Source organism: Plectropomus leopardus, chromosome 13 (assembly GCF_008729295.1).
Source record: "Plectropomus leopardus isolate mb chromosome 13, YSFRI_Pleo_2.0, whole genome shotgun sequence".
Lineage (NCBI taxonomy): Eukaryota > Metazoa > Chordata > Actinopteri > Perciformes > Serranidae > Plectropomus > Plectropomus leopardus.
The window spans coordinates 22,064,630-22,134,870 of record NC_056475.1 but is presented as its reverse complement, the minus strand read 5'-3'; the positions used below and the strand labels follow the sequence as shown (position 1 = coordinate 22,134,870).

Sequence of the window (70,241 nt, the reverse complement as noted above, 5' to 3'; positions counted from 1 at the left end):
TTGACTTTTCATTCCTTCTTTTTAAAAAAAAATTCTTGTAACTTGTTAACTTAATTTCTTGTTAACTTAATGTGTTGTTAAATTGCTTGCAGCGTTCTCCCCATGTTGTTGAAAGAAATTAAATCACGCTGCTCACGTGTCAAAGGGTTACAGTTAAATTAAATGTGACTACTCATAGAAGTAGTGACAAAATATTAACATTTTTAATTTTACTTCAAAATATAAGCTTATCTCAGCTTTCCTGCGTTATGATTGTTGCTTTGCAAACTTATTTCCCAATATAAACTATAGCTGAAATATTTCACTGCATTATTCATGATCTGGCTAAATTGCTGGATTACTCACTGAGTTGTAGCCTATTTATCAATTACTGAATTGCATCTTTACATTTTTCACCACTACCAGTAACAGTCATGACAACTTGTCTGAAACATGAGAGTGACTTGTTTCATTTCTCGTACAGTGGCTTTTCATCTTCATTATTGCTCCTGGCAATGAAAGCTTTGAACACAGAGCTGCTCTTGTTAGCAGCTTTGAGAAAGTTGGAACTGTAGACAGTATTATTATTTTTTTTTAATAATACACTGTCCGATTCTTCCTTGCTTTCATCCAGCTCTCCCCCATGTTCCTATTGCCCTTTACATAATGCAAGTCAACAAGTTTTTGCAACATATAAGATTCTGTCTCTAAAGAAAAGGACCTCAGTCAAATAGGAATTTTTACTCCTGTCATCCAATACGTGCATGGTGCTTAAACACACATGCAACATGGTAACACAGGGATCCCACATTGTGTACTTTACGGGACAGTTCACCCCAAACTCAAAACTAGGTTACATATTTTTTTCTCATACCTTTAGTGCTGTATATGAGTCTCTGTAGAGATGTCTCCCTTCCCTCCAATATAATGGCACTAGATGGCACTGGGTTTGTAGTGCTCAAACAGCCAAAAAACAACAACAACAACAACAACAACAACAACAACAACGACAAAACATATATATTTTTAAAAAATGGTCTGGTTTCTCAAGTTAATACACAGAACTTGTTGTAAGCAGTTTTTTTAATTATTTTTTTTTCATAGGAACTATTTGATTAAGAAGCAGCATGAGGTAAACACTGCTTGAGCGATCATTGAGAGTATTAATTGTATCATTTGTTTCTTAACTAAAAGCACACTTAAAAAAACAAAAAACCTCCACTCCTTATTAGAGGTGTAATGACCCGTCGATCTGGATTGATGTATTGATTCAATGATCAACTATGCAATTATATATTAAGTATAAACATCAGTCCATATGATCATCTTTAGGATGCACTTTAATTCTGAAATTCTATGTCACCGTCAAACATCAACAGGTAGACGATAACACTCAGCCAAGAGAAAGACGATGAAGATAACACTATTTATGCGGGAATAAATCAGCAGTGTGGAAATAACAGACAGACAGACAGAGCACGTCGCATACGTAAACAATGACGTCATGGGATTACCGAGGACGTAGGCCTACCTGCCTGGATGGCCTCCGGCTAAATTAACTTCTTGCTACATTAGCTGCACTTTTTCAACAATGCTGGACTGAAAAAAAGTGCTTATAGGCTGACATTCAACCAAGCTGTTTTGACGAGAGATGCAGTGACTTAAACCAGCGGTGAGTAAGAAAAAGTGGAGCTAAATAACATATTTAAACTGTTAAACTAAACTCTGCTAGCCGCTAGGATAATTTATACAATGTAAAAGTGCGTAAACTAATACGGTGCGACTAGCATATGCCTGTGAACCCTGTCACATGTTATTGAGCCAACATTATGTTTTCGTGAATTGGTTTATTTATTTATTATTATATTATTATTTATTTATTTATTATATGTCGGCCTAAAAGAAAATAGAGAAATTATTTTACAAACAAGCAGAAGCAATCAATACTATTCACGGACAATGAAAAAAAATGAACCTAAAGAAATGGTCAAACATATAGTTTGGTTTATATAATTTATTTAATCGCACCCCTTCTACAAAAGTCATTAAATTTTAATTAATCGCGTCCTAATTAATTTAAACATCTACTCTGATTAACTAAACATACATGCATACACCCACATTCCCAAAATCAAATATCAACATTTTTACATTAATGTTCACTGATAGAAAAGGAAAAGGGAAAGATACTAACTAGGAAACTGGGGGAAAAAAGTAGATAAATATTATGTAACCAAATAAATAAACAGTAACACCTGCAAACATCTGATGATTGTCAAACCCCCTTCCTATCCCTGTACCTCTGAAAATCATGTTTTTCTACATCATTCTTAAACTGGTTTATGTTTGGACATTGTTTCAGCTCCACATTAAAACTGTTCCATAGTTTAACTCTGCAGATTGATTAACAAAAACTTTTCCTGGTGCTCCAAACACTGTAGGTTTTGAAATTAAATATTTCGCTGAAATTATAGCCCCCGCCTTGATCACTGAAAAGTTTTTGTTGTCAATAATAAGTGTTTTATAGCTGTTGGAAGAAGTTTGCCTTCAGCACTTTAAGACAGTCAGCCCTGAAGATTTAAGAAAAAGATCATAATTTTGGTTCAAATGAAAACATTTCAGACAGAAAGCCCTGAAGATTAATTTATCCCATATGCTATCTCATGTGTGCTAGTGGAGTCAATATAAATTAAACTTTACTTCACTTAACTGGTTACGATTACTTATAATTATTTATGTGATGTTTTTTTTTTTTTATCTTTTATGGCCAAAAGCAAAAAAAAAAAAAAAAAAAAATGAAAGGGGTAATTGTGTTAAATGGGCACATAATATCATCTCATATCGATCGCAGGCCCCCGAATCAAATCAAATCAAAACTGTATCTTGGCAGACTTTGTGATATTGGCCAAAACTGTGTCATGGTCCAAAGAGCTGAAATAATATTGTATCCTGATAAAACTGTTGATTTACACCACTCCTTATCATTATTTCAGTTCTTCATGTTCACATTTCTCAGTTTCTCAGTCAGCTCCTGTGAGCACCTGCCACTAGATGGCGTCCTAACCCTGATTTTAACTGCAACAACAGCAACAGCTGGTCGGCGTGCACTGCTACAGGAGGGGCAGTCTTTGCTGCTTCACATTTAGAGACATGATAATTTCAGAAAGTAATGACACTACTTATTTAGTGGTACAAGCTAAATAGTTGTTGATGTAATTTTGTCATGCTTTTTTGTCCTCATACTGTCAGTCAAGACAATGGAGCCACTCGCTTCCTGACAGATGAGGCTGAGCGTGTGATTAGTGGCAGGATGAGTAATAAATCTCTAGAAATGGAGCCAGCGTTGCTCATCAGGCAGCGGGCCTCTGCAGTGAGGAGCTGTGAGGCTCACACAAGGCGTGACTGACTTCAGGCTTGTTCAGCAGGATGGGAAAACACACCACAAAAATTCCTAACACTTTGGAGACTCAATTGATAGCAGAGTGTGCAGTGGACGTGGCGTGTCCTTGGAGTTTCCAATATTGCTGGAACAGATAAATCAGAGAGTGGTTAGGAAAGTAGAGGGACACCATGCTGGCTTTTGAGCTGGTGCTCTTACTCTCAGTGCAGTGTTGAGATCAAATATAATCGAGCTGTATTTTATTATGTAGTATACACAAAAAGGACTAACTGACAAGTCTGATTTACTGCTTTCAAACGCATTGCATTGCCTTGAAATGACATGTTCTTGGAAGTGTCTAACTGACTGTCTCATGTGCAGAGGCAAAGTGTGAAAATCTAATTTTAATGAGACTTACTTAAAAAAAAATCTGGTTCTCAGTGATAGAGTGTTTCTGCAGTGGCAATGACCTGTTGGCAACTGTATTTCTTGACCCCTCCTTGTAAATACTGTTTTTGCTGGCATGCCGTCCTGGCACAACGGTAGGAGAGAATGGCACCAAGAAATAACCTTTTCCAACATTATATACCGAAGCTTATACAGCTGTTCCCACATAATGAACTCACAGTTATTTGCAGTCACGTCGACAGCGTGGGCCATTAACTAAGTCACAAGCAATTTAATTACATCACGAGCAAAATTTCTCGGCTCCTAATTTTAACAATTCACTGTATATTAAGCGTGAATGGATTTGTGTTTTCTTTTCATGTTACTCTGACAGCCCATTGTCAGTGTCATGTCCAGAGATCCAGAGGCTTGCAGTTGCCTTAAGGTTAACTGATTTTGTTGAAGTAATAGTTGGACTTTTGGGAAACACGCTTATGTACTTTTTTGCCAAGAATTAGGTGAGATGATTGATACCGCTTGGGCATTGACTACGGAGCCTGGAGGCATTTAGCTTATCTTAGTATGATGATCAGGAGTAGGAAGACAAACAAGCAGAGAAACAATGGATTTGGCTCACTTCAAGTGTAAAAAAAAATTCCTAAACACGCACCTTTGAAACCTACTAATAAGCAGTTTGTATAATGTTGGTTTAATCTACACAAGAACTGAAAAAACAGCATTTTAATGCTTAATATATGTAGTGTTGTGCTGGAACTTTTTCTCTCTGAACTCAGTGACTTCCAGGAGGCTGTGAGAAGAAACAGCAACTGGAGCCCTCTGCTCTCCAACAGCTGGTAAAATTTGGTGACAGATGATCTGTGGTATTTTGCAGGAAGTGACATCGTCTGGCACCAAAGAGCAGCCAATAGGAGACAGAAAGGACCTTGCTTGTTGCCAGTAGATGTCATGTTTAACATATGTTTGTCTTTGGGGTGGTATCGTTGTTCAACAGTAATTTCATCATAAACAGTATGATTAAATAATTGTATATTTAAAGGACAACAAAGGGCGATCAAACGCATATTTTAAGACTGCAAAATTATCAAATATTTGAGAATTTCCGGCTGATTTATATAGGTGGATACATCTGTTTGCTAACCCTAACCACAAATCCAAACCGCAGTCTCAACCCCTTGAGAGAAAAAAAGAACATTTCCGAGTGTAAGCTTGACGAGACACTGCAGAAAAAAGCAGAACAAGAAGACAGCCTCTCAGAAATAAAGACGGATGTTGAAAGTGTGTTTCGGTGATCATTTAGACAGTTTACAGGGCTTGCAACATTCCCCAGTATTGGAGAGAGCTGATGTTCGTGCCTCGCCCTGCTCCCTTCATCCCTTACGTACCTCTTTTTGGGCCGTCTTCGGGGGCTTTCCTACGGTGCTGGTCATGTGTGCAGCTGGGGATGGAGGCCATGCAACGCTAATCCTCCTCCCCAGCTCAGGAAAGTACCCTGCCTCCCTGTGCAGAACGAAAACAACAAAGAGCTGAGTGTGGCTGCAGCCTCCGGGGTTCAGTGCACCCACCAGAACATGTCCAAGAGTCACAGCTTGCTGCTCCCTCCTACCCATCTATCCATGCATGACTCTCCGTCTCTCTCGTGCTTTCTCTCTTTTGACCCTCTTTTCAACCTATGAAAGACACGCGTGATTGCAGCGTACAATGTAATGTTCCTCCGTCTCATACCACAGATAGAGGACTTCAGAAGGTCGAAACAGAGGACACGTAGAACGCTTGAAAAGATGAAAAGAATTTGGTCAGAGTGAGGTTTATGGAGGCACAATTTCTCCTGTTCATGTGACATCATTTCGTCTCACTGTATGATTACAGTGCAATAGTGTTAAACCCTGAATGGAGACGAAAGTGAAACTCTGATTTAAAAATGAGATAGCTGAAAGAAAGAATGACAGCAGCATAGAGAATCACTGGACTCACAATAGTATAGAGAAACTTGGCTGAGATACATGGTGCTGGTGTTTGTTGTTGCATCCAGGATTACACTGTCTATATGCTTAGCCTACATGTAACCCTTTTGGGCTGTTTTAATTAGGGGTTGACAGATAATCAGCCTGGCTGATTATCTGTCAGCCAGGCGTGTTTTATTTTAATGATTGACCATAAAATTATGTAATTAAAAAGTGCGAAGAAAGTGTCAGCATGGGAGGAACTTTTGCTTTGTAAAACTTCAGGGAGCTATTTTTATTTATTAATATTTTATTCTAATTTCCACATGACTTTATAAAAAGGTGCTAGGAACTTGCGGTATTTGATGTTGAAAGTCTCAGTTTTGAGTAATAATTTTCTAAAGGCATTTAAACAAATTTTTTGTTATGGAGTTATATTCAAATATTGACAGAAGGTTTTCATTTTGATCAGAAATGCATATTGGTTCCAAATATCGGTTATTGGTCTCATTAATTGCTAATAATCGATATTGGTATAGGCCCTGAAAAAACGTTATCGTTTGACCCCTAGTTTTAATACAGGACATGAACTGGTTCTGAAAAAAAAACAACTAAAATGCAAAGCAATGTTTATCACAATGACTGTCACACCAATTTAATATGGCTACCAATGTCCCCAAACTTGTAGTGCATATCAAATAATGATACCATCAGTTATTTTATCAGCCGTCCTAACGGCATGGCCAGAGGGATGGTAATGTCTGTTGATCAGTTGGTCAGTCAACCCACCACTTTGGCCCAGACCAAAATATCTTGACTTTTCATCTAGCACAATCATCAGGTCAAAGTTTCAGCTCATCCAGTGCTTTGCTTTATGACGAAACACTTGCAAAACTAATGACATTCACCTCAGCCTCATCTGTACTTGTCTTAAGAAATAATTAGCAGATGTTAGCATGCCAACTGGCAAACTAAGAACGTAAACTTTATTTTAGAGCTGGGTTAATGATGGAATTGTAATTTCAGTTACGGCTTTCATAATTTTAATTTTGGCTTCCAATGACTATGATATCAAAAGAATCGAGATAAAACCATAATTATGCTACTTTCTATTTCGCAATGATGTTCTTGTCTTGTCATTTGTTATAAATCAGGTGCACCCAGTGGTGACGTGTAGGGTATATGCAGGTATGAAGAGTATACCCACCTCCTTTTCTGGCCATTTACGGTATACCCACCTATCAGCCAGAAAAACACTAACATATATAGGAGAGAAAACCTACTTCCTTGGTAACCTACCGATCTAGTAGAGCAGCAACCTCATCATCTACTACTACACTGACCGTACCCCTTTTCTTTACAGTTCTGCATTTTTCCACTTTCTCAATGGCCACACTTACTCTCAGCCAGGCTGTGGCATTTTAAGTTCATCAAGAGCCTGTTTTTCATTTGAATTATGTTTAAATTTTGATAATATCCACATTTTAAAAACATGCGTTTTTTTAAGTTTTAAGTTGTATCATGTTTCCAAAGTCAGTGAGTAATCTATTAACTTTAATCTGAACATTGACCAAAACATCCATGATTATTATTTTTGCCATGATCGAGCAGTCCTACTTCATGCCTATATTTCTGCCTATTTCTCTGTATCATTATAGCGATATCAGATGGTGTCACCGTCATTATGAGAATGTGCTGATTTTAGCATTTCGCTCAGATCATCAGAGATACTCCTGTTGTAGACCCTTAGTTTTGTTGCTTCTCAGTTAAAATATATGCTGTGATGACCAAAGGATGGGGTGGCTGTTAAACAAAAGCAAATAACAAATTAGTCAAATTATGGCAATCTGCATATATAACATCATTCATTCGACACTGACAAGGATCGGTGCTTCAAACAGGGGTAAACCCGCTAAATATAGGCGATAGACTGCATTCCCACTGCCAGTGAACACACTGCTGCAGCAGACGCGTCTGCCTTTCTATCAGCTTTTGTGTGCGTGTGTACGTGCGTTGTTTAGTTGCGACATCATGGACAGAGTGGTGAACATGTAAACAACAGACAGCAGCAGGAGCAGAGGTCTTTGAAAACTTTTCAGTGTTTTCTTCTCTTTATGTATCAATCACTTATTCAGTCTGTCTTTCAGAATTGGTGCAGATGTGTTTGGATCGATGTTTTAGATGGACGGTAATTAATGACGGAGTATCATTACATTTTGCCGGTTAAGGAGCTGAAATTACCTCGTTCACCTGGGCATTGTTTTCCCATCAATGACGAACAGAGCCGGAGGCAACAAAAACCTGGGTCTATTGCAAAGGTATTTTACTTGGGTGTGAATGCCAATTGTACGCATTCTCCTTGCATTAGAAATCCAGATGTTAGTGGGTGTTTGCAGGTTTTTTGTGCAGTGGGAATGAGGCTAAAGAGAGCAGTGAACTGAACAGAAGAGTCCTGAGTGACATCATATGAACTTTGCCTTTTAACACACAATATTTACCTTGTAACAGCTACATTTCAAACACTTGCAGGTTTAAAAAACTCACAGGAGCTTAACATTTAGCCCTAAAATACGTTTTGCCACTGAAAATAGTTGTAGCCAGTTTAATCTTAGTCTTTTTGGTGTTTGGGATATAGCAGTGAAACGGTGTAAGCAGTTGTATTCAGCTTTTCGCTTGGAAGTGTGTTGTTAGATCAAATTCACAGCCCAAACCACATCGCTTATTTTGGTGAGTCAGTTTTGAAAAGTCATCTAACCTGAGACTGATGGGATTGGTCTGCAGAAAAAACAACACAGGTGTGAAAAGGCAGAGAATGAAAACACAGGGGACATGTGATACTGAACGCAGCTCTCTGAAAAAGGAATAGATCTTTTCTGCAATACATTTTGTTTACTATATCTGGTCTTATAATGTCCTCCACTGTTGTTGCTGCTGATGCTGCATATTGTGCAATTCCTTGTACTTTTAAGAAACTTAATGACCATCATATCATATTCTATATATTTGGAAAAATTAAACATTTTATGTTCTCTGAAAATGCTTTACTCTTGATATACATAAATATAAAACAGTGACATTATGTTGAAATTTCCAAGATTTTTCAGCATTTGAGAAGCTTTTCTCTGAAGTATGTTTTTTGTTTCACTACATATCACCAACAAAGGAAATTGACTGGACTGATGAGGAGGATTGTATGCATGAGGAATTGCAGTATCTAAAGATTTTAAATGGGAAAAAAGTGGAATGTGTTAACCAGCCCACAGTGATATGAGCTCACTGCCTTCTTTTACTTCATTTCAAATATTTCTGAATTATCTGACCACACTGTAATGTTGTTTATGTTTGCCTGTTACTTCCAAGTTGTGATGATGTCAGTGCTGCCGGACGCTGATTTTCAGAGATGATTAGAAATGTTTAAAAGTCAGTGCAACAGGTGTAAGAAAATAGGAAATATCTTGAGAATAACATATTCTCTCTGTGCTCTGTGGAGGTGTCAAACACAGCCCTGTAGATTTACCAGACACATTTTGGGGAGGATTTAATTTGGATTTTAAGCAATAATGTGATTAAGGAGTTGCACTCCAAACTGAGAATCGTGTGATTTTAACAAATGACAAACACTCTATTATACAGACTTGGATAACATTATTGCTGTCCTAAAAATTGATGCTGATGGCATATTCCTTAAATTTTAAACATAACTCGATTATTTCCTCAATCTGTTCTCAATGAATTGAAAGTATTTTTTCCAAATAGATATAAATCACAATGCATAGTAACTTTATGGTAAATCATTGATATGGAGGATGTGTGTTGTACTTGGCTGTTTAAAACATCATATAAAATAAAATTAGGTTTTCCACCATGAAAGAATGCCTAATTTGTGATATAATTCTTACAAGTTTCCAGGAAAAAGGGATATTTGAAACAAGTGCAAACATTTGGAAAAAAAGAGGCAGATTTAATATATTTTAATTTAAGTCATTATTTTAGATGATTTTACACTCAATAAATTGTAAAACAACTTGTTAGGGTGAGCATCCTAACTGTTTATGCGTTTGGAACACAAATCCCGCGCGTAATTACCCATTTGGTGGCTTTTTGACTTTAGTATTTACTAAGTGAGTGTCATGTTTATGAGAGCCAGAGCATATTTGTTTGCAGGGAGGTTGGTTGGCTACTGGCAGAGTTGGTAGAACACCCCCTCCTCTCTCATTCTCTCTCTCTTTCTCTTTTTCTCCCTCTCTCTCTTCAGCTGCCGCGATATTTTCCAGCTCTGGAGCCTCAACCGCACAGCTCGATCGATTCGCATTGATTGTCCCTGACGAGCTGCTCCACTTTCTAGCCAATGTCAGCCAGTCTGCGATCGGGAAGGAGAGAAATGAAGGAAAATCTCTGCCGCCCTGGCGGTGTCATTTCCACACACTTGGGTTGGCCGCCTGCCAGCAGACAGGACAGTCGAAAGAGGTGGAGTGGACTCTGGGGCTGAGCGCGTGGAGCAGCGCGCGGGGATGAGGCTGATTTCTGTCAGCCCTGCAGGGGGGATAAACTGTGTTGTCCACGTAAATTGATGGAACTGTTTACCCTGCACCACCCTGCATCCCGCATGGCAGAGAGGTCACTCCTGATAAATAGAAAACACAATATTTAAAGTCACCACAATTTCATAACGGATATATTCACATTTAACACTAATTTCATTTATTGTATTTTTGTATTCTCTAGTTGTAAAACAAAAACACAAAAACAAATCAAAAAGTAAATAAATAAATATAAAAATAAAAATTATAAATAATTTAGTTTTTAAAGTTAAATTATATCTTCATTTGCGTCATTAACGAAACGTTATTCTTTAAGAGTGCAGTCAATTTCACACACCTCTCCCCTCAGCTGTCCTGAAATCACACTAAACCTCGCGGCCTCTACGGTTTATTATTGCCTCAGCTGAAGCGCGCGCACAGCCGAAAAGTCCACTTCGGTTTTTCCGCGAAGCTCCAAAAATCTATGAAATGTGTTTGCATGTTCCTCTCTGCAAGCGGGGATGTAGAGGTGGGATTGCAAGGACCGAGAAAGCTGGGGGAACCCACGCGTTCAGCCTCAGAGAAAGTACGCTTTTCCGAAATAACTGACGGTGAATATTTTTTTTTTCTTTTCACATTTGTCATTAACAGGCAGCCACTCTGTAGGATTGTGTTCTCGGAGAATAAGCTTTTTTTCTGCCCCTTTTCTTTTTTTGTCACCATTCTGCACGGCAGGCTGAGAGACGGACCGCTCGGACTGTGGGAGCCCTCCCCTCTGCTCGGATCTGCTTTGGTAGGTGCGAATAAAATGGGCCCGTGTTTGCAAATATGCAGATACATGGAAGGGGAGGGAGGAGGGGTGATGATGATGGTGGTGGGGGGGATCATACTTTGTTGAAGTCTGCTGAAAGTTGGGATGTCATCTTCATATAGGATCAAGTTATAGCGGGGTGAACCGGGGCTCCTCTATATCCTCCAATGTGCGGCTGCAGACCGTGTGCTGTTACCGCAGATAGGCTGCTCATAGATCACCGAGTCCAGACAAAAGCCACCTATTTTGATCTGCTTTTACTCCTGAAATACAAAAATACATTTTGAAATCGCCGGTGATTGGAAAGGTAATGATGCTCCGGCACTGCGCTGGGATGAAGGGGATATTTTGCAAGCTGCTGTCAGTTTTTCAACAACAATCTTTATTTCTCTTTATTAAATAAATCGCCTCCAGAAACGGACACCGAAGCAAAAGCGCGATGTCCTAATCAGCTGTTAATGATGCGCGCTAAACTTGACGCTTCCAGTTAATGAGCGAAATGATAAACGCGCATTAGAGTCGGATCATGCTTACATTTGACAACAGACTTCCTGATCATCAACCTGTGTCTTGAAACTTTTATTTAACCCCCATAAAAACATAAGAAAATAAATGTCAGTTTTCCACGCGCGTAAAGGCAGATTTTTTTTATTCCAAATGTCATATTCTTGTTATTTTTCTCCGGGCATCATTAGAAAGTTCCCAGGTACACCAGCTTTCACCGCGCTACCCGGAGATTTACACTCAACCCCCCTCTGCAATCCGCCACCACTATCGCAGATCCAAGTGCTCCATATGTTTGCGAATAATTTGAAGTCACAGTACGCACGGCGGTGGTTGTTTTTCCTCCTCGAACTTTTTGTGTGCATATAGCCTCATTAGGGAGAATAAGACGCAGCAGGTTATGGACAATGGATGAAGCCTCGAGTGTTATTATTGTCACCGGGCTTTTTAACTTCCTCTGTGCGTCTGCCTGTGTGTGCATGTGTGCGTGTCGGTGTGCGCGCGTCAGTCGACAGGAGGTGGGAGGAATAGAGAATGTGTAGCTCACCGGAGACAAACACGAGTCCGCAGACAGCGCGTCTGGACAGGAGGGGGGAGAGACGCTGCATTTGCATCGTGCAGCGCCTGAACTAATGCATTAAGTATTCTCATAGTCAGCTGCTCCGGAGTTTGTGGCTGGCATAATGCCTCATAACCATGCAGGAAATTAGACAATATTTTTCCCACCTCTGTTAAAGAGCTGACTGCGATTACCTGGCACCTGCGCATACAGTGACGTCAGTGAAGGAAACTTATTCAGGAGTTATTTAATGCACTAAAAGAGGTGAATGTCTAAAAAACTTGATGTGACTTCAGGCAAATTGTTTATTTAAAAAATGTGAATAGTTTGGATTTATTATTGAAAGAATGTTACATACCTTGGATATGTGTTCATCAAACTAAATTAACTAATGTGTTTAATTAGGGGCATTTCTAGCATTTTAGGACATTGGGGGCTTAGCCCGGACCAGGAGGGGTCTAGGGGGATCCCTCCCTGGGATTTTTTTTTTTTTTTTTGTGATGAACAAGCTCAATTTTTCTGATTATTTATTTAAAAAAAGTTTTTCTTACTTTCCAAATTAATTATGAATTGTAATGACAGAAATATGAATAGCTGGTAGTACCTAGTATTGAGCACAGAGTACTTTAGAGTTGCAAAAATAGTTCATGTATTTATGACAACAGTGGTTGAATGTAACTAAGTACATTTATCGATATACAGGTATGTAATGACTGATTATGAGTAGGGCTGTCAGCATTAATGCGTTAATTGCAATGCGATAAAGAAAATAATGGTATCATAAGAAACTAGAATACATGAGGAATCCTGTATTACCCTGTCATACTAGCTTCTCAGAAAGGTGAATAATAAATGCTCCAAATTTAGGCTAAATTCTGGCAATGGAAAACGGCATGGTCATTTCATAGGGATCCCTTGACCATTGACTTTAAGATATCTGAATGAAAATGGGTTCTATGGATACCCAGGAGTCTCCAGGAGTCTCCTCTTTCCAGATATGCCCACTTTATGCTAGTCCCATGCAGTTTTTGCTATCATATGATTCCTAATCAAGACATTTTGGTAAGAATTGCTTTACCTTGTCAATATGGACTTCCCATCTGCTTTGTAATGCAAAATAATGGAATTTAATTGCTGTTAAGTATTGAAATTCTATGATTGTGATTCAAAAACTCAATACTTTGACAGCCCTAGTTGTTAGTAATTAGTATTAGAGTACAGAATACTTCAGAGTTGTAAAAGTAGTTAAATGTTTGTGTTTATGACAGCAGTGGTAGGAAGTATAAATGGAATGACAATGAATAATTAGACGTGGGGATTTTTTTTTAGTTTAGTTTAGTTTTTCAATTAGACTTTTTATTATTCTTTAGTAGTAAATCTATAGCATATAGTTATATCCAGGGCTATTGATGTAACATCAGGCCTAACACCACTGTGTTTCATTGAACTCATTAGTGTAATATTATTTTACTGTGGGGCCCAAGTCAATATTTGTTGTATATACAGTATAAGCAGTCATGATAGAAAAACATCACAGATTCCTGGTAGTTTTGGTCAGATTTTTGTTCTGAATAAGAGTATTAGTCATCACTCTCAAAATAACAGGGAATATAAACACAAACTGGCCCTAAATGCTTTCCTCCAATCCTCCATCACCTATTGATTGAACCTATTGAACTACTGAACCAACCAACCATTCATCCATCACTCAGTTGTCACTATTTTGCGGACTGACATTAATTTTTACACACACACACACACACACACACACACACACACACGCGCACATACAAACGGGTTATTCGGGGAAACTGTTAAAAGTTTGGTGCTATTACGAGCTGAGAGCTGAGTGTTAAATGAGTTGTTCATGCTCATACAAGTATCATAGAACTGACAACATTCACCCAGCTGTGGCTGTTAGGAAGTACTCATCATTTATATTGCCGTAAATGTACAGTATTATCTATTAAAACACCACTTCATTCACCAGTGATTTAAGCTCATTTTTTTTTAAATGCTCCGCATGAAATGAAGACCTCTGCTTTCAGATTTTGCCAATGATTCATATATACTAAACCTCTGACATATTCTCTTGGGCTTTTGAACGGTTTTTACAATAATTTGACACACTGTGGAGGCGTTATATGACCAGCTTTGCTTCAGGTCTACAGAATGTACGGATCATGTCTGTGCCTTGTGGCTTCAAGGGAAAGTTTATGGAAATGTGCTATTCGTTTTTATGCTGCAAGTTAGAGATCAGAAGATTGGTACCACTTACATTTGTATGCTAAGTATGAAGCTACCACTAGCAGTCAACTAAAAAGACAATAAAACTCTTTCACATTAGACATTTTACATGTCATATTAGTAAAAGCGCAGGTGTATCCTTTAGCATTAATGATGGCTGTTTTCCACTTAAGTGATTCCTGGTACTGTGCGTCAGTGGAGTAGTCGCTGGGACACTTCATTGAACTTAGCCATCATTTCCTGTGCTTTTGCAACTATAACAAGTCAAAAAAAATCTGTTGTGAAAAAGGTCCATTTGACATTTTACTGAGGGTTACCATTTCATGGCCAGGACAAGTAACTTCCTGGAGTCTCCGCTGGTTGCCTGGCAACTGGTCATGACTAAGAAAATAGTTCAGCAAATGACCCCCTGTTGAATGGCAAATTGACGCTTTTACGCTTCGGTTTTTATATTCTATTTTTTATATTATATTGAACAAACTAGAAATTGCGTGTTAATTAGTGAGCTTTATAACAGATTTAGACAGATTCATTTCCATTTGGTCCGAGTCAGGCTTGTTGTTTCTGTCTTTTTCCAGTATTTAAGCTAAGTTAAGGGTCAATTTTTTTATTATAAATTATAAAAATATTTTTTTTATATTTCTTTGCCAGGCGCAAACCTCGTATCTCCACATTTCACTATTTTCTTTTTTTTCTCATAAATTAACTCCTCCTCTAAGTCTATCAGTGGGTTTTACCATTTCTCAACCAATGAAATGTATTTTAAAAAATCTCCGTTGAATCCTTTAAAAAAACAGTGTTTTTTTTCTAGTTCCTGAAAAATAGCAGTTTTGGAGATAGGAGGTTTGAGCCCGACAGCAGCGATATGCAGAGCCTGTAGGTGACAGTAAAAGATTTTGAATGCATTCAAAAACCTAATCTGATACTCTATACTAAAATGAGAGAGCTGTTTTGTTGATTGTATCTGCCTTCATCTGCCTGTTAACAGAGATTAGCTGAAATCACAAGGGCAAGAAAAAGAAGTCTTGGACTATAAACTATCACCCACCCACCAGATCAGCCCGAAATATTGACCCTTGACCTTTATCATTGTCAGATGATAGCTGATGGGTTCCAAGATTAAGGCTAAGTTAACTGTGTTCTGGCTGTAGCTTCATATTTAGTATTTAGCCAAATGTGTAACTTTTCCTTTGATTTGAACATTTGTCTCAAGTCACTAATATTGAGCTGCAAGTTTTATGCAAAGGGGGAAACTTTTTTTCAGGCAGCATGGTCAAGAAGCAAATAGGGAGACAGCCAACGCAGAATTTCTCTCAAAGGATCAATACAGTATTCTGTAGAGCAGGAATATCTCGATAAAAACACCACATTTCACATTCACATGACACTCTTTTCAACTCTGCATTTCATGAGGCTATTTGCACAAAAATTGGTATACATGCTCACTGACAGACAAAACAGCTAAAGCAAATGTGAACCCCGGATTCAGTTCTTAGTTGATTTAACAAAATCAAGCTTTATACATAAATTAATACCCACACATCATGCATCAACCTATGTGCATTGAAATTCTCAGCTTCTTCAGATCAGCTGTTGACAAAATCACAAAGTTACTGGGCTGACATCACTCAGCTGGTTCAACAAAACAAGGCTGAAATGAATGTCAAAATTACCCCAAAGTGTCTTTGCTGAATGAACAGCAACATTTCTAATCGCATTAAGAGCGTTGTGTTATACCTCCTCAGGCCAGTCAATATTTTGTCGGCTACACCAAATGACTTATTGACCATTAAAACTAGAGTAATTGCCCAGCACTCAGAATTACTTTCCGTAAAGTGTAAAGAACAGATTCAGTTTTGCCTATACAGATGATCAAGCATCAAAGAAAAGAGTTCAAAACATCAAACTAACACACAGCTACTGCTCCTGCTGCAGTTTTGAATTTGCCTAAATAAGAAGCTACCATTTATTTTTGCAGATGTTTTGATTACAATCAAGCCTCTGAAGCCGCACATGCGCTCTGCAAGGTCCAGATGCAGTTGATTGGTCAGTCCAAAAAAAGGCTGTTGGACTTTATTGATCATTTGAACTGTTTATAATCAGATCTTTTTCTATTACCACCAATCCCATGCAGCATATTGAAGACAGGCTGAGGTACAGCTAATATTTACACCTGTTATTTATGCTGAGACAGCTTGAGGTGCAAGAAATCTCGGATCCTATAGGCTTTAATGTGTGACTACTAATTACAGCGATCTTGTCAGGGCAATAATCGACAGCTGAGGTGTAAGGCTTAATTCAAAATGCAACTTTAAAGTGCACCTATTGTGCTTTTCCTTATTTTCTGTCATACTGACCTATATAATGTGACAGTGTCAGATGATCATTTTTTCAATGTTTTCAATGTTCAAGGAGGCCAATGTTTCAAATAATTAGGTAAACATATGTAAAAGTAATCCGTGTGAGCACAAACCTCAGGCTTCAGACCATTCTGATAATCTGTTTCCATCTGTTTTTACTTCTTTTTTTTCTACTTTCAAGACAAGCTGACGTCAGCTTGTTACACTTTTCTTTATACGGTCATCTGCTAGAGACACGCTACTGCGCTACTCCCTTAACTTTAGGGAAACATATAATCTTGGTTGCTGATGTTGTTAACTTCTCTTTGATTTCGGATCTCGTTCTCTGAAACATGTCCAGTTGTGAAGATTGTGGTTCAGAAGCTTTATTGGTCATTTTTCATTGTAAACGTGCTGCTGTACTACGCTTAGTACATTTATATACACTGTTCAGTCGAGCTACACTTCTACAGTGTGTGTCTGACTTCAAGAAATTTGACTTAATGGGATTTCAGTCAGACTGATGTGTGTACATTTATTTTAAAAGTCCAGTTTTAGTCGGACTAACACAATAATTAGACTTTTTCTAGCATCATTCAATTTTTCAATTCAGTTACATTCAGTTTTATTTAAAGACTATTATTGCAAATCACAATTTGCCTAAGAGGGCTTTACAGCTTACAGCATCCCTCTGTCCTTGGGCCCTCACGGTGACTAAGGAAAAACTCCTCCCAAAAAAAACTTGAACAGGGAAAAAATGATAGAAGGACAGACAGACATGCAATACTAAATAATAAAACAATACATTTACAGTCATATATGACAAAATGATACTTAGAACACAATACTTTAACAACAGTAACATAACACATAACAATTGTAATAGACATTAATATTAATAAATGTTTATGATAGTATGTATATTACATGCAAATATTGTATTTTATGAATGTGGCCTTAATAATCATATGTATAAAAGTGGAGGTATGGCTAATAATAATAGCAGTAGTAGTGGGCTACTGTAAGTGTATTGTGTGTTAGAGTAGTGGCTGTTGTAGTAGTGCTGCTGCATGTAGCTACATACTAACAACAGCGAAACATCTTGGTTGCTGGTGTTGTTAATTTATACACAATTTTAGATCACAGTCCTGCTGGAACATGTCTGATATTGAAGATCCTGATTTAAAAGCTTTAACTGATGATTTTTCACATTGGAAAGTGCCATTATATTACTCCATACAGTACAGGAAACCCAGAGACACTGACCAATCAGAGCAGATTTGGCTTTTTTATGAATTGTGAGGGTGAATACAGGTGTCCCAGCACAGACAATATGGGGAGGAAGCTTTTTTCTTTTGGACATTGCAGCTTGAAAACATACTCTAGTAGAAACCCAGAATGCAAGTATTAACCTGAAAATTAGCATAATAGGTCCCCTTTGAGTCTATAACATCACAGGAAATTGAGTAAACATGCTCAAAGGACAAAACAACACCAATTATCTGGTTTCAGCAGTATGGCATTGACATTCTCAGTATTACAGGCACTTGTGGTTTAGGAGACAGTTCACATAAGGACATAAAACCTCCTCTGTAAATGATGTAGCAAAGGAATCTGAAGAGCCATGACGCTGGAAATCGAGGAGAGTGATTAGCCTAAGACTATATGCCATGCTCAGGGTTGATAATGATGGAGGGAGTGTGACTGATAGGTCAGTATGGATAGAAGGCAGATGTACTCACACACTGCAGAGAGGTGGGTGAGTGTAAAGCTAAAATATGTGGACATGCTTTCATTTGTAACACTGTGGTAAATCAAAGCAACAAATGGGGTGTGATGCAAGCACAACCTGTAAATATGGAAGATGCAAATTACATATCTTTGTTGTTAAAGACTGGTTTGGCAGTTTTGATATTGACTATGTGATAGAATATTGACTCCAAAGTGCCGTTTGTAATTTTTGTCGGGTGACAAAAAGTCAGTGATTTGTAGAAATGAAAACATTTGCTACCAAACAATGTTTTCTTATGAGTATTTAGAAAAAGATTAAAATGAGTTAATGCATTTCTGTTTTTCAAGTCATAGGAAAGCTTTTGGCCAATTACTTAAACTCCATGTCTTATTATCACATTTATCTGCTTGTGTTTCCAAATGTAGCATGGTTTTATTAGCACTGAGAAGTGTCTTAAAGCCAGGTTTGGCAGAAATCTAGAAAATGCAAAAAAACAGCAGAATTTGAAAATACACCTTCCTCCATCAGCTGTCCCCTCTCTGTCCTAAGCCAAGTGTTTCCTATACATTATTTTATTTAATCTTATTCTATTATAAAGCACATTTGTTCCGCCCCTCCTTACTTCTCTCTCTCCCTATCCAACAACAAATAAAACAAAAATTAGCTATGCTGTAATAATAAACCATTTGTTTTCACTTAAAAAAGTTAATGCCCAGATGCCATAAATTTTTCAAGTTGACTGAATTTGAGAAGACAAGTTAAATCAATACAAAATTACCTCAACTTATCTTAAATGCAGTCAACTTAATTCATTTATTTTAACATTCTCTTTAAGTTAAAACTATTCTTTTTACAGTATTAGCTCACCACTCACTTCACGCCTCTTTGGACTGCTTCCCCACGCTGAGAGCGGGCAGCGAGCAGCACTAGGTCTAAGCTGTGTAAAGGCAGCAACAGAAAGTTTGTTGATCCAGTGGGGAGTCAGGGCTGTCTGGTCATGTGAAGCTGGGGTTTGCACTAGCTGGATTTAGTTGACTGGGGGGTCAGTCTCAAGAGCTGCTGCTCCCTCTCCTCCTGGCAAGGTGGTCTGTAGTGGCGGGGATTGAGTCAGAGGACACGCTGCACATGCATCTGCATTTGTAAAAAAGCCAATAGAATAAAAAACTCCACCTCTGGAACGACTTGTGATTGGACAAAGGCTCCTGTCATGTGCCAGATTTCCTTCAGTCTGAAAAGAGGGCCCAGAGGAGGTGAAAGTCTAGTTTTCTTTCAGACTACTTGAATTAGAATATGTTTATCATCGGATTTTCGCCCAGTGAAACTGCTTACCCCAGCTTTAATGACTGAATTACACTAGCCCAAAGTCATACTTGTCACACTGATGCGTTCAGCTACAATACAAATGAGGCTTTTTCTTGTTAATATATCAAACTCACTGAAGAATCAAAAAGAGGATATGTATGGGCAGATGTATGTGTCATTGCATTGTCTTTGTACAGTTGATGTTGTTGGGATGGATGCCAGTGAAGTCAGCAGTGTAAAAAGTAATCACATCTATACTATTATAATCATCAATCATGAAAGAACAGCAGTTTGAACACATGCTATATTTATTCGCTTTTTTTAAAAAAACAGTGGTGTCATCAGCACGTGAGCTGCTGTGAGGCTGCTGAGGTAATAGCTCCCCGGCTGAATTATTATGTTACGGCTGATCGGTGATATTTTTTACACTGTTTTCATGAGCCACGATTGCCAACTTTGTGGACGACTTGAAAGCTCATTTATCCTAGCTATTGATAATGTGCCAGTTCATTAATTATGTGGAAAACTCAAGTCTTTTATCACATTTACTGTATTTAGAGCATTGATGAAGCAGTTGGATCAGTGCTGGATGTTCTCCCAGGCTATGATTAATCAAGAAATAGTGCTGTTGTACAACTAGATACCCAGATTTACTTTACATAGTTGCACCGCTTCCGTAGAGCTCATTTGAGACGTTATATTAAAATCTTAATGAAAAATCTCCTTTAACAACATGAATATATTCATAACGGACCACTAAACACATCATTTCAGGTCCAATATTCCATAAAACCACCAAAACCCTCATGTATCACTCTGATGATTTGCAGTGCTGTTATGCATTCAACCACAACTGAGCAGAGATGCAGTTAGTTTGAGATGCCTTCGGGAAACCGGACCCTGGTCAGTGCTGTAGTGGGAGAAACTGAAACTATGGGGCTGAGGGGCTGCGGAGCTGGCTCTGGTTCGCTGGCGCCACATCCCCCTGAGCTGGTGAGAATGTGGGGGCTGTGCTCTTGCCTTTGAAGCTTTACCTCCCACTAATTCTGGCCTTCCAATTTCCACACACTGCACAGACACCCCCCCTCCATCCTCTTCCCCTCCCTTTCCCTTTGTTTCCCTTATAAGGACTGGCCCGGCCATTTCCTCAGCTTTTCTGTGGGAGGTGGTATGCTTGTTTGTGAACATGGACAGGTCAGGAGAATAGCAGCATAGTTTTTCTTCTCATAGATGAGCAGTCACAGGAATCTTACGCTAAAAGCCAATGGATGGATGCATCTCTATCCGGTGCGGAGTCTCTCACTGCTGGCCTGGTGAACCCTCTTCATCGGCCCCACCGCTCTATTTGAGCTAATATTTTGTCAAATGATATAGCTCTACAGGTTTGGTATTTAAAAGTAATGGGATAGAAAATATGTTCTAGACAATAATAGCACTCGAAAGACTTCCAAAGTTAATAAAAAGAAAATCAGCCTCCTTTGTTCTGTCACTGCTGTTTTGGCCACATTTTCAGCAGATTATTGTGCAAGAGTCTAATATTGGACTGTCAGATATTTGTTTTCTCACATATTGTATCACAAGGTCGTGCACTCAGATCAATGAGCATGTAATTGTTAGTCAATAAATGCAACATTTCTTGACTAAATTGTAGTCACAGCAATACAATTTATTTATAGAGACGGCCTCAGATATGACTAATGTGTTTACAAAGGACATTACTGATAAATACTTTTTTATTTTAATGAATATTCAACATAAAAATATAAAATAATCTGACAGAAGAAACAGCTGTGTGCGCACCTAACATAGACCAACAGCAGATTGAAAGGTCATTGAGTTCATCTGGGTACCATTTCCAAGCAGGTAATGAGGTAACAGATTAAGACTTCTCCTTAAAGTTCACACATCTCTAATTACAGCAGAAACTGTGCATTTCTTAATGAAAATGTTTTCCAAAAAAATCATGTTTCTGGGATTGAAAATTTTAGCTTTAAGTGTGAAATGTTCATACACCTTTAGCTGGAGTTGGACAAAAGTCCCAGTATTCAGTTGAGAGCATAAAACAAATACCCATTAGTTTGTTATTTTCCTTGGTTTGCAAAAAATAAAAGGTTTTACCCTCAAAACAACACAATTAATTTGATTTTTATCAGGCTTAAATAGCAAGGATAGGCTCCCGACCTCGCAATTTCTTTTCTTTGCCAACCAATCTCAGAAGCTCCAGGGCTCCAAGGTGAGAAGTTTGGTTTGTCAAATGATGTGTGAAGAATTAGAGGGAGAATGCAAGTTCTCAGATTTTATTTTTGTGCTTGAATTTGAAATGAACATGTTGGTCAAAGTTTTCAGGGCTACATTTGAAAATGTTAAGAAAACTGACTACGTAAGCTATGTGTGTGAGTGTCACTGACTTCTGTTGTAGAAGAACATTACAGCTGCGTATTGCTTAATTATCACAAATTTTGCCTGATCTTACATCATGAAATATTATTTTATTTGTTAATTGTCAAAATGTGTGCACATTTTTCACCTGGACGGGGTTGTTGGCTTTGCGATGTCTGCTAATTGAGTGACTGTGATTCTGGGCAGGTAGTTTTCTTAAGGCATATGACCTTAATGTCTTTAAAGCAGCTATTACTGATTTTTTTTTTCTGCAGTAAGAGCTCTAAACCCATGTACACTACCTGCTCAGCACCAAACAACAGACAGAGCTGCAACAATAAATCAATTAGTTGTCAACTATAAACGAATTGCCAACTAATGCAATAATCATTTAATTGGTTTAAGTTATTTATTTTAAAAATAAAGTAAAAACTCTATGATTGCAGCATCTTAAATGTAAATATTTTCCGATTTCTTTACTCCTCCACACTGAATTTCTTGGGTTTGTGGACAAAACAAGACATTTTAGGACATCATCGGGGGCTTTGGAAAACACTGCCATTTTCACTTGTTTTCTTAACCCAAACAACTAATCGATTAATTGAGAAATTTATTGATAGATTAATAGACAATGAAAATAATCATTAGTTGCAGCCTTATTAGTGACAAGCTGATAAACATACAGAAGTATCTTGCAGCCAGACATTTCCTTTAGGAGTTGGTAGAGACCCAAAACAGAGCTAAAACTGAGTGAATACTGGACTAATGATTGACATGTGGGCAGAAACATGACTCCAAATGAATGCTAATGTTGCTATTTAACTGCTGGGTGTGTAAATAACCAACTGTTTGCTGACAGGTCCACCATGTCAACTCAAAAAGTGGTATTCTTTTGAGTTTGTCTTGCATTTGCCTAAGTTGACCTTCAACTTACAGAAACAGGAAAATATTTCTGTGCTTGAGTGTTTTGGTGAAGTGATCATGGATGAGTAATTTACTTCTCCTCTCTCCCTGTGTAAGGTTTCCAGATGGCCCATGGAAGAACGTGGATGAGGGCTGAGCTGTAGTGCGGGCAGAAGGCTCCGGGGCCCGCCTGTTGTCGGCTGGCTGTTTGGTCCATCGAGGTGAGGCTCCTCTCTCACTGGAGCAACAGAACGGACCGAGGAAAGGTCTTTGCTCCCTCTCCTCGCTCACCCCTGCCCCCTTTCCACCCTCACCCCTAACCCAGGCACGTACGCTCTGGACCATGTCTAGCGGGCTGTCGGAGGGGGGCCGGACAGAGGACCAGGAGCGGAGTAACTGCAAACAGGACTCTCCTGTTATAGAGCGCAGGAACCGCAGTGGCATCATCAGTGAGCCCCTCAGCAAGAGCCTTAAGAAGTCCCGTACCCTCTCCCAGTATACAGCGGTCCCCTCTGCAACCACCAATGGACACACGGACAATAGTGAGACTAAGAGCCACTCGGCCAAGCCTCAGCCACCCCCGCAGCCCCAGCCCACTGTCTCCGCACTCACGACAGCCAAGTTGGACCGGACCCTAGAACAGGTTCTGGAGGGACAGAATGGCCTGCTGCACTTTGCTCAGGCAGCAGCACTGTTAAAGCGGGCCGGTATGGAGCACATGCTCCTGCCTGGGGGCATGGGAGTGGGAGTTGGCGGTGGAGACGCAGGCTCGGGGGCTAGCGACTTGGAGGGTACGTCTGTCACGGACGCCGTAGGTGGTCCTGTTGACTTCCCATATGGAGTAGGGGGTGGTTTCCCCTTCAACCCGGGGCTTTTCATCATGACGCCGGCTGGAGTGTTTCTGGCGGACAGCGCACTACACATGGCCGGCCTGGCCGAGTACCCTGCGCAGAGCGAGCTGGCTTCTGCGATCAACTCCGGTAAAAAGAAGCGAAAACGTTGCGGCATGTGCCCACCTTGCCGACGGCGGATTAACTGCGAGCAATGCAGCAGCTGCCGGAATCGCAAAACAGGCCACCAGATCTGCAAGTTTCGCAAATGTGAGGAACTGAAGAAGAAGCCCTCTGCTGCTCTGGAGGTAAGTGGGGTGGTGGTCATGATGTTGCATTGTGGGTCATTCAGTAGGGTTCCGCCAAATATTAGCTTAAAGAGATCCAAAGAGTTACTGCAGAGCTTTGATGCCACAACAAAAAACTAAAAATATATGATGCTAAATGAGAGACCACCGAAATAAGCTGTAGGTTTGTCCTTGTGGGAGCTAAAATTGTGTTGATCCACACTGAAGAACTGGAAAATTGCTCTGCAAACACAAAAAAACTGAAGATTACATAGGGTACTCCCTTCAGAGGAGCATTTTCTCTCTGGTCATGTCAGTCCTTGTGAATATGTCGTAATCCTAAAGGAAAAAAGGGTGTGGAGGCAGAGTGGCAGTAATTGTGATCATGTGTACAGTATGTACGCACTTGATTTGACACTGTAAAGGTTGTATTTTAAAGGAATACTTCACCCCCCAAATTATTATTTTTTTACATAAATTACTCACCCCAGGTTGCACTGACCATGTGTAGAAAACATTTTTTTCTTCCATGCCCCCATTGTGAACCAAGAATCCAAAAACATGGAAAATTCTTCATGAATTGAGGTAAACGGAGGTGCCCTTTAACAAAAGCAAATTAATATAAAAAAATCTGTTGACAAACTCTCACACAGCACATGCAATATAATCCAGGTGTCATTTATCCAATCAAATGCTCAGTACTTCCCAAACACATGCATTTTCATTAAAACTTAAATATTAAAAACACTTTTGCATAAAGACACAGCATCCGTGCCTGGCACTTTTTATGCAGAAATGTTTTAAATAGTAATATTTTGGTGAAAATGCATGTGTTTGGAAAGTACTGAGCATTTGACTGGATAAATGACGCTTGGATTATACTGCATGCGCTGTGTGAGAATTTGTCAACAGTTGATCCCCACTAAAGCACTGGAACTTTGTTTTTAAGAAGTGCCAGAGAGCTCTATAAACACCACAAGAACAAATAACATCCACTGGGTCATACCTGAATGTCATTCCCCTTTAAGGGGAATAGTAGAGGGGGCTTTTTTGGTGCGGTGATGTCTCCGCAAGCAGGGAAATGACAGGTGGTGAGGAGTGTGGTGGGTATGTGCAGGGTAAGCATGCACCATGGGGTACCTTTAATCTCTCCACCATAACCACACAATCACCTTGCCCACATCTTTCAATTTGAAGGCTAATTTACCATCTTAAACTAAAGGTTACACACTCTGCAGTGGAGCATTTTCTGTTTAGTCACATGTCCATCTTCCCTGTGCAATATGCTGTAATCGCAAAGAAAAAAAGTGTGTGCGTGTGTGTGTGTGTGTGTGTGTGCGTGTGTGTGGAGGCAGAATGGCAGTAATTGTGAATGTGTGTACAGTATGTGTTTGTGTGTACATGCGTGGGTATGTTTGTGTGTGTGTGCATGTAACAAGGTCCATCTGGCCACAGAGCTGTCATCTGGAGCACCAGGTGTCAGTGTGGCACACCCCCCCCCCCCCCCCCCCTCTTTCTTTGCTGCCGCTGTCCTTCTCTCCGGTGACACTCCTGCTCATCTAAATGGCCCTGCAAACTTCCTGTCTGTTACCTCCGTCACACTCAGTGGCCTAACTAACCCCGGCTGTGATGACAGAACGACCAATCATGAAATCAATCTCAGCAGATGTTCCATCTCAAAGGAAATAAACTTTTTGTGATCAATGGATAATGGTGTCACTTTGGCATTGCGTAATAAATTGATAGATGTGTAACACAGTGTGAACATGAACCAGTGGAGAGGCCTCTGGTCTAATTGACACAAACTGGATCTGTGCTTCAAACTGCTAATGGCTTTACTTCTTTCTCTTTCTGATGTTGATCGCGGGTGACAGCTTAGCCGCTTGTTTGTGGGCTGAAACGTTGGTTGTTCAATCTCCATGTGCTGACTTCAGCTATCCACTGCAAAGTGGTCCTTAAAGGGCATGGTCTGGTTATCAGAGAAATTTGAGTGAAATAGTGTGACATCATTTTGAAAGCAAAATAAGCTTAATTTATGGATTTTCAGGAATCTTTAACATGTTTTGCCACAAATTAAACTTAGTTTTATCTAATGTTTTAACTGTCAATAACATCAAAGTGTTGCTTTTTTTTTTTTTCAAAATAAATATCTTACCATTTTCTAAATCTCTATTGCTATGGGAAAAACAAGAACAACCTCCGAACTAACATCCTACAGGCTGAAAATGGCACATTTTCATGAAGATGTGGATTGTGCAATAACGTGCGCCTGCTTTGTTCTTTCGGTGAATTGTAGTAAAGATCTTCCATGATTAAGTCGACAACCCCACACTCTGTCTCGCAGGACTCTCATGCCTGATGCTGATCCATTTTCTGACACAGCCAGATAAAGTTGGTTTGTCACATCTTTGTACCCTGGCAGTGGCATGTGCCAGTGACACTGACCAATACACTGATCAGTTTTACCTCACATGAGCTTCTGTGATATCATTAATAATTAACTACAAGAGCCACATACAGCCAGCAAACCGTCTGTGTCGAGGCCAATGAGCTCCTCACCTTTAGGGCACCAATTATCATTTTTTCCGTCTTTTTAATTTAAGTTGAATCACAATGTCGTCCTATGTTCATCACTGTTTTTTCATGAAATTTTCTCTTGCAGAGAATGAGCCATTTCAATGACAGTTTTCATCTCCCGACATAAAAATGTTTCCCTCCTAAAGCCCGGTATACACTGTGTGATTTTGGGTTTTCTCAGACCATCGTGAAAGAAACGTACGATATCTTGGACTGCTGTTAAGACCTACGTACTAATGCAGCATGAAATGATGCACTGATCAGCGTAATTCTGCTAGTGCGTGCTAAATGCTGATAGATGCTAACACTTACTCTGAGCTCTTGCTGCAAAACCCGTGTGCCAAGTTGGCCCCTTTCCCCCAGCCACGACCACGTCCACATTCTCCTCCTCCACCACACTTTTTTCGACACACATAAATGCCACTATAGCAAGGGCTTGCTTTGAAGACTTCATAGATGGATGACGCACACTGGCAACGTTTTGTTTATGTGTGTTGACATCAGTGGACATGGGTCATAGCCTGCCATTCAGTAGGTGTTGTCATCACACAGTCTGCATACATCAAATTTGGTGTCGTACCAAAGGTGATTAAGGTCCATGTCGCACAGTGTAGCCTTCACTTAACTTATAAAACAACAAAAATCTCACCGTCTGCACAAATTTATCACAAATTTGCACCTTCGCTGCATCCTGGCCTTATTGTCACCCAAGGCAACTGTGATTGGTGGTACTGTGGAGATATGTCTGGCATTATGAGGTAATCCATCACAGTGTAGGTAATGACTGTTTATCTACATCGACAGATAAACACTGTTTAAACTGTTGTCAGAAATATGTTGTCATTGTGCTGTAAGGCAGGTGAAAACACAGATTGATGTTTACACTAATTTGTACAATGTTCTTGGTAACATTTTTTTCCTACCTTTGACAAATGGAAACAAATAGCGTCTGAGACCACAAAGAAAAGAAGTTTCGAAAAATTACATAAAACCTAAAAAAAAGTTAAAAAAAGGTCAAATTTTGAATATTGTTTGCTATAATCAAAAGCACACATGATTTGTGTGACAGTGACAGACATTCAAGAATTGTGGCAAGGTCCTTTTGATGGTGCAAAATTGAAGGATTTGTGTAGACCATAATGGTTGAAAACACCTGACTTTGAAGTTGAGACTGATGTGTCTGAGCCAGCAGGTTGTTTTTCACTGTTGTATTGTTCGGCTGCAAATAATGAGAGGTTTCGTTTGTCTCTGTTGATGATTCACCAAAATGGTGTAATGTGTCAGCTCGCTATGTAGGTGGTACGACTCAACGTCTGCAACAGAAAGGAATTTAATTTTAATTTATGATTTGCAATTGATGTTGTCATGGCAGTTAGCCTAATACCAGTCGTTCACACCAGTGATGCCAAACCCAAGGGGGCTTGAATATTCATGAGTGCTGATGTTGATATAGGTCATCATACTGCTTGAAACGTCAGCCTGGTGATGTTGCCAGTGGCCACCTCGTATCAAGGAAACTCCAGGGTACCATAAACCTGCCAAGCCTCCAAGGACCAAGTATATTAGCAGTGTGATTATTGACTTTAGTAATCGTACGTCCTGTAATTACTGTACCTTGATCACATTTTGTACTCCTGACATCTTAAAGTACTCGCTAATTTATTTAATGTGTCTGTCAAGCGATTTCCCTTTTTCAAGCCAGAAATGAGACACCTAATCTCTGCTTGAAACTTAATTTAACGTGTACAGTATGACAATAGCAGACTAATGAATATTGTGTTTTTAAAGGTTTACGCTTGCTGTGTGGGCAACACTTCTTTACATACCGTCATTTTGATGTCTGCACAAAATTGGTGTAGTTGTCAAAAGCAAACTGTGTGGAAAAACTAGTTAGTCAGAGCACAACATAGTTTTATTAATTCACTTGGCTGAAATCTGGATTATGTTTCACTAAAGTTGATCCATTTACCAAGTAGAAATGGATGAAAATACATTAGTGATTCACATCTCATTAACTGAGAAAACAGCAAGCGTATTCTAGGTGTGCAACAGATGAAATGAGACATTAGATAAACAAAGATGCAGTGCTCTTTTAGAGAGCTAAAAGTTTGTTCAGCGGCACAGACAGACTAAATGTCTTAGGTATGAGCTTGGAGAGGCAAAAAACATCTGTGCCAAAAGTGTGCAGCTTCTGTGCATCTACCCACACAGAAAGCATGAATCAAACCATGACCTCAACCACCTGACAACCCACAGCATGAAATAAAACAACAGTGACAAAGAAATCCCTGTAATATTCCTCTGATGTCACCTTATAAACAGTCTCTTAGTCATGTTCCTAACAGTGCATTTTGGACATCTTTGAAAAACGATCTGACACTGTTAAATTTGTTTTTTAAAGGAATACTTATCTCCCCAATTATCAATGTGTTTGTCAGTTACTCACCCCGAGTTAGATTGAATATGTGAAGGAAATGTTTTTCTTGCATTCCTCCGCGGTGAGGGAAGAATCCAGAAATGTGGAAAATTCTTGATTAATTGGAATAAAAGGGAGCAATGTTTAACAACAGCAAAACTACATCAAAACATCCATTTACAAACTCTCACAGAACTCATGCAGCACAATCCAAGTCTCATTTATCCAGTAGTATGCTCGTTGCTTCCCAAACACATGCATTTTTGCTGAAATGTTATTATTTTAAACACTTTAAAACATTACTCCCCATAACAGTTCAGGTGTAAAATAATGCCTGAGACTGTTACTGCAGAAGTGTATTAATAGTATAATTTAAGCATAACTGCATATGTTTTGGAAGTATTGAGCATACTCGTGGATAAATGAAACTTGGATTTTCCGCACCAGTTGTATAAGAGTTTGTAAATGGATATTAGTTTTGATGTTAGATGTTTTATAGTTTTGCTGTTGTGACCTCCTATGACTTCATCTCATCAAGAATTCTTCTCAGTTTTTCGATTCTTTGTTCACCTCGGCAAAGATGCAGATTTCTGCATATAGATTCACCAGACTGCAGGAAACTAAGTGTTAGATATTCACAATTTTCTACCACAGGATCCTCAATCCCCTCTTTTATATGTGTCCATTTCAATGTTGACATATAAGTAGAAGTAATCCTGAATGATAAAGTAAATTTAACCCTTTGAAACCTGAGCAAATTGGCTTGATTTCTTTCAAAAACATAGGAAGAAGGCAATGAGCAGCAAACGAGGAAATTACCCATAAATGATCAAGAAATTGTTAAAAAGAAAAGAAAATTACCTGAAAATTAGAGAGAGAGGGAGAGAGAAAGGAAAACTAAAGATTTTTAAAAAAGCAACAAAATTGCCTGGGAAAAAGTGCTTAAAATTAAAATTGAAAATAATTTTGTAAAAATGTAATTGTAAAAATGCATTCTTTTCCTAGCTTTTTACTTTTTTTTCCCCAGACATTTTTTCCCTGGCTTCTTAAAAATCGTTTTCTAAATCTACAAATTTCTTACAATATGTGGAACATTTCTTCCCAAGTTGCTCATTGCCTTTCTCCCATGCTTTTGAAAGAAATTGCACCAATTTGCTCAGGGTTGAAAGGTTTAAATACTTGAGAAAAGCATCTGAATGAAACAAAAAACTGAAGTCTCTCTAGGTTTTAAAGGGTTGACGTGTGCATAACAACACCATAGACAAAATGTAGACCACACCTGGATAGTAACTAGGAGTCACCTCAATATGAGACCAATTTTCTCATTCAGTCCAGAAACCTTCCGCAACCTGTTATCTCTTTGCCCCAAATTTGATTTTCTACAATACCACTGTATCAGTGTTTTTTTTCTCCTTTACAAAGCTCTGACAGCAGTACAGCATTTTCAATTTTGCCTGCTTTTTATTTGTCCTCATGCACTCATACATTTCCCATTAGTGGTCTAGTAGTTGTCTCGAATGGCTTTGTTATTAAGTCAACAGCTCTTGTTCAGCAGGTGATTAGATCAGAGAATATGGCCTGGGCCGCGCTGTCAGTGAGCGTGATGTCATCAGTGCGGGCTAAATGTCAGAGGATGAGATTCATGTAGGATGTGCTGCATCAGGACAGAGCGAAGGCTCAGCAGTAAATCCCATACGTAGATGATGTAATAATGTGAATTACCCTATATATTTTTTATTGTGTGTAAACAAGGCTGCTGTAAGGGAAATTCCTGTTTAATGTATATTCAGAGTGACATGAGCAGCACCTGTGCCAGAAAGAAGATGGCCCTGGCTTTCAGAGTCCGCGGTTAACTGCAGTGAGCCTCAGCTGTAGCTCAAACAGCCCCTGAGTGTCACATTCCCCTCCAATCAAAGATAGAGCAGCACGTCCCCGTCTGCTGCGGCTGTTACACTCAGTGTGCAATCTCTAAAGGGGCATGATGTCTTATTTAACGTGTGTCTTGCGGTCAATTTGTCAGATGGTTCTGACTGTTTTTCGTGTGCAAGTAAAGAGTGTTTGGCTTTGTTTTTCTGCATTTGCATGGAGGTTTATGTTTGTACGAGCCTGTGCGCGTATACGCGTCGGTACACAAGTGCAGTCCAGCAGCAGCAGTGTGCTTATTTTAAGGGTGTTGACGGTTTCCATTGAAAGCTCATGGCAGCTCAAAGAGGAGCGTAAAATTGGCAAGTGAGGGGGAGTTAGCATGCTGAGGCCTTTGCCACCTCATAGCTCACTGGCTGAAGATGTCTGGATTTATTCTGGGAATGCTACATTTGAGAGAAATAAGTGGGAAGGCAGTTCCTTTCTGCTCTATGTCTGAAAACCCTCCAGTGGTGTCAGTCTCAGCGATGGTGTTCAACACAGAGAGAACGAAGGAGTCAGGGTTAGGAAGTTGTAATGTATCTTGTTTTTACTTGTATGTCAACGTACGTTCAGGATGTACTGTACCAGTGGGCGGGCGATGTTTGAAAATATGGTACGATACAACAGTAGTTAAGTCTTTTTCTGCCTAAAGAATAATATATTTTTTAATACAATTCATTGGTTGTGTCAAAGACTGAGCTTCTTTGTTATCATTTAACACCCAAACATGCTTGTGTTGTCCGTTGGGGGCCACTTTGCCAGTATCAGACGTTGATATGGGAGTAGCGTATTCCCTCGTGGTCTTTCCTGCCTCCCAGACACCGTGCACCAGACAGTCAGGACAGAAGAGGCTCATGCAAACTGACAGGCACGCAGACTGACACCGAGACACATGGATGTGTGGGCAAGTTGCTGGGCAGACAGAGGGACAAGTTAAAGTGGACAGAGGAGGGTAAGGAAGACAAAAAGAGAGGGAGACGGCAGTGAGGTGCTGTGCTGGAGACTGCCTTCTGGATTATAGTGCATTAAGCAAACAGGCCTGTACACAAAAAAGAGTCAGCCCTATTGTTTGGTAAAACCAAAAAAAAAAAAAGGAAAAAATGGTTAAAGTCCATTTAGTGAACACAGATTTTGTAACTATCAAAAGTTGTCTAGACCAATAGTTCCCAACTGTTGGGTCGCAGTCCAAAAGTGGGCCGTGGGTCATTTCTGAATAGACCACAAGTGACTTGTGAACATGCCAAATTTATCAAAAAAATTTGGGGCACGGCTTTTATCTTGAAATGACATTTTTATTTATTCTTGCAATATTTTTATCTATTTGTGTTCTACACATTGTTTACATTTTGTGAAATCGAATTGAATATATGATAATTGACTTAATTTGTGGAACTTGAACTAATGACAAAGGAGGAATCTGGACCTTGTGGCTTGAGCAGTTGGGAACCACAGGTCTAGATGTCAATACTTGTTTTTCAGACATCTTTGTTACATATAACCGTTACTTTAACAGCAGTTTCAAAGCATTTAGTATTTCAAAGTCCAGTGCTGGACCTAGCAGGTTCTGCGCCCGAGGCAAGCTTCCAATGGCACCGCCATATTTATTTAGATTTATGAATCACAAGAACAGGAGCTAACTGGAAAAATTACACAAAGAAACAAGTTAGCTATTATTAAATAACAAACTAAGCAAGAATACAGTATGTGTAAAGTTGCAAATTTTGTCTTTTTTTTGTGCTGCCCTCTGGATGGCTTTTACCTTTCATTTTCTCTCACTCTAACGCTCTCCATGCTCACTCGACTGCACCATCAGTACTCTATCATGTTCTGACTGTGATGATCACTCTCTGTGATGAACACATTAAGGTGAACTTCCAGGACTAGAGATGGTTCCTCCACTACAGACTGAGAGTTATCATTAGATCTTTTGTTCCTATTTTACTTCTATTCACATTTTTTGAAAAATAAACAAATGAGTGGGGGCTCTGGGTGGCCACTTGTGCCGTCTGTAGGAAGTTCTGCCACTGTCAAAGACAGAACGGTCAACTGATTGTTGAAAATAATCTGCAGATTCATTGATTAGAAAGTGATCATCAGCTGAAGCCCTTTTTATACCGTTGATGCGTCGTGTATAATATAATAAATACAGGATTTACGGGTTGAACTAATAGATCAGATTGTGTGTGTTTATGCTCCTGCCTTGGCTACGACATGTACGTATTGGTTCAGTGATAGAAAATGTAGCAGCGTATTTACATATCAATCCTCATTGACTTCTGGAAGGGAGATCAGGCTTAGGAAAACACTTCACCCCTTCAGCCAGACAAACAGGAGTGTTTATGCCAGCTGGAAATCATTGGTGTTTTGATGCAGCTGCTTTAAAGGTTTACTTTTCTGCTCCGTGTGAGCAGCAGACAGTGTAACATCCCACATGCACTGCTGCATGAAGAGATGCATTGGATTCATTCTGTAAGTTTCTTTTCTTTCTTGTGGGAGTCCATAAGGGAATCCTCACAATTGTTGATGATAAAGCCGTGAAAACAAGAACCAGAAGGCTCTTTGGCGCCCTGGGGCGAATAAAGGAATCTGTGATGGCTTAAAGTGGTTTACAGGAATTTGCATCAGTAACACCCAACAACGAAGGACCGTTATAGGTTGTGGTGGAAGAGGAAGTTAGTTCCTTCTTTTGCTTTTGTTGTAGGTCACACACAAAGTGTTTGTGTTATGCTAAGACAAATGCGCTAGCCTTGTTTGAAGAAACACATCCATCGATTATAGTGATTGGCCACTTCACACCCGTGGATTCCATCCGTTTGAACCTCAGCAATCAGTGCTGGTGAAGGAAGAGGTTTTCTGTTCCTGAACTGCTGCCACTTTTCCATTGATTGCTCATGTTTGATAATGAAGAAAAAAACAGCATTTACAGTTCAAGAGCATGTGTTGTTTTTTTTTCTTTCCAACACATTACGTCATGGTCAGTCCGGCCTTTACCAGGTTTTTGCCATCTGCAGCAGCGCCAGATGTTGCTGCCCTCTGACTGTCTTCTTAACAGCTGAGCGCTGCTGTAGAAAGGTCATCACAGAAATGGATGGCAGGCCAACGATATTTAACACACAGAATATATAATAATTTTGGCAATATCTCCAGGTTTGTGGTCCGTGTTAATATTCATCTGAGCCAGAAAGAATTTCCAAAACATGTTGCAACAATTTTGATAAATTGATATGAAGTTGAGAGGCTGATGTGAACTGGCACATGCATATGTGGGCTACGAACAGCACTGTGGCATTCAGTGTCTCTGCTGTCAGATTATTCCCGATTGAGTCAATTTAACAAATAAAGCACAGTGTGGGCTATATTTGGCTGAGATCACCGGAGTAATTACCTTGTTTGAAGTCTTTTTACCCGAGCGAAAATGTTTCAGTTTTGTCAGCGGGAGTTAACTTTCAAAATGAAAGTAAATGAAACCTGCAGTGCACGAACCCCGCTGTCACTCAGTTTCATGTCCAGATATGAACAATAGCATTCAAAAAGAACACTGTACCGCTGATTCAAGGGTAGAGGAATGGTTTAAGTGGGCCTGAAAAAGTAATTAGGGCTGGTATTGTTTTGGTTTCAAACAAACTTCTCCGAACTAATGGCCTATTTGCTTCTGACGCCTTTGTTGAGAAACTCATAAATTCACTGCAGCTGTGCGAGAGAGTGCCGCAACAAGACGCACAAAATTTTGAGTCTGATTATGTTCAGGTTACACCATATTTTGTCATTAAAATGAATTAGAATTCAGATTGATTTTTTTTTCTTTAGAGGGCATGTGAATATTGTACATCCAGGATGTGGTTGTTTGTATGGCTGTGTATATAATTACATATTAAACCCTCGTCTGATGGAAAACTGAATCTGAATCCACCGCGTATGAGAATTTTAGTTTAACACTCTCACTGTTTGGTGTGATTTCGGGGGTGTATTGTGAGTGTCGGTTAACGTGCCACTGTGTGTGGAGGTGTGTGACTGTACTTGAATACATATTGGTTCGGTGCGAGAGTGTGTGTGGGTGCATAAATGTTTGCCGAGCTCCTCCTGCCTCGCTCCAGGCAGAGCTGGCTAACGGAAGAATCCGTGCTGCTGCAGAATCGAGTTGCACTTTGCAGGACGCCAGCCGCGCTGCAGCTCCAGGGACCGCGAGCGCCTCTCTATCTCCTGACTGGCAGGCCGCTGCTGAGCCCTGGAGCTACATGCATGTGTGCCACTCCTGCTCGGTGCAATCAGAGGCACAGATAACCACAGCGAGAGAGGAGTGAGAGCGGCACAATCATTGATGATGGTGTGGGAGAGCAACGCGTGTGGCGGCTAAATAATAAATGTGGCATATCGGGTTTTGTGTGAAGCCAGGACTGAAGCCCGTTCCTGTTGCTGAGGAGAGAGAAGGGGGGCAGCTGTTGGGCCAGACAATGTAGGATGTAGAGATTTCACACATAAAACTCATCTAGGGAAAAAGAGTGGAATAGAAGTTAATTGATTAGTTGTTGGATGTTAATCATTTAAGGCATTTGTTAACTAAAAATACATTCACCTTCTTAAATGTGAAGATTATCTGCTTTTGTCTGTTTTGTAACATAGCAAATGAAATGTTTTTGGCTTTTGGTTTGGTAGACAAGACAAGCAATTTGAAGAATTACTCTGGGCTCTGATAACTTCAGGTTTTTACATTTTAAAAGTCAAGTGTGTAAGATTTAGGGGAATATATTGGCAGAAATGGAATGCAGTACAATAAGTTTGTTTTCTTTGGTTTATAATCCCCTGAAAATTATAATTGTTGTGTTTTCGTTATCTTAAAATTATATCTACATAGGGGATCGAGCCCTCGTCCACAGAGCTTGCCATGTTCCACTGCCATGTTTCCATAGTAACCTGGAACGGACAAACCAAATACTGGCTCTAGAAAGGGCCATTTGCGTTTGCGTGTTTTCACATCGGCCCCCGCAGTTAGCAGCCCCTCTGCGACAAGCCGGACAGCATTGGAAAAACAATCATTTTTAATGTTAAACTGCTTCATTTAGTGATGTTACCGGTTTAAATACCTGGGTTTGTTTTTTTTTTAGAAGAGGAAGAGACCTCTGCAGATAATTCAGCCCCCAGTCAAAACCCTCTGAACATCTAGGTCTTTAGTTATCAGAGAATAAGCAAACATGAGCAGGTGCTAGGCTAGCCAAACAGCATAAGAGAAACACAGATTTTTAATGTGAAACTGATTTATTCAGTGTTTTTACCAGTTTAAGTCATCTGGTCAGTTTGTTTTCGCGAGAACGAGGCCTCTCTGAATAACTCGGCTCTTAGTAAAAGCGTCCTGAACATCTGGATCTTAAGTTACTGAATAGACACATTAGCGGGTGCTGGCAAATGACCTGTCTCCAGTGAACCAAACATTAGCTGAGAAACACTGATTTTTAACATAAAACTGCTTTTTTCAGGAGGCCTCTACGAATAATTCGGCTTCTGGTAAAAACCTCCTGAACAATAAACAAAAAAGAAATTCTAACCTGGAGTTCACGCTTGACACACAGTTTGTATGATATCCTTTGAATTAGCAGCCCACGAATGACAGTACGTCCTTTACATCGACGTACGTAATTAACATATAGTTACGGAGGTTTGGTCTAGAAAAAAACATGATTAAGTTTAGGCAAGTAAAGTCACTGTGGTTATGTTAAGGGAAAAAAAACACGGTGAGGACGTACCTTAAAATGACTCACAAACACCAGTCTCAGGGGGTTAAGTCTTGTGTTTTGTGATGCATCCCACCACCCCAACCTACCTCCTAACTAGACTGCTCGAAACTGATTTCTTCTTGACTCCCGTCAGCGCATTGGTCACGTGATCACGGCCCAAATTAATGGCTCCTCATTACATGGAATATATATCTGAATTTTGGTGTATTACTTTTTATTTGATAACGTGTGAACAATGCATGAGAACAGCTTGAGATCCCGCACACTTCTCCTTTAAGCAAAAAACAAGCGCCCAAATAGTCATTAGCTCTCGCCCTAAACTTGCACCTCTGGCAAGGTGTGAAGAAATTGAAGCATTTCAGTGAGGTGGTGGATTTGGGATTATATTTGCAAACTCTTTTAAAAATGTGCTGCTTTTTATTAAAAACTCCAACCTCCTCTTCTCTCTCTCTCTCTCTCTCCCTCCCCCCTCCTCTCCCCTGCCCTCCCCTGCTTATCTTCTGTTTCTCCAAGAAGGTGATGCTTCCTACAGGAGCGGCGTTCCGGTGGTTCCAGTAGGACTCCTCCTCCACTCCCTACCCAAAGCTCTGCCATCAAGTGCAATGCCAACTCCTGGATTGTCTCCGGAACAGACACTGGCTAATAAACAAACAAGCAACAAATAAAATTATAGAAAAAAAAGCAACAAAAAAACAAAACAGAAAAAAAAAAGAATCAATCGGGTAATGGATGCACCTACTTATTCCTTGAACCAAAAATGAAGCATAAAGAAAAGCATCTATGGCAACTTTCATTCCCTTTTCTATGTTTCCATTTTGGTACCTTTTGTCCTTTTTCCAGCAGGTTTTTTTCTGTCGCTTAAACATGGAACTGTTCATTGCCAGAAACAGAAATGACGGACTGAGTGTGGACAATCAACTTATTTCTGTGTTTGGTGTTAATGTTGTTCATGTGTGGAAAGATACAGTACTTGTGTAGAGAATGTAAATTTACAGCTATATTTCAAAACTAGTGGCTAATGGCAAACATTATTGTAATTCTTCACCATTGCGTTACTTAAACCCTTTGTCTATTTTCTGATTCTTTTGGTTGAAGAGTCTAGTTTTGAGACAGATGGCTGGTTGTCTTTGGAATACAAAGAAAAATGTTTCAAATTGTGATGTTCATTTCGGATTTAAACTGAAAAAAAAAGTCATGTTATTGGGCGGATCTCCAGAGACGCTTCACCGGGTTGAAGATGCTGTTCGCCAGAGCTGTCACTACTGTAATCCCCTCAATCAGCCCTCCTCTGCATTTCCAAACTTTTCCTTTTGTGAAACTGGCAGCCTTATGTTACTGTGGCCCTACTGAGCATGTGCCAATAATGCTCAGGGCAATAGCACTAAGAGACAGCACTTGCTCTGAGTCTACCCTACTGAACGCACTGAGACAAGATTACTTTTTTTTTTTTTTTAAATTTGTTTGTTTATTTGTTATATTTTCATGATTTTGTTATGTTGCTGGGTAGCTACAGCTTTTAAAAATAACCAATCTTTGTATTCGTTTAGAAAATTGGACTGGTTTTGTGAATAAAAAGGAATGCATGTATTCGTGTCAAAATCGACAATTCTGATGTTTGTCTACTTGTCTATTTGCATGTTTTTGACAGAAAACAGCTGGTTTGACAGAAAGAAACATTGAGTATAAATTTTCCATGATTTGAAAAAAAAAATGTTCCTTTTTCTTTTATAGTTGGAAAATTCCTGAGATCCTGACGCGAGCAGAACTCATTATAAGTAAATCAGGTGGTGGTATGGATCACCATGATGTCCTTGGTTTGACTGAGATATTTCTCTCACTGCCTATGTAATATCTTCCTATAGTGGAATGACTGATGGAGCCTTGCCATGCTAAAATGTAACCAAAATGATTTAAAAAGATGTTTGAATAAGAACAATTTTGATTGCGGTGTTTCTTCAAAAATGCATGAAACCTCCTGAAAATCCTCCCAAATGTCTTTTTTTTCCCCTCAATGATTTCCCCTGTTCACTAAGATCTTTGTGACATTCAGCCTGCGTGACATTTACAGTCAGAAAATCATTAATAGTCATGGATTACTGATGGGAAGTTTTGTCTTTGGAGTTATTAAGGCTATCCAGAAGAAGCGTGGATAAAGTGTTTAGGGCTAGATGTGTTATGAATACATGGAGAAGGAGGGAGTTTGGATAAAGACATAGAAAAGTGAAAGCAGTGCTGATTTAAAAAAAAAAAAAAAACCTTTTCCAAAATGTGGTCAATCTCACATGGGTCTCAGTGTAATTACTGATTCTAATGCCTCGGGTCTGTGACACTAGAGTGAATTTCCATTTCCTGCTAAGTGATGATTCTCAGTGATTTTTTTTTTCACAGCTCCATAGTCACTCTTTCATATCCAGGTGGGGAAGTAGATGCAGATTTCTGCCGCAGCCGTAGTGCTGAGTGTTTTTAATTAGTGAATATCCGCGGTGGAAGGCCCAGTATGGTGGGCTTGTGTACGAGCTCGTGATCAGCTTGGCGAGCGGAGGGTTGGAGAGTGTAGCTATATTCCCAGCTTCCCCCCCGGTGACAGTGCTGGGCTAGTGCCATCGCCATGGCGATGGGGGGAGTGTGTGCGTGCGTGCGTGTGTGTGTCTGGGTGGGTGTGTGGGGGTGTGGGGGGGTGGGGGGGGGGTGGCTCAGGCCTTTCATTATTAATGTGCACCGCGGCGTCCTTACCTCCTCTGAGCCCGCACAGCTCACTGCCTGACCTGCCATCCAAGGGAGAGGGAGTGGGGAGGGGGGACTGAGGAGGCAGAGATAAAGAAAGAGAAGTGAGCCAGAGAGAAAGAAAGAGACAGCACAACTAGCGTATAGAGTGGAAGCACACGACTGGAAAGTAGAAATTCGTTCATGTACTTTTTATTTCACATTTACACCTGAGACGTTAAAAAACAAGATTAAGATTTTCAGTTTGAGGTGTGGTTGCAGGTGACCGTTGCTCCTGCCTGCTGAGGTGTAGCAGCCCAGGGGTCGGGGGGTGGTGTCAGGGGGCGTCAGGTGGTGGTGGTGGTGGTGGTGGTTGTCTTCATGCAGAGGGGTGTACGGCTTGGTGAGCAGGCCTGTCACACTGGGAAAATCCTGGAATCTTATCACCGCCTCACAGACTCTGAGCCGCACTGATCTACTCACCCTCATTGCCAGCAGACATGCCCTTCCCCCATCCAAATGCCCCTGCACAGGCTGGCCCCTTCTCGGCTCGCTCGCCACCTTCTTCGAACGGGGAGATAGCAGGAACTGATGCAGTCCAATTGTTGAGGAGGGAGGAATGTTGCTCGTAAAATGTGACTAACAGGAAGAAATAAAACAAAAAAAAAACATGAGCTTTGCAAGTGAGTACATAGGCCGCAGTGCTGAGGAGGCAGCAGTGACCCTTGTTTTACTGTGCAACCACTAAAAAAACACAATGTGGTATATGTGATGATCATAGAAATGTTTTCCTAAAGTTTTTATGCACATTTTTACAAAACAACAGCAGAATGATATCTGCTGTATGAACATATAAAACATCTCAGTGTCATACAAATTGCTTGGCAAAGACTACACAGTGCGCTACCCCATTAATATTGCCATACTCTTAGAATTTGGGAATTTAAAATGTCAGAAATATATGACTGTTAGCCAACTAGTTAAATGTTTATTTCTGTGTAATGAGGGAAAGTGGGTTTAAAAGTTTTTCTCATTAGGGTTCTCACAATTTACCTGTCTCTCCACATGCTCTGCAAAGAACAAGAGCAAAAACAAAGGTCATTTATGATGTAACTGCGTGAAAATGTGTATTCTGGACTGTGCCCCTTTTTGTTCATGTTGGAATGAAGTGGTTTACTGGTAAACAGTGTTTGCCACATTATCAGAATAATCCAAAATAATACTTTTAAATTTATCTCATGTACTTCTGGTCATCCTTCTAAAGAAAAGATTGTGGTACTGGTTGCTATGCCAACTGCTTTAGCAACAAAGGTAGCCATATTGATTTTTTTCCTATTTGGTCTAATTCTTTATTATGAATTAAGTAACATAATTTAGAAATAACTGTTGTATAAATACCCTTAGAATACATTTGTGTGTCAATGTCTATAACTATAGTTAGCCTATAGAAATTCTGCAACAAAATTTAAACAGGTAAGCCATGTGGATATCACTGATAACAAGTCACATATTATACAAATACTTGTTTTGGTATTATGGAAAGTGTAGATGTAGTTTTCATGTCATTTTAAAAACAGATGACTAAACATTAATTTAAGTGACAAAGCACTTTTCCAGAGTGCTCCATTTGTGTGAATGATGTCACGGTGAACCACAGAAATCAATATAGCCAATAATCCTGCTGAGTATTGATCTTCTGAAATTGGTGCATTCTCTATTTTATTGATTTGATAACTGAGTATGGAAAAAAAAGAAGAAAGAACACTGATGACACAAATCTTTGCAGGTTGTGGACTCCATGGACAAGCATACTAATAACAAAAACAGCTATAGAGAAATTACAATATATTTTCCTCGTCATAACTTTTTTCAGAGATAACTACGACTCAATATGTGTTAATGTTCTATGTCGCAAATCCTGTTTTGTTGTTACAGGACTACCTGGAAGGGATGCCTTTCCCCCTGCAGTGTTTTTCACTTTGCGACAATTAAGACACATGCTGATCACATGTGAAACTTGTCATATGCTATCGGAGATAAATAATTGGAAGTTATTGAAGCTGTGCATGATACAAATGAGGTTTGTATTGTCATCATTCATATTTGTGTCAAAGGAGGAAAGAAAAAAGTTAACAGGGAAGGAAAACTACATTTAATGCTTGATACCTTATTTGTGGTTAATTGTATAACTGTAATTTGGGGAAATTCCTACTAAATGTATTTTATCTTTTTGTTATAAACTATTTTTAATTGGACATTTTTAATTATTTTGGTTATGTTTAATGTACATTTTGAGCCAGGTTTGCTCACAAATCACCCTAAGTGAGGTAATAGATGACACACATTCTTGCACATATATGATTTCATGAGAATAGCTTTGAATTCCCAGTGAGATCACACTTCGCATTGAGGTCAATGTGCTAAATAGCAAAGGACGATTCTCACTTTGGGTATGAATGAATACAGTGTTTACTCCTCCAACAACCATCACCACAACCACCACGGTCCACCTACGCACCTCTCCACACACACAGCCTATATTTGTTTGAGACAAAATCACCTTGAGCTGCTTGTATCTCTCAAAGAAAGTATCGATTTCACTCATTTATGATAAACACAAAACTGTCACCGGCAGCACAAAAACAGTGTTTGTGCTCTTTAATGTATAGCTGACACATACCTAACTATATCTGGCTGTGCTGCCGTTTAAAAAAACAAACATGTGTATCATAGTTGCAGTAACTCCATTTTAGTTGTGAGATTGTCGCATCATAGAGTACTTATTAAATCCAAAAATAGCGCAGAATACTTCTTGCTTCGGGGCTAAACTGTAAAAAATTAAACATAATGTCTAAATACTACCTCAATGAACACACACTATAACTAAAACCACCGTCAATTGTTAGACACACACTGAGGTCTCATTTGAAAATGTGCTGTACCTTTTTAACCTGAAGCACCAAACAGATGGAATCAGGAAAGGGCTTTTTCTGTTTTTTTCTTCCTTTTTTTTTTCAGTGAAACACCATTAAAAATAAGAGCCGGTGACAATCTGTGTATTGTGGAGAGCTGTTCAGTCTCAGTACTTCTAACTTCTTGTTGTAAGTGGTGACTATTAGGCTTAACTATTAAAAATAACATGCTGAGCTCTCATTGCTGCCTGTCCCGTTGACATTATTACAATAAAAACTGGTGATGTGAGGAGCTGTAATACGACTTCCTGTTCAAACATTTACCAGAGAAGTTATATTACACATAATCAACCTTCATAGTCTGTCTTTATAGGGACAAATAATCACTTTTATACTATATTATGGCTCTATACATCTTCAGTAATTTGAAAAGTGGCTAAATTAAAGCACAATTCACTACAGATCTGGAATTTGTCCTTGAGATGTTCTGTTAAAGGTATTTTTATGATGATATTTGTGCTTTCATTGGAATGTAATACTACAACTAACCGCACAGTAACCTTTACTTTAGGTGAAGCTATTTCTTTGTATCACAGTATAATAAAGTAATGTCCACTGTAAAGCAAAACAGTCAATAACTACCAGTTATGATAAAAATTAATAAGTGAAATAAAAGTTACATCTTGCAGACCTCCTTCACAGTCAGTTTCTAGTATTTGAATATATTATTGATAAGCAGCAGTGCTTTAGGGATGTCTGAGGGCATGTTCATCAGAGAGAAAATTACAGAGGATCAGCACAACTTACAAGTGACCTTGCTTGGGGGGGCCTTTAAGCCATTTTGTGCTTTTTTTTTTACCTGTGTCACACACCTAGTAAAACACAATTTAGACTTTATTTAAACATCTGATGCAATCAAATTGACTCACAGGTCAATAACCAGGATAAAATTGTATTATAATGCTTGTCCATTGAGGAGAAGCTCTAATCAACATGGAAAATAACAGACTAGAATTTTTACATCTAAGGTGCCATGAATAACAACCACAGTGATTGTGTGATGTTTTGATTCACACACAGTCCATTACAATGTGTATTTTAACTCATAAAAATGTATTGAAGTTTCTCAATTATGAAAATTATAATACACTAGACCTCCAAGCAGCTGATGCAAATCTGAACCAAAGGCACACCGCCTTGGGGCAAACAGGAGGACGGGTCCATCAATGAATAGAGCTTAAATAGCTGGTTTAATATGTATTTGTTATTATGCTTGGGCAGACTGAGATGTGCTCCTGCAGTGCACACTGCCAGAAACTGCTCCAGCCTTGGACTACAAGAGTCATCAAGTCTGAGCCTGTACAACTGACTAAATAATTCTCAATAAATCTTTTTTAACCTCATGATAGCTGATGACTTTTTTATTATAGTCATTCTCTGCAAAAAGACTTATGGCTGAAATACTTGGGGCATGAATGCAATGCATGAAATAGGCGGAGAGCGTTTTTTTTTTTTTTTTTAACCTGCAACAGAGACTCAGTCTTTGTAGCATGTGGTTGCTGCCAGCTTCACTCTGTGCATATTGAGTTTTGCCAAGTGACCATGCAGTTGATTATGGAGGGTTTGGGAGCGTATGGGCCAAACGAACTGGTACTGAATTAATTAACAGGATAATTTCAACAAGATGCACTGATTTATTTCGATGTGAAATGTAAAAACACCCACAACTTTTCATGAGTGAAATTGCAGAGTTACCAATAGCAGTAACTGCAGGCCTCTAACTTACTAGGCTACCCAACTAGCAGGGAACGTTCCCCCAACATTGGCTAGTGTCACCTACAAGCTGCAATAATGTTTTAAAGCAAACATATTAATCTTATGTTCAAAGAACGCTTTAAGGATGTTTATCAATTCAAATAATGTTCCTAATGTTAGGTTAAATGCCGACTAAGATTATGTTAACAATGTTATAACTGCAACATTCTGGGGATGTTTTGTTGATGCTGAGAGGTGACAGATCATACAATGGTTTTTTTAAAAATCGTTCCCACAATGTTACATGAGAACAAAGAAAGAACATTTTCAAAGCAACATTCAGAACATGTTACTAAGGACTGAGATTACAGACAATTTAAAAACAATTAAAATGAAATGTAATGTGATGTTAACGATATTAATACAAACAAAAACAAAAACAATGGGAACTAAAAGAAAACTTGTGGCTGAAGACATTACCAATGTATTGTCTGTATTGTACAATTCTCAGAACGATTTTAGAACCAAAAATTGCCAGCTGGGTATGCTTTCTGTGAACACAATGTTTTGTTGAGACATATGTCAATCACACCGCGCAGGAAGCGACATCCCGCCCCCAGCTCTCACGAGCCAATAGCAGCCTGGCCGACTGACGCCAAGTTTGAGCGTCTTCTGAAAAAAGAGCAAAACAATGCGCGTGAATAAGGTGAATTAAAGCACGGGCCCGGCGTGCGCCGCCCAATATGACGTCTCTGTCCGCCCAGCTAACCTGCAAGTTTTCAAACAGGTTGAAACGTAAGCAGCAATGTAAACAAAAAAAACAACAGTAAAAAAACCGAACTTACAGTGGCAGTAGCATTGTGTTTTACATTTAAAATGGGTGTATGAAAATGTTAAAACTAAGGTGAGAGAGCAACAGCTAATGACGACCTCTAGCTGCAGCAGCTAGCCGAGAAGTTGCACGTGCTAGCTTATCTTCAGCTTTGAAAAAAATGTTTTCCGCTATCACCGAAGGATTTTGCTTTATCCGCGCAAAGCTAATTTAACTGGAAAAGGACTTGAGCCCAGAAATGCATGGATGACCGGAAGGACTGTGTGTTGAGGAGATTCCGCTTCACGGGAAAACGGCGTCTCCGTTAGCGTCAACAAGGAGCTGAGCAGCACTGACTGGAAGGGTGAGTGGACTGTTTTCATGTGTATCTCCTGTCTGCTGGTCATTGCTGCACATTATAATGTTGTTTTTCCAGTATTGTGCGTATTTGTGTGACTGTGTGCTGCTGTTGTGTTTTTGTGCGCATTTATGTACCTTTACGCAATGTTTAGGGCCATGCCGCTGTTTAATTGTGCCACTTTACGCAGTGTTACTGGTCATGCTGTTCAGTTGTTTATTTGTGTCTGTTTCTGCGCCTTTACGCAGCACCGCTGGTTATGCTGTTGTGTTGGTTTGTGCGCATTTACTGTATTAATGTTGCTGATTTTTGGTCATGCTCAGCCGTTCTTTTAATCGGTATTTGCGCTGCGCGATTGTGCGCGGGCTTCCAGCAACGAGTACACCTTTCGCTGCAGTTTAAAATGTGCATTTGTCCTGATACCTTTGTGCCCTCCATCCATCTAAATCACATGCCCTCTCCACATATATGTCTTGGCCAGTGGGCTGAGCAAGTAACCTTACTGGCTTAAGGTTTTCTGTGCCATTATAGTAGGATGTTAACCAATGGAGAGAGTCTGAAAAGGCAAGAATTTTACCTTTTGCTTCTATTGTCAACTTTTTTTGGAAGTGAGAGAAATTAAGAGACATGTTGAAGACTGAAAAATATGTCAGGTGTCCTTGAATAATCAGCGAAGCATATAAAAAGTTTTCATGAATTGAAAGAGTTGGACATCAGTACACTCCTGAAAGGTAAGCTTTATTTAGTTGCAGTCCATCAGTCATGTGTTTGATGCACAATCGCAAACAAGAAAGAGGTATAATGAGAGATTAGCATTGGTTATATAGAGATTGAAACGCTGAAATTGAATTATTTTGAAAATTTGTGCTGTCATCACTCTCCTGTGAAGGATCCCAAACCAGGTTTTTGAAGTTATTGTGAAGCTCTTTTTGTTGCTTTATTTGGATTCACAAAATGCCTGCAAGAGTTGTGCATACTTGATATTGTGACACTTTGGGCACGTAGTCGTTGCACTGACCATTTGTGTTATGTGTATGGCGTATTGGCATTTACTGATCCTTTTTTTGCTCTATGCACATGGCATATTGTGTGTTTATTGTTGGTATGGTACATTGCAAATAGGGGGGGCGGCATCATTGTATTTGCCTAGAGTGCATGCGCCGGCCCTGCCTAACTGACAAAAATGAAACCCTACAGTCAGACAGACAGCTGAAATGCTGTCAACAGTATCTTGGCTAGTTTTGGGACGAATTTTCGAGTTGGATAGGCAGGCAGGATACAATGCTGTGAGGAATTTGATTTGATCATTGATAATTTATTGATGATAACAAAGAGGAAAGACAGTGTAACGTTGCTGGAGTAGACTATCCGTCACAGAGCGAAAGATGAAGCCCATTGTATGCTCCATGTAACATTATAGTTGTTTAAACAGTCCACTATAAGATGCGTGCATTGTGCATAATCTGGAGCTGTCATACGTACTTGAGAATGAATAAATCCCAGCCAGTTGCCTGTAACCATGATATTTTGGGTAAACAAAGACAAACTGAGATAGCATGCTGATGCTAGCAAGCTAACTTAATCCCATGTATGTGCAGCTAAAAGTTGCAGATTGATTGATGGATGGATGGATGTCGTGATATTATTGGTTGAAACTGGTTTGTGTAGTTTACATAAGCATACATCATATCTTGTTTCACAAGAAGAAAACATAATTGATTCAAGAATATTAAGAAATAGATTGCATATATTGTTAAACAGGTGCACAAGACGGTCAAGGACTTGATCTAAAAGGGTTAAAAAGGCATTTTTCATTTCATCTTGGTTTATTTCATCACCGCTGATTTGCTACTCACTCTACATAGAAACTACTGAATCAACCACAGCGTGATATAAAAATATAATACCCACGGTTCAATTATGAAGCAAAGATCCATGCTTGTGTGTTGTATATGAATGCTCCTTTGAGTGTGCAGGGGGGAATTGTTTGAGTGTAGCAAAAGCCAAATTAATACAACACACACACACACACACACACACACACACACACACACCATAAATAGAACAAGAAAACAAGGTTTGAAATTCACTCATGCACTAAATCATATACAAACATAAACACGTACACTTCCGAACACACACAAAAACATGCATACTCTCCCTTTTTCTCTCTCTGTCTCTCTCTCTCTCTCTCACTCACTCACACACACACACACACACACACACACACACACAAACACACTCACGAGGACGCGTAGGAACAGATTAAGTCCAAATCAATGGCTGTGGCTGGACTGGGAGAGAGATTTCACCCAGGGTTCTCGTTAAGGTCTGACACATGCGGCAAAGGCTGGAGGGAGTGTTATTACCAGGGTGATGGTTGATAAGACACTCGTTTCTCCACGGTGCGTCCCGCGGGAAAATGCATCGTGCAGCCATGGAAACCATAAGGCTAGGTGATATGCTATAATTGGGCCAGCGTTTTTAACGGTGCAGCTGCACTGCCAGGTATGCCACTGTCTTCAAATGAGAAATTATAGCTGAGCCACCACAGCGGAGAGGACGCGGCCGATTTTTAAGCATGTTTTGTTTTTGTTTTTTTTCCTTCCTGCGTGGTTCCTTTTTGATTCGGTTCCATCTAACAGAGAGGATGTGCCACAAGAAAATTGCCTCAGACAAGTTGTAAAATGAAGCTTAAAAAAAAATACATCAACTTATAAAGAATATAAGTATGGATGAGCAAACATACACACCTGTCACTACATGTTTTGTTTTTGATTGCTTCAACAAAATTCTTTCTTCAACCCGAATGCAAAACGGCATCAGGAAACATAGTATAAGATGGAGGAAGAAGACGAGGGAAAAGGAAGAGGAGGGAGTAGGAGGAGACGAGGGGAAAGATAGTCGTCGGCCAATCCCTGCTCAGTCTCTGTAACTTGGTTGATTACGATCAATTTCCCTGGTATCGATGGCCTCCCTGGCCCTGAGCTACACTCCCTCCTGCACTTTGCATGGTACGTGCTTTGTGTACCATGACATGACTCACACTCCACCACCACCATCCCCGGCCCCTGGCTCCCCCACCTGCAGTCCCCCGATCCTGGCCTTGAGGAATATCAACAGCTGGGTAACAGGAGGGATATAATCAAGCAATCAAAAAACAGAAATCTTTCCACTTCCATGTTCTCACAGCAAGATCTGGGTTAATGCAGTATTTTTTAACTGATTGGCTTGTGAGCGTGGTAGGTGTAAAAAGTTTGGGTGGTGTTACTGCAGCAGTGCAGGCGGGAGGGAGTTTTTTTTTTTTTTTTTTCTGTCAGGGCTGCTGAAGGATTGAGCTCTCGCCGAAAAACTCTGAGAGACAAGGTGGAAATGATGAGATGAAGTTTGGTCACGACGTGCTGGACCGAAAGCCCCAAATCTGTATTTGTTCTGGGGAATGCGAAACTGTCCTCCCTCCGGCATGTGCGAGGGCGCATCCCGCTCGCTCTATCTCTGCACACTTGGCACGCTCTATCCGAATTAATTGCATCTCTGCGAGGGAGAGAGCGAGATGGATAGAGGGAGAGGGAGAGAGGTTTAGTCCTTCTGTTGGGCTGGTCTTGCTACAAGGGGAGTCATTTAAAATTCTGCCTCCCATGTGGCTCCTGGTTTTCACTTTAATGACCCCCCTCCTCTCCCCCTGCTTTTTACCCCATGACTTTCCTGGGTTTTGAGCTGCAGGCTCAGTCTCCTATGGCTGCACGGTGCTGATGCACACCTTATCCATGCATGTATACAAATAAATAATGCTTGTTTATTGACCAGCATCAAAGCCAGTAGTGACAAAATACTCTATGCGCCTTCTGTCTCTCCCTCTACGCTCTTTCTTGTTTCCTCCACCTCCACAATCAACCATCGCTGCCATCAACGATCCAACTCTCTGCTACCTGTGTTTGCTTGCCAATTACTGCATGAGCGCCACCTTTTCTCTGAGAAAATGGCCGCTGCACTTGTTGTCAAGCCGAAGGATCTTTGAATTAGTCTTTGTGTCGGACAATGCTGTTAGAAAATGTAATGCTTTGTTTTGAAAAAGATGAAAATCTTTGGTTTTTCCTTTTATTTACAGCAGGCTGTTCTCATGCGCTGCTTGTACGTTCTCCTACGGAAAGTTCTGAACGCCCAAGTGTTTGCAAAGGCTGCGATCATGTGACGGCCGTGAGGAAAGAAGCGGCCCCAAGCAGTCCAGTTAGGAGGCAGGTTGGGGTGAAGGTTAGAGCACAAAACTTAGGATTTGACTTTTCCCACAAGACTGCTGTTAACTGTATGTACTTTGAGTTATTTTAAGGTATGCCCGCTGCATGTTTCTTCTCCTAGAATCTAGCCACAGTAACTTCACTTGCCTAAGCCTAACCTCCGTAACTTTACGTTAATTATGTAACTTTACAGTAAGGACATAATGTCATTTGCAGGGTGTTAATTCATCAGTTTTTTAAAAATTTTTTTGGCGATAGGACAGACATCAGCATGAAAGGGGAAGAGAGGGGGGATGACATGCAGCAAAGGGCTGTAGGTCGGAGTCGAACCTGCAGCCGCTGCAGCAAGAACATAGGCTTTTGACTTTTTGGACTTTATTATTTTTTTTAAATAAAGTAATTCATTGTTTTTGTAACTTTTTTTAACTACTGGGCTGAGTTACTGGGAATAATGCGACACCCACTAGCTCACCTGGTATCCTTGTATGAGGATACATTATTTATAGTGTGGAAACATATTTACTCCAAGGTTTTGTTTAAACACAATTTCCCACATTCTGGAGTTTTTATGTACTAATTTGATCTTTTCAGCATTAGTTTATAATGTAAATGTCTTTAATTTTACGATAAAGTCTGCTACTTTCTTTTTTTTTTTTTTTAAAGATTTTATTATTATGGCTTTCCATGTCTTTTATGTAGCGCAGTTTTAGAGTGACAGGAAAGGGGGAGAGAGATTGGGTATGACATGCAGCAAACCCGGGCTGCTGCAGACGACTCAGCCTACATGGGGTGGATGCCCTACTCACTGAGCTAGAGGCCGCCCCAAGTCTGCTACTTTCATGTTTTTAATGGTGGGGACAAATTCATATGTTTTAAATATTGAGCGGGACATGTCCCCTGTGTTCTCCTTGAAATCTTCATCTATGGTCTACTGGCTAATAATTCAAAAAGTCAGGGCAATACAAATATGTAAACCTATTATGATGAGTTTGGAGGTCCAGCTCTACATATAGAAGTGTTTGTGTGTGTGTGTGTGTGTGTGTGTGTGTGTGTGTGTGTGTGTGTGTCAGAGGCAGCAGAAGGGCCTGTGGACGGTTAACTGCCGCAGTGTTTACAGGCGCCACAGTGAAGCTTCGTAAGAGACACGATAGGAAATGGCCTCAATAAGATAAAGCTGAGCTTTCTGCATGGTTCTCTGCAGGAGTCTCTCTCTGTCTCACACACACACACACACACACACACACACACACACATACATGTATCTGTGTGTGTGTGAGGTGGGGGTAGAGTGGTGTGGGCTGTAGGACAGCAACGGCCCACAAGGTCAGAGTAGGCAGTGTATATGGTTGTTTTTCTCTGTTTTTTCTCTCTCTCAGCGGTGGAGCTGCTGCCTCCCCGGGTCTCTCCTCTATCTGGTCAATACCACCACGCAGCTTCTGACGATCAATGGAGGGTCAATACCTCTCAGACGCCTGCCTCTTTGTGCTCTCACTGATTTAGATACCACCTACCCAGGCCATCTTTTTTTTTTTTTTTTTTTTTTACTTTTTCTTTCTCCCTCCCTGTTTTTTTATGACCCTGGCTCTCACTTAAATACGTGAACCTGCTGAAATTAGAGACACAGCAGTAAATCTGAGGGGCAGAGAGCACGTTCTCTGCCAAACGGCATAAACCTCAGCCCCTCATCAGGTATGCACACGACTGTGGTGGCCTATTGTCTGCAGAAATGTCCTTTCTCCCTTTTCATTAGCTGAAAGAAAAACAAAAAAAGTCAATTCATCTCAGAGAGGAACGATGAATCACACACTGTAGTTATGCAGGTTGTCTCAATGACATTATTCTCATTTATGGTTTGCCAGTTTCAGGCCGACTCCATAATAAACTGGGTTTGATTCACCTGTAGATGGGGCTAGATTAAGTCTAAAAAGTCCAAACTCTGACATAATGGAGCTTGCAGCAGTTCATACAGGAGACTCAGTCATGCATGCCGTCAGCTGACCCATGAGCACGCAGTTTACAATCAGACTGACAATAAGCCGGTCTGTTTTAGTGCCGAAGTGGCTCACGCTCATTCCTGCAGCACATTCACACTGCTGCCGCTGCCGCCGCTGCTGCTGCTGATGATGATGATGATTGGTGTTTGTGAAGCTTTCCTGCACTAGTCTTCTCTTCCTCTGCACTAACTCTGATTTTACACAGAAACAGTCTCTTCTTAACGTGTTACTGGCTTTGCTCAGTTAATATTGGACTAATTATCCTGCTATTATGCCCCCAGGTAAATCTCCATGACTTCTTCTTTGTAATCTGTCAATTTCTTTAGGGACTGTGTAAAAACAATTGAGATAGGGAAGAGGGGCGAACTGTAAACATACATTTTTTTAAAAGATAAATAAATAGATACAGCAAGTGGGGGTAGACAGATATTGGTTTTTCAGGGCTGATACCGATACCAATTATTAGTAGTTAATGAGACCAATAACTGATATTGGGGAACCGATATGCATTTATAATAAAAGTGAAAATCTTCCTGTCAATATTTAGGATTTGTAATATAATAAACTCCAACATAAACTTTATGTTTTTGTTAAAAGCCTTTAGCAAATGTTTAATCAAAATGAAACTTCAAACATTATATACAGGAAGTTCCTTGCAAATTGAATCAAAAATGAATAAATAAAAATTATCCAAAATAAAAGTTACTCCCATGATGACATTTTCTCTGCTTTTTTTAAATAATTAATTTAATCAGTGATTATTAAAATAAAATGCTACAGCAGATAATCTGCACAACTCCAAATATCAGCCCCAATAATCGAGCAGGCCGATAATCTGTCAACCCCAAAAACAAGGCCCTCCAAAGCATTTTTAAAACCACTCGCCAGACATGTTTTAAAGTAAAATAAAAATAGGCTGCTAATGCTAATCTTTTGTTTAACATGGTCTTTCCACATAATAGTAAACAAAAAAAGAATTCTGATAAAAGGCTAAAATCAGATCTGCTGTTTCACCCTCATCAAAAAATGTGCTTACAGTAACTTTCACTTTACGCTATATTCAGCGCTGCTTGCGCTACATTGACCAGACTGAGTGTCTTAAGCCTTATTTTTAGAAGAAACAAACATTCAGTCATACTTGTTTGAGGCTTAGTCAGACGCAGATTTCAGTTGACGAGTCTGTTTTGCACCAAAATAGGCAACTTACAGACGTATCAGTAAGTGTTTGTTAGCATCTTTTATTTATGTTGAAATGAGTCATTTCGTGGGGGTTTATATGCACACAAAATATTATTTAGTGATTTACAGATGTCTCTTTTCCGTTGTAAGTCAATGGGAATAAGTATTTCTGGGCCAGTGGGCATCACGTGACCGCCCTGAACGGTGTAATTCTACTTTTGGCCACTATGTAATATTTGCATTAGAGCGTGGCGCACTTCCTGGGGGCTTGGTCAAAACTTACAATGCCAATGCTAACGCCTGCTCCCTGACAAGTCTGCTCCTCTGGGGCCATTTAAGGGTAGTGCAAAGATATCGCTCCCTTCAGCAGAGGAATGTGAAAACATCTCTTCAGTGACAAACTTTTCCTGATACAAGTCAGTATAGCCAATGTCAGACATTTAAGGGGACATAAACATAACAAACATACATTTTTGAGTGGAGGGGGACTAATATTGTCTTTGGACCCCTCCCTTGTTTGGACTTAAAAAAATGCACTGTATTCCCCCAGTATCTCAAAGTTGTATATGCTATTAATGGCAAATATAACTAAATAGAGTAAATCGTCCCTAAATTTGAAAAAAGAGCTGATGATGTCTTCTGGGATGGGAAAAAGCTGAAACACCCTTCTTTGCCCTCCACAGCTGTTTTTATTTTGATAAGATTACAAACCAATGAAAACATAAGTATGAATATTATTTCTGCCGGTAGATGAACCCAAATCTTACACCCTGGACCTTTAAATGACGAAAGTGTCCTCTTTCTTACAAAAGAAGGTTAACCTTTAACCACCCACTCATCTACCCATGGGATGCTTTCAAAGAGTGCTTAACATAAATATGACCATGTACTACATGTACTTAAAGATTAAATTAACATCTTTTTGGTCATCGTGGCCTTTTAATTCCTTTAAAATATTATGCCTTCCTACCTTTAAAGCAGTCTGGCAGTAAAATATTGTTACAAATACTTGAACAAAATATGCAAAACTGTAAAAAAAAAAAAAAAATAGAAATAAAAAGAATTGCTCCGCTGGTTGCATCTTGGCAGACCACCCTGACAAAGAGTTAAAATGTCATCAAAGTATTGCCTGTGGTCGAGAACACAAGTTGTTTTCTTAACTGCTTATATGCGATCCTTGCTTAATACTTTGGTCACGTTATCTAAAGAAATTTGTCAGAGAATTTCTTGAAAGAAATCATTAGCACTAGTGGTGCAGCTGTTATTAGAGTAAAATTGCTGCCGAATAATGGCAGTGTGACATCTGTTGTTATTCCATTATTAGGGTACTAGTTTTTCCCCACTGATCAACAAACCACACTCTTCATACCAAAAGAAACAGAGGAGGAGGAGGATAAAACCATAGCACCAGCAGGTTGATTGTTGTCTCACAGCAACTGTAAGTCAAACATAAAGGAAAGACTTAACACTCATATTATAACCGCAGTTTATTCAAAACCCAAATGTTTTCTTAATTTCTCACGGAAGCAAACCGAATGATGCAAATTAGAAAAAAAAAGGAAGAGAAACATTGATTTTTCAACAGTAACTGAATAGCAAACACAAGCCAAACACAGTAGGCCATTAAAAACACCCACAGAGCCATTTGGCATTGTTCTACTGGAAACCCATTACTCTTCACTAAAAAAAAATCAAGTGGGAATAAACAAACAAACAAACTGTATTCAAAACTGTATTCTGACCAAATGTTGGCCTCGCAATGATAATCTTAACTGAGAGTAACTATCTTTAGCTCCAAAATTCATTCATTGGTTGTAATTAGCAGAACGGGATTAAGAGTAATGAAACAAAACGACAGCACGAGAAAAGACAAGACTGTATATGAACAACAGGGGTGCCAGGCTGCCTGAAATAATGTGTGAGCTTCATCAGGTGATTGACGTGTGTGTGATGATCACACTCAATAACAGATCTATTTCACAACTTTTTGGGCCAGTCACCTCCTGGTTTGACACATACTGAGTCACAGATACAAAAAAAAATGACAAACTTCCTTCCCGATCCGTGCTGTCAGCTGTGCAACCCTCTCAGTACTGGCAAGATCATGGAAACAACTACTTTTCAAATCCTTGTGTAACAGTACTGATGAAAATGTACTTTTTTGTGATGACATGTAATTGTTAGATTAACCACAGAAATATGCGAGTCTGAGTCAGGAGGCTAATTAATTGTATTTTAAGAGATAATATTTAATTAATAGAACTCAAAGTGAGTTGAGTATCTGTGCTTCTTCAAACAGGAACTTGCTAAAAACTAACATGACCAGCAACTTTTAACTCCTGTTAATTTTCATATTGATTCAGCAGCCATTTAACATCAACAAAAAACAACTCCTCAATCTCAACTTGCATTACATTGAAGGCAAACAGCTTTTAACAAGTATGAATGTTTTTTCTCATAGTGCAGAGGACACACATAGCTGTGATATTACAGTCAATCAAAATGGGTAGTCTTTGTCACACTTATTGATTGCAACCAGAAGCAGAAAAGTGTTGATAGAATCAAACGCAATTTCTGACGTACCCAGTCTTTTTTGGTGACCCAACATGCACCTAAAGGGTTTCGAGTGGTGAATTAAAGCGCCCCATAATATCATTTGTGATTTGATGGTATTTTAAGTCCCTCTTCACTCAAAAATGTATTTTTCTGATGCTTATGTGTCTGCTGAAATGTCTGACCTTGACTATTCTGACTCTGTGCAAAGGTTGTCAATAGAGAGTTGTTCTTACATTTGTCCACTAAAGGGAGCAATGTCTAAACGCATCCCTAAAATTGGAGATTCAGATGGACGCAGGGTGAGCTAGTTTAGGTACGTCACTAGTACGAGAGGCTGTTAATGTCTAAAATGCTGGCAAAGAAAGTGTTAGCTTTCAGTGCAGAGCTGACTTGTTGGTACAGAAATGTGTTAGCTTTTTATCACTCCTGGTAGCCAGAGGTCAATTTAATTTTGGTTATTTTGGTTAAAATGGTTATTTTAATGTGTTTATGGTGAGAAGCCTGAAATAAGGTCTTTGGTTCACACAAGTTTAAGAGACTTTCATATTTAGATCTATGATATGAAATACATCAGTAGCTACCAGCCTGTCCCCATTAAGAACCTGTAGAATAGTGCTGCTTTGTCAGTGCTTTTGGCGTAAGAGCGCAACAGCAGCAAATGTGGCAGGATGGTGGGTGGGTTGGTGGATAGGTCAAACAAACTGGGACTTTGATGCGTAAGTGTGATGTCTGCTTCCTGTTTAAATGTGATTTTCTTTTCCACATCTACACATGTGCCTTCTTCCCCTAAACCTAACCATCCTTGACTTTGCTGCCTAAACCTAATCATCCGTGGCAACATGTGTTTTTGTTGACGTCCCAGCATTGGTTGCCACTTGCTGTTCTTGCCTAAATAGGACCACATGCAACATCATCCCACCATGTGCATTTGTTGATATCACGGCAGCTGCATCCTGGAGCATAAAAAGTAATATTTATATGTGCAAGTCAAGTGCAAAGCTGCAATATGTGACAACTTGGGATAGGAATGTGTTGTAAATAGCCCACTTGAAGCTTTTATATGTCTTTAAGAGGCGGTTGCTAAGTGGCTTAATGAGACTACAGAACATCATCATACCAAGCGCGTCTTTACAGCCTCGTTCTGGAAGTGACTTAAGTTATGCGACTGAGTAGTGTGGTTGGTTTGTAGCCTCATATTTTCTTTTTACTTCTGGCAATTGCATTTACGTTTTAAAAATAATAAAAGTCGAGCTAATGTGTGAACCTTATCTCGCTGAACAAAACGTGTAAGTATCCCTAAACGTTTGTTTACCACAGGGCTTACTTTCCAAAACAATGCAAAATCCAATTGGAAAATCCAATACTTTGCCACCCTATCACCAGACCAAAATGGCAATATTGGACATTTCTGTCATGTGGGAATGCTTTTCATGGCAACATTTTAAAAAATCTTACTTTCTGCAATATCTGCGCATGACAACTATGGTATATGGGCAACACATTAAGCAACAAAAGTATTTGGTTAAGGTCAGGGAAAGGATGAATACAGTTAATGCACTTTAATTGTCAGTAAATTGCACAACAGTCAGGCATGCTACACACATCCATTCACCAATGCAACTGCATTGCCTCATACAGGGCACATTACTTCCTGCGCTGGCACTAAATGTTGGTGTTAGACATAAAATGAGGTGCAGAATTGTCCAGTATAAAAGTAATTCATCAGGACACTGGGCTATACTGATTTTGTTGGACAGAACTAAATTGCTCCAATATGACATTTAAGTTGGCAGCCTAAAGGCTTTGCAATCTCAAGCCATCCAGATGACAAATAAACCAACACAGATGTGGGAAAAAATGATTGAGGGAATTTGTTTGTTTTGTTACTTTGGTTTTTGCATTAAAAAGCTTGTTATTCGATTATTTTCCCGAATTCACCACATTAGTTTTTAAAAGTTTCCTGCTTGCAATTACATCAGCATGATGACAAAATGTTTTCCAATCTCTGCAAATTGATTTCCATAACATACTGTAAAATAGGAAACCAACGTGAAAAATATATAACATGAGTTGGGAATGTCACAGTCTGCTGTGTGATGCCCTCAGAGTTGTTTGGTAGACTGGACTGAGTATCTGTGATAGACTTATTTAAGTTGCCTTAATTAGTTAGTCTGTCTTTTTTTTCTTCACTTTGTCGTTTCGTAATTAAGAAGGTTGTGTTTTCTTGGCTTTTAAGTTTCAGTTTACTGTGTTTACCCCTCCTGTGTTCCTGTGCTTCCTTTGCCTTGTTTGCTTAGCTACACACCTGTCCTGCATCAGCCTCGATAGTCCCTCTGCTCCTCAGCCAATCAGCTCCCTGCCTGCTCTTTTGCCTCATCACCTTATTCCCCCTTCACCCGAGCTTCTCCCCCCTTTTACACCACCTGCACTTTATCTCCTCATCAGGCTAGTGAGTGTTTAAACCCTTGTTTTCAGTTCAGTCTGGTTTGGTTGTGTGATCTTCAGTTTGCTCTTTCTTTACTCCAACCGTCAACAGAAAGGGATCTGTTTGTGTTCCTGTTGCCTGCAGTCTCCTGCCTTTTGGTCCACATGCTCCACATGAGAAAAAAAATGGAATTTAAAATTCTAATTATTGATAGTAAAAGGGCTCAAACTTTACTGCTGTTATAGTACGTTAAGGCAGAAACTGCTCACACAGTCTGTGTGGTGTATACTTCTTGGCATCTCTCTCTTGACAGACACTGATCCATCAAAGGGAATCACTCGGCATCACATCACACTGGCTCTAATATCTCCACCTCCTGACCGACTCTTGACCTCACCTTTACTGCAGATGCAGCATCTTTACTGTAGTGGTAAATTGCAAATGCAAAATCTGCAGCTGCCTAGAGTCCCTAACTTGCAAAAACAGCATCAAATTGCTCACACTAGTTGACATTTCCGGTCAGTTCGAGCACTACAATCAACCACTGTCATTCCCAGGGAGTCAAATACTGATGCTTGGTGTACATTGGTAAATCCATCTTACACTCTACACCATAATGACATCACTGTCACGCAACGTTCTATTTTTACATGAATTAACGAACAGTTAATTCATCACACATTCAGTCTGCTTGGCGCTCTGCTGCTCTGTGTCCCCAGTCAAAGTGCCCAGAGTGCGCTCCGCCACACTGGGAGTGTGGTTTTCTGGCTAACCAAATGGTAAATTCCAACAGCACTCCGAATTTCTGAATGGTGCAATTTGTGCGGGAGTGCACTCTGGCACTTTAAGTGACTATTCACAAATCCATCTTTGGTCATGCCCCACTGCGTGTGGTACAAGGCACCCTTTAACGTCTGTATGAGACGAACTGAGCTTCCAACTAATTCCAGTCCGTGGCAATATAAGACACTATGAGCAACTGACACAGCACAATGAGTAAGAAAATCTGCATGCGGACGAGGTCAGGATAGATGGAAGGGCCAAACAAACACAGGACTTTCACCCAGGAGACTGCTGTTTTTGTGCCGTGTGAAACCAAAAGTAAATGTCGTTTTGACACAAACCATGATCTTTTTCCCTAAACCTAACCAAGCAGTTTTGTTGCCTAAACCTACAGAATTTTGAAAAGACACTATTTGCATGTAGCGAGCTGTTGTTAACACTGACATGTTCAAAACTGATACAAAACGGGTACTTAAAGTGTTACAGTTTGAAGCATGGGGCCACAAAGCAAGTGGCCTTATTTGATAAGTTTTTTGGGAAAAAGTGTTTCCTGGTCATCATCCAATCACTAGGGGATTTGTTCATTGATAGTCAGCTTTGTTATTAAAATAGCTTTGTTGTGGAAAAAGGGAAGAGAGAGCTTTACAAATGTGTGGGCGCAGGATAACATTCATTCAGGACAATTATAAACAAGTGAGTGGGGGCACCCAAATTCAGGTTTTTAAATTAAAAAAAAAGTGTGAAAATGACCGTAATCCCCTACTGTGTTAAACCCTTCACACTGTGACAGATCATTTACATGAAAGAAAGAAAAGAAACAAAGAAGCAAAGCAAGAATAATGAATAAAATTCACCATGATTAAAAAGAGAAAATAAAGTTGATATGGTGTCCTTGAATTGGCCAAGTATTAGTGAATATCCAATATCCAATACAGAGAACAGTTGAGTTGAGCAGCTAAAGTGAATGTTTTTTTTTTCAAATCTGAAACAGGTTTCAGTTTGAGAAGATATCATAATACGGTGTCAGACTCTTTGAATCTCTTAAAGCGGTTGACTAACATCCCCTCTCCCAAAGTGGCAGATGATTGGAAGGCCCCTGTGGAGCCCATGACATAATGGTAATTGTCATTAGTGGGGTTGGAGTGCGTGCGTGACTGACGCCATTAGAGAAAGTGCAATTACAGTAGGCTCTGGTGACCTTGCTGACTAGTGGAGGTCACGGCTTCTCATTAGAGTGTGGTGGAAGGCAGCCCAGTGTCTCCACTGTGCCAATCAATAAGAGCGTAGCTTGGTCGGCGCTAATCATAGCTTTGACGCAGCCTCACGCCCTGCCACCCCCCCATCACCACACATCCCCACCACCCTGCCTCTGTTCCACCTTTTAGCTCCCTTATTACCAGAGCACTAGCACGTATTTTCACAAAATGGGTTTAAACACACAGAGTATATGAGGCAAAGCATACACATACAGGGAAAATGTAAAGACCAGTGACATAGCTGTAACACATTCTTGGATAACACTGGTGGTAGAGAAAATAAAGCATATTATTTGCATTTGTATACACATAATTAATTAATACAGGCACTTAAGTGATGTCAAATAGCTGCATTACATCACATTAAGTTGACTAAATCTACAATTTAAGCTTTCCAAGGTGTGGGTGAATACTAGTATGTTATAAAAAAAGACTGAATATACCGAGCTCAGGTTTTGTAACTTCAAGTGGTCAGTTCAGGTGCAGTCTATCATTTCCTTTTATTCCTCAGGCTTTTATTTATTGGCCCAGACTCTAAAACCTGTGGGTGGTTTCAAAACTTCCTCTCAGATAAGTCTCAGTGTGCAGTTGTGAATGATGTATGATCAACAGTTTTGAACAGCAGGTGCACTGATACCAAAAAGACTCGCAGTAAAGCATAAAATTTTGGAGAACGTCTTTCCCCATTTGAGAGGGTGAGGTGATGTAATCTATAGACATCACCCCCAAGATGCTGTCTAGACTTATCACCTGAGATACCTACAAACACATAGCACTGGATAAAAGAGGACCTTTTCTTAACAAGAGAAGACATCTGTATCGATTTCTGTTTATTTATAAATCTCTCTCTCCATCAGTTACCAGCATATCTGTCCCATTTGAACCGCAGTGTTGGAGTGTTTCAGACATGCTGATCTTTGTGCTCCATATCTACTTTTTTTAGTGTATGTTGAGTGTAACTAGTATGTATATTATGCATGTAGTACACTTAATCATTTATCTTAAGATACCAAACTACATAAAACTACATTTTTTGCTTTTAATATTGATCGTTCTCATTAACTACTAATTATCAGTATCGGTACTGACCCTGAAAAACCACGGTTGACCCCTAATTTCGAATACAACCCATGAAGGAGGTATTAAAAACAGTGAAAGAGGCAGGTTAGGGTGGTGTATGGGTCAAACAAACACAGGACTTTCCCCCAGGAATTTGGTGTTGGCAATGTGCCTGTCTGAAACCAAGCGGAGTTATTTTAAGCTAAATTATCAACAAGTTTCTTTTTTTCCACCAATTGTTTTTCTTTATTTTTGGCACAACTTGCAGTCATACATCAACCACTAACTGCTGTCAGTGTCACAACACATAAATATCAGGGCAGTGAAAGACAGATTAAATATAAAACAACAACAACATTATCACCATGTTTCTGTTCCTAAACCTTACCTATGTAACTTTACTTTCCTAAACCTAAAGACCCCCAACTTGTATCTTTTCCTATACCTGACCTACGTGAAATTTCTTGCCTTAGAGGAAGTGCAACTGAAAAAATATAAAACAAATGTACTGCATATTCTTTCTGAGATATCCCAGGACATGTCTGTCACTAATAATGCCGAGAGAACTTTTATTCAGCAGTTTTCCCACCTGTCATCTCAGGAGATAAACTCTTAATATGCTGAGGAACTGATAACGCCTGTGTGTTGTGTCGCAGTGTGCTCTGTCCACGGCGGTGTAAGGTATGCAGCGTGGCTTGGGGGCAAGCAGTCAGGAAAACAGGCTGTGAGCCAGTTGTCTACAGAGACAGAGGGGGGAGGGGTGGCCGGCCAGAAGACTCAGATCCGCCACAGCTCTTTCCTCGCTGTTTGCACTCCAGTGGTTTAGTCACTAGACCCGCCTGTTAAATCAAAGTCCCCCTTTGACAAAGACTGCCAATTATGCCCAGATGAGATGCCCCTCCACCCTGCCCCTGTCGTGTCCCCAACTGGGTTTGGTCATTCTCTACTCTATTTCATCTTGCTTCCACTCTTTTCTCTCCCACTCCTTCTGACTTATTTTTCCAGGTCTTGGTCAAATGGGAAAACACTGTGTTGCATCTTTGATCTTCTGGTGTCTGCAACTCTCACGCAGCCCCTCTGAAGAATGAAGAAAGGTCTTTTTTGTTTGGCAATGGCAACTGTATTTGTGGCTGAGGTGTAAAACTAGCATCTCAAGGGTATTGTGGCTTTTTGTGTCTTGCTTGCTGAAACCGGATTGTATAATTTTGATAAAAAAGAACACGGTCAGGAGGGACGGGAGGATCATGACTTTTTAGACATGGATTGCAAAGTCAGTCTGTCTGTCCACCACTTTGGTCCAGAGTAAATATTTCAGAAAGTATTGGATGGATTGCCATGGAATTTTGTACAGATATTAACCATTTTAAGCCTGGAATGACACTAGTTGTCTTGTGCCGCGTTCAGACGCCTTTCACATGCATTTAAACCTTTGAAAACAGAGCAAATTTAGCTAGATGTCCTTTGGAGACATGGCTAAAAAGGCAGTGAGCAAGATGTCCCACAACATGCGAGAATCAAGTATTAATTTACTAAAACTGTAAATTAGTTTTTAAAAGAAAGAGAAAGATACATTTGATTTTGATTTTCCGAAAATAATTTATTGACATTAATATTTTGAACATATTTACAAGCACATCAGTATATACTATCTCTCCCTCTCTCTATCTGTCTATCAACAGAGAGAGAGGGAGAGAGAGACAGAGATATCTTAAAATTAAGATATGGTTTTTGTAAAAATGTCTAGAAAACTGTATTTTTATTATTCTTACTATATTATCTTATATTTATTTATATTTTTTCTTTTGTTTTTTGGTGTTACTAGATTTCAGGTAATTTTCTTTTACCTTGTAACTTCTTCCCATGTTAATGCAAGAAATCCAGGTAATTTGCTTAGGTTTTAATTGGTTTATGGTCTCCAGAGGATGAATCTTACTGACTTTAGTGATTGCTTTAACTTTCCATTCAGCTCCAGCGTCATGTTAAAATGTTTGTCCAATACTTTAAACAAATACCTGCAAGATTAAGAACACCCTTACAGCCCTAGCAGTTATTTGTATTAAGTCCTAATTAGGAAAATCCATTTTTTTCTCCCTAGGTGAGGATGGTAGTTTGAATTTTGAATAAAAAGACACAGCACTACCGTCCATGTGATTATCGGTGTGTGTGGTGGTGGTGGTTCGAGTTGCCAGAGTTGTTTACCAGACACTTTTTTTAAAAAAAGAAAGCACCTTTATATTGCCCCAAGCTTTTCTTACCTTAGTCTCTCTGCTGACATCCACACCTACCCACCTACATGCACACACAAACACACAAGTGTGAGCGCAAACACACACACACACACACACACACACACACACACACACACACACTTGCACTTGCAACCACTGATGTGTTTCCTTCTACCTTATGTTGAAATCTTAGTTTTCTCAATGAATGCTTGGGTATTGTCCTTGATCTCAGATTGTATTTCAGTCCTCTGACACATGATTTTTTTAAGTGGTTTTCATTCACCATTGTAACCAGTGTTGTGCGCATTTGCACTTTACAAGAGCTAGTTCAAAGCTAGTTCACACACATTCAAATTAAAATGAACTACTTCACGTTCATAGTTCAAATGTGGAATTTTAAATGTTCACAGCAGCAAAAAATAAAAAATAGTTTATGTTCATTGCTTCAATGTATTAAAGATAGAAAGAAATCTTGTGATCATCATTCACTCAAAGATATTTCCCAAGATGTGATGGATGCTTGAACTTGATGTTTGGTATCAAACTCATTGCCAATGTGGTTGACATCCAGACTTGTTTTTTTCAGATCAAATGGGCACAATTTGCATAACAATGTGATATATTTTTTTTCTGCTGGAATCCGTGCTGATTTGCTCATAAAAGTCCTTCAAATATTCAGACTGGCTTCAGCTGTACGGGTAGTTGTGTTGTGTGACGTGCCATCAGCACTGCTGGTTAAGTGTCAGCATGCATTCTCCAGAGCTGTAGTATGAGCATTGTTAATTATCATGAAAGTAAACAGTGTTCATTTTCAAGTTCTTGAGTTGCAAGCTGATGCTCTCAGTTCACCATTCGACAACGATATGCACTTGTTTAATCATGTTCATGCACATGAATGCACATGAATTGTAGCATATGTAACTTTTGTTTTGTATTGCCAGGCTTACTAAGGTTCATTTATAAACCACCAATGACTCTTTAGCCCCTTTCTTAGTACTTTCTGACCTCCCCCATTGGTTACCACTGAAACATAAATCTGATGCAAATGTGTAGTTTTGTTTTTTAAATGACTCAGACACTGTAGTTAACTGACACTGTTGTTAAATGACACTGTAGTTTTTAGCAAACATCACTTAAACCACAGTACTTATAGCAGCAGGACATTGCATGTGTGACATTCTGAAAATAATTTACAATGCTCATGTTCACGTTTATGAAGAAACATATCACCCATGTGCAAAGACATGCTCGCTGATGTGTTTCTAAGATGGCTTTTGGCAAACAATTGAAGTCTATGGCAGAGGAATACACTATACAAGCGCTTGGCTGCACAGGTAAAACTTGAGGATACATTCGTGCAGAGTTTTTATGCTTTTCAGTATTTGAGAACAGAGTCAGTTGATACAAAGGGTGAAATTCAGTGTCTCGTGCTGAACCTTGAAACATGCAGCATCTTGCTATTTCTGCTGCTGTCAGACACAGAGAAAAGGGTGTCATCACTGACAGTTCTACTAAATAATGTGCAGTAAAATTGGAGTTAGAGTGTATCAATAGAAAGAGTATATTGGGAAAAAAAACATTGACAAGTTCTATCTCATACATCTGTACAGACATATGTACAGATGTATACAAATCTTCAGTTAAATTTGTACAATGGTAAATGCAATCTGCAGCTACAGTTATATGGCATGGTGAGGCGTCAGGAGCATAAAAAGCAAAATACAGTCCTTATAAAAGTTTTGGTGCCTCAATGGTAGCGAATAATATTCTACCAAACTACTTATCCATCCCTGTGTGAAAGCAGAAGTGGTCATGGAATTTTTGAAATTTTCAAACTAATTAAATTTCATGCTGAAAACTGCGTGGGACTGCAGGAGTCCGGCCCTCCAGCAAATGAATGAAGAGTTCCTCACAAAATCACATATTTCTTGCTGTCATATTTATTAGTTAGTGGAGTTCTGCTGAAAAAAAGACAGCAAGAAGTGAGTGATTTTGTGAAGAGTTCCTCATTAATTTGCCAGAGAGTGGGCCTAAAGCTTACTTATAATGTGCACCCAACAGGAGCACAAAACAAAGGCTCAATAATTACTATCAGATTTATTTAGAAAGATTGCATTTCGTGAAACCAGCAAAGGCTTAACCACATTTTGGTTAAGTCGTTGGCTCACAGACCACAGTGCTTGCTGTGTTGTCGATGTCTGTGCATCACTCCATCCACTGGCTGCCTGTGGTTGTTCGTAATGGATTGTAAACCCTGGTGCAGGCACACAGTGCTGCCGAGGGAGCCGCACCCCATACCTCCAGGCGATGCTCCAGCCCTGCATGCCGCTCGTACTATACGCTCTGCTTCCCTGCCTGGCCTTTCCTTCTCTGGTTAGCACTCCACCCTGTCCCAACTCTTTTACCATATACCTCCCAAATGCTGGAGTGACCCTTCCTCTACAGCCTAAGCAACAGAGTCACTGCCTGTCTTTGGATGATAGGCAGAAAATTCATTGACCAAAATAAACCCCCTGTAACTTCACATGCCTCTCATCATGGCTCGTTTTTGTCTTACAGTTTCATTATAAAGTCAAATTTATGTGCCATAACACATACAGTACTCATAACCAACCCCTAACTGATAAAATGCATTAAAAAATATATGTACGTAGGTGTTAGGTTCATCACAATTTGTTTGTACTTTGTCTTTTTCAAGGCAACATATCAAATTAATACCTTAAGAATCGAATTTTCCACAGTGGATATTCAGGCTTGGAACTGGTGCTCGATACCTTGACCAAAATAACAAATAGTATGACGAAGTATTCAGTCAAATGATACCTGTATTTGATTCTTTTTGCATGGGTAGTCTGATCTCAGACCATCCCATCTCCCTGCCAGGCCAGCAAACTTTGTGTTGCTGCTGTCTCCGGGGCCGTTCTCCTCGTTGAACAGTCAGTGTATGCCCGGTTAGCACGAGCCAACACATCAGTAGTGGCTAAATTTAAACACTGAGCGGTTGAATGGTCCCAACAACTCACACAAACACTGAGCAACTCGACTCCTAGTTAAACCAACTGTTAGGTAATGTTAGATGTGTGATTTGAATGATTATCCCTGTCACAAGCCAACTCTCACAACTGTCCCTACTGTGGAGCTCGCACTCCTGCAGCAACAGTGAAAACCCATACAGTCAGCAGTGCGGTCAAGTCATTTATAGTGTATTGGCGTCATCAAAATATCACTTTTACGTTTGAAGGTAAGACTTATACACGCCACTCCAATCTTTATGGTTTATAGGTATTGAGTGGGGTACCCTACTAGTATGGGTATAATTTTAATAAGGGAATTGGTATTAGTACTGCTGTTATATTTCTTTAAATGATCCAAAAACCAAACAAACCAGCAATTCCACTTGCCTTTGACTGTCAATCTGTCGACACAAGAACATTTTTTATTCTTAATATTTGATAAAGACGGATATATTTCAAAGATGACAAATGTGACTGTCATCACTGTTGCATCAAGGATTAGTAGGCAGCTCAGAAACCTCATGAATATCACGGAGCAGGCGCTCAGGAGAGGATATAGAGAGAACACCACCAAGCCAAAAGCCAGCTCAACAAGGCAATCAGACTGGAGAGTCAGGTTGCCAACAATGACTCATACTACAGGAAAAGACTCAACAGTTCTACTTCCCCTCACTCGCCAACAACCTCAACCCCCTTTATTGTCTTACGGAGCAATAAATCTCCCCTCCGTTCAGCCTCCCCCCGCACAGACAGCAGAACTAATCCATTTCACCACAGAAGATGTCATTTGTGTCATCAGTGGCAACATTTGTTTATATGTGTATCATATGCCAGTCACTTTCTTTCAAGATCATATGTCAAAGTTTTAAAAATATCACCTCCCCTGCCTGCCCACGGATTCACTTCTGTAGAGAAAGGCGTCGTCGCTGTGATGCAAATGTACCCAGGTGCAGCTGAAATGATCTATTTTAAAGAAAAACAAACAGCTGTACAGATAACTCTGTGGGATGATTGCTATGGCATTGACAACACCTGCTGCTGACAGTATAGGTGAGAATATAACACTGTTATAGTATTAAAATATCCTTCAAATTGTCAGATCTAACAAATGATCCTGATTAAAGCAAAGCAGTGCAACACAAAAGGAAACTATGGTTTGTTCACAGTTTTGTTACAAGGTATGAATTGATAAGGCAAATTGGAATTATGTCACACTCTTAATTAGATTTTAAATTAGTCGTGATGCATTCAGGACTGAAAAACTAAAAGAACAACTGTGAGTAATAAATAATTACACTCTTCAGAATTGTGATTCAATCAATCTGGCTGATTTTAGAGTTTGCTAGTCTTCTCATGAAAATACATTAAATACATTGTACAAATTTCATTATTAGAGCATAAAAATGTAAACCTTGGAGTGTATTCACTCACTATAAACACAGTCCATGATCATAATGAGAAGTCGACATTAAAAAAGCTACCCAGCTGGATTAGTGAATCAATACGTATTAAAAAAAAAAAATTTACAACATACAATAAATGGAAACAGCTTCGTATTTCTAAAACAATATCAATACATATTTGAACTGAATGCATTGAAAGACTCTTTAGTCGATGGTCAATGTGTGTATGGTTTGTTACTTTGCTTTGTGATCATCAATCCCAGCTCAATTATTTATCCATAATGTGTTTTTCCACTCTGCGTGTCCAATATAATATCAGATTTGGGCAATTCATTCATTAAAATTAACTCTAAAAAAAGGAACCACACGTGTGTAAAAAAAGCCTCCTTCTTGTGTACGTAGTTATTAGAAACATCTCACACATCCACATTAAGGTACTGAATTAATTATTTTAAGAATAAGGTCTTAATTGCTATTAAAATGTCTTAAATCAATCAAAAGTCTTGAAAATGCTAAGACATGAAAAGTAGGATTTTATGATTCTCTTTTCTAACATTGCATTGTAAAATCTCAAAATTGGTAACATGTTCAAAGAAAATAAAATTTTATATATATTATGGCTGAAACCATTACAAGGCTAGGTGTATTTTAAGCAAAAAGTTTTTCAAATTTTGGGAATCAAGGGAGTAGACTCCCAAATGTGAGTGAAAAACTCAAAATGCCAAGAAAACCTGCCAACAAATGCCATGTATCCTCTAGTTCAGCTCCCGAAAAAGTCGTGTTATATGTTCTAATAAACATTTGGACAAAATTATCCCTAACCTTACACAATACATCTTTTTTTTCAATTTTGGCTTTTGTTAAATTGTTCTTAAATTTAATTCAAAGTGACATTAAAAAGTCTTAAATCGACCTTGCCTTAAGCTGAAGAAACCTTGACGAGACGTGTACAAATGCCATTACTTTATGTCCATAATCTTATTGGAGTTTCTTGATATTTATGGTCACCAGTTTGACCATTTTCAGCATCTTGACTCACAGTGACACCGAGGGAGAAGGGAAGAGAAACGGCCTGCTCTGAGTGGGTTCACTTTTCAGTGGGGGAGACAGATGCTTGTTTACTGGCCTCATTATGTCAGCAGCTGTCCTGAGCAGGTCACACTATGGTCCTCTGTCCACCTACCGAGACCCATAAGTCCAGCACCTGACAATGGACACACTGTAAAGGGTTTCAAATATGAGAAAACTTGAGAGGCTCTTCATTTAAATTGCTGTTACTTGGCCTCAGTGTGACCGCGTGTAATTGCAGCACGAACTTAAACAATGGCCAGATGTAGTCACTTATTTAAAGGTGTAATGTGATTTTTTTTGTCAATATATATTACAAGAATATTCACATATTCTCACCGATTGAGAACTTTGATTGGAAATAATCTAACAGCCTTAAAATTCAGCCCTGTCCAATTTCCGTGTATACAACTAATGAGTGGTTTAAAGAAGCATTTTAGCCTTAGCCTGTCACACTACCTGCTTTTTTAATGAATTCTTCCAATGTTAGTGCTCAAGTCGTCCACAGAAATGTGTTAGAATTGGTTCAGCTGAGAAAACATTACTGTTTTACACACTCACATTGTGAATCAACACCCCAATTTGCCAGAATAAATGTTGGCATTGTACATTTCTGCAAACCACGAATATGTTACATTTGTACTTTTCACAATGGATATGTTAAAATTTCCTTTATGTTTAAATTTTCAATGTCATGTTGTCACACTCTGTGGTTGACGGGTCATTACCACGTGGTTATGGTTAGTGCAACATAATGGTTAAGCTTAGAATATCAGTTTTGGTTGCGCCAAACATGGCTGCAAATATCCCAGCTCTTGTTAAAAAAAAACAACCCAGTTTTGTTGTTTGTTGCCTCGAACTTCGGTCCGCTTCTGTCTGCTGCCTCGCAGTCGTCTTACGTTGATGTCATGCCATCTACTATCCCCTCCTCCTCCTGAAGACATACAACTTATACACAAGCACTGTGAACTACGTCACTTTAAAAATGTTGACATGTATATGAAACGTACATAACATATCTGTAGTTTGCAGAAATGTACAATACCAACATTTCATTCTGGCGATTGGGCTGGAATTGATCAATAGAGGAATGAATATATTGCTCATTTCTTTGCACTTTTTAACTGGACTGTGGGTTTGTTTTTTTTTGTTTTATCACCTAAGAATTTGAGAAATTATTCTCCCATTTCTGACATCTACAATATACATCGCCCTAATGTGCAATAAAATAAAGTGTATATAATCTAACAACACAATACTGATTTTTATGTACCTACTGCATATTCACAGTCATGCCTCTGCCCCAAATGCGTACATGAATGTGTTGTTTTTCCTCTCTGCAGTCCCCACATCTATAATCCCTTTTATTGAAATCCGTGTCACCTGCCGCCTGCGCAGTCCAGCACCCTGAAGCATTAGACGGCTGGCATAGTGACGGGCACTGCAGTGCGAGGAGAGAGAGAGAGAGACAGGGAGAGACATAATGTCTTTCATTTAGTTGTGATAGCGGGCTTTTAAAATTTAGACAAATTTGTGGTTTATTCGGTGTGTAAATTTAACTGGAAGGCTACAAGCAGCTCATCAGCGGGGTCTGCAGCACACAGTGAAAGCACCTAAATTTCCACTGACAGTGGCACCAAATTTCGCTGTGAGCTTGACATCTTCCCTGTTGTTATGGCAGCACACTGTCACCAGGACTGCCCACACTGTTGGTCAGGAAGACGGAGTCATGGTGGGCATCTTGGCTGGACGCTTG

At 39.6% G+C, this 70,241-nt stretch overlaps 1 protein-coding gene across 3 annotated transcripts; it reads left to right on the top strand.

Moving 5' to 3' along the window:
- Window positions 1–10,750: 10,750 nt before the first annotated feature.
- Window positions 10,751–38,348, top strand: cxxc5a (CXXC finger protein 5a). 3 transcript variants are annotated; one of them, XM_042499494.1, is made up of 4 exons: window positions 10,751–10,837; window positions 10,962–11,019; window positions 23,120–24,140; window positions 37,263–38,348. In XM_042499494.1, exons 3-4 carry the CDS (start codon window positions 23,346–23,348, stop codon window positions 37,302–37,304), a joined length of 837 nt encoding a protein of 278 aa, XP_042355428.1. In that variant the 5' UTR covers window positions 10,751–10,837; window positions 10,962–11,019; window positions 23,120–23,345; the 3' UTR covers window positions 37,305–38,348. The 3 variants fall into 3 exon arrangements, with proteins under 3 accessions (XP_042355428.1, XP_042355426.1, XP_042355427.1); XM_042499492.1 differs by having other exon boundaries at window positions 37,260–38,348; XM_042499493.1 differs by having other exon boundaries at window positions 10,751–11,023; window positions 37,260–38,348.
- Window positions 38,349–70,241: the final 31,893 nt, after the last annotated feature.

Coding starts and splice junctions, on each gene's coding strand:
- cxxc5a (XM_042499492.1), top strand. CDS start 23,346: ATGTCTAGCGGGCTGTCGGAGGGGGGCCGGACAGAGGACCAGGAGCGG. Junction 24,141..37,259: donor AGCCCTCTGCTGCTCTGGAG/GTAAGTGGGGTG, acceptor TGTTTCTCCAAG/AAGGTGATGCTTCCTACAGG.